This window comes from Malurus melanocephalus, unplaced genomic scaffold (genome assembly GCF_030028575.1).
Source record: "Malurus melanocephalus ecotype Western Australia unplaced genomic scaffold, MMel_1.1 scaffold_173, whole genome shotgun sequence".
In the NCBI taxonomy this organism is placed as follows: Eukaryota; Metazoa; Chordata; class Aves; order Passeriformes; family Maluridae; genus Malurus; species Malurus melanocephalus.
The window spans coordinates 136,149-207,579 of record NW_026623405.1 but is presented as its reverse complement, the minus strand read 5'-3'; the positions used below and the strand labels follow the sequence as shown (position 1 = coordinate 207,579).

Here is a 71,431-nt window from a genome sequence, read left to right as displayed (position 1 = left end):
AAGCTGGAATTTCTGTGACCTCTCTGCCATTGACCTGGCTGCTCTGCATGGGTCAAGGGTGACTTTGACAATTCCAATTCCCTGCTCACTGATCTTCCCCAGGAACAGTTTTCTACCCACTTCCAACCTCAGCCAGCTGAAGMTTCTCTTTCTCCTTGTTCTGATTTATTCAGCAGCTTCAGTGTGACTCAGGACCGGCGACAGAAGTGGAAAGAAGGTGTTGCTGGGGCCCAAATTTGGAGGAATGCTGCTCACAGGGACCTGGGGGTAGGATTTGTGGGTAAAATCCCCCTTTCCCTAAAATAGACAGCAGAATGTGCTGCTGCCTGCTCTGCTGCAACCCCTCCAAAACCTGCTCAGAGCCTGCACCTCCCTGCCAGCATATTAACAAGACAATTTATTGCAATTTGCTAAATATTTACAGCATATTCACACCTGAATTTGAGCAACAAGTCCTCTCACCCACAGAGATCTTYGGGCTGTGAGGAATGATGCAATATTTGAGAAGAAATAATCCTGAGGATCCCTAAAAGTCGTGCCAGTCTTACCCAACAAACACACCTCCTCTGAGAGCTGTGTTCCCCTTAGCTCCAAACTTGTAACTGAGGGAAGATTTAACAGGGAGGCAATAGATGATTTAGATGTTTTTCTGCGGTAGATGAAGAGGAAGATCAGGCTGGAGTGGAGTGGAGGCAACACCTGCAGAATTTGAGGAAAAGCAGGGATTTCCAGGGCTGAGGAAATGGGGTCAGTTGGAAGATGGGTCAGTTTGATGAGTGCTGCTGAGAGGGACGGGTGGAACGGCTCCCTGGATGACAGAGCTGAAAATGATCWACGAGAAGCAATGGTGTGTTGTGAGGTGCCATCAGGAGCAGGGAACGAGGCATCCCGAGGCCCTGGAGCAGCAAATGCAGCGTTGGCTGCAGGACATTCGCCATCAAACCCAACGCTGCCTTCCCACAGTGGCAGGAGGTGGCCTTGGTGTGCCCAGCACAGCCCACGGAGGCAGCAGAAGCACCAAAAGCTTCTCCTTTGCACTGTACCCAGCCCACACTGGTTTTTGCTGGTGTAGTGACCTGAGAGCTCTGCAAAACAGAGGAAGGACCCTGGATTTGGCAGCTTTGAGGTCGTGTGTTTTGTACAAAGTTTTTGTTGTTTTTATAAAAGCATGGTTGCCCTCATGCACATTTTTAGGGTGGACCTGCAGCAGGTAATCCTCACTGCTTGCAATGAACAAGTCTGGGCTACTTTTTCTTATTAAAAAAATGATGTTTGTGCACTCCASCAGCATAAGCCTGGTGATAAAAACGGTGGGAGCCAATCCGAATGTGCTGAGGAGGAGGTTTGCAAGGAGGAGCACAGAACACCCTGTCCCAGCCTAGAGCCTTAATTATTTTGAACAGCAACTAAGTGCAACTTTTCTTCCCAGGTTRAGGAAAGAGAAGTGCCAGCCATTTACACACAGTGTCCCCTTCTTTAGCTAAATACCGAAGTGAGGTATCTGATATTCTCATCCTGAGTAATGCYGGCTGCCAGGAATGTGTGCAGTGGGATTCACAGGGTGTTCTCATTAAAACCTAGATCTTTGTAAACAGCAAAAGCCGAGGGGGAAAAAAATACAGGGCTTGAATTTACAAATGAAATCATATTCCATGCATAATTAGGAAGAAATTGTGAAATCTTTGCAGGCATGGGAAGCACCACAGTTCGATGAAGATGCAGCTGGCTGTCCAGGGCCTTGCCAGGGCTCCCCACTTGTTTATCCCGAGGAAAAAGCATTTCAARGGGAGGAAGCCAAGCCCCAACACCAGCAGTCTTTTCTTGTGGCCATCTAGGTTGAACTGAAAAGCATGAATGGTTCGAGTAAAACAGGCAGGAATTAAACAAAAACAAAACAAAGCATGAAGAAATGAGAAACTGTCTCAGCTCACTGCACTAAGGTTAAAATGGAGAGAGCTCTCTCCTTTTCCCCTAATCCTTTGCTGACAGTGGGATCTATTCTTTCCCTGTGCCCATGAAGCCCCTCAGGCTGTGTCTGGTAGAGGTCCCCACCAGAATTAATTAAAGTGTGCTTCTCCCTCCAGAGCCCTGACACCCTTCTCTTGGGTCCATCCAGACAGATTCAGTTTTTCACCTTGAAACTCCTTCTTCCCAATCTATGTGACTGCCTGGCCATCCTTCTTAATTAGAGAAGTTTTATTCTTTAAAAATCTTATCCAGAAAGGCAATTTTATCAATTCTGCAGAGGTTCAGAGAAATATGAATGACAGTCTCTTAATATTCCATGATTYCCCAGCAGCTGCCACCAAGGGCTTGTGTGATGATGGAGTTTATGAAGCCAGGAGGGAAAGTTGTTCTGCAGTTAAACAGGAGATGCTGTAGTTGTGTCACAATCTGCCATCTGTCATGAAAATACAGCTGAAAAGGCAGAAAGGGAGGAATTTAAAACGTGATTTCACCCCCTGCAGCATCTGTCCTTTTTATCCTGCAGAAATACCCCTTGGCTGCAGTGAGGGGAGGCTGTGGCTGTCCAGCAGTGGTGGGTGTCCGTGCCAATGGCCATGGGGTGGTCAGTGAGGAATAAAAATTCATCTAAAGCTGWCCATCTGTGTGCCAAGGGATCCCGTGGGCTCCTCCTGGAGTTCTTGCTGTGGGCAGCTGTGCACGACCCTGCCATGGAGCAGGGGGTGAAGGGAAAGCTGAAGAGGGCACCAGGACAATCCTGTCATAGTCATTCCTGCTTAGCCATTGGTGTGAGAACTTCTTGGAATTCAAAGTCATCTTTGCTTTTTCTCATCACCCTCAGCTGGCTCAGGGGTGCAGATTTTGGGTGTCAACAGACACTCCTGAAACACCTGCTTGGAAAAACCAGACACGGGAAAGCTCCTAGAAGTGCTGCTTTGTCTCCTGTTCTGGATGTGAGATCCAGAAAAGCCAATATCAGCTCCAGTGTGTCCCTTGCAAGGTGTCTGGTGTGGGATTTGTTTCCTTTCTGGGATTTCTGGGCACTGCCACAGACACTGAGACACCGGTGAGTGCCCTGTTTGCACCCCGGGCTCTTTGCGCCTGATCTTCTGAATTGCTCCTCTTAATTAAATCTAAGATCCAATTAATTTAAAGGCCTATGCCTGCCAGAACTTTGATATATGTCCATGGTGGCTTTGGAGCCYGCAGCTCAGCACTGCAGCACAGTCAGTGCCCTCCATGAGTTCCTGCCCGTGAGTCCTGTGGGTGCTCATCTGTGTCACCAGGCAAGTGGCTCCTCTAAAAATTTTTGTGTGAGACACCTTGGTCTCACACAATACACAGAAATTGGGACTGTGATGCCCCTGCCACCAGACTCTTCTCACCTCCAGCAAAGCAGTAATCTGGGTTTTTAGCAGTCAGCATTGCCATTTTCAAGCATGAAGCCAGAAGGAAGCTGGATAATGCTGTTAATTTAAAYGGACTAGTTCACTTAGAAAATCCTCTGCTAGTTCCTGCTGTTTTCCAAGCTGCTAAAAAATTTAAGAAGAAAATAATGTGTGTCATTGCAGACAAGTAAAATAGCACAATTAATTGCATGTTAATTTCTTTAACCTCTTTTGTCTCACAAATTTGCGAGAAGGTTGAAAACCAGGATGTGAAAGAGAATAATTAAGATGTAGGATTTGCATCAGAACAGTTTTACTGTAAGATATATCAGCAGGATTTGCATCRGAACAGTTTTACTGTGAGATATATTAGGGATCAATCAAATATCTGTATGTAGGAACAGACAGATAATTTCCTTTTTGCCTGTCTAGGATCAGCCTGAGCCTGTCCTGTCTCCCTGAGCTTTCACCTGTGTTTTGTACAAGCCAGCTCCAGCTGGGATGTGCAGGGAAAAGGAAAATTTTGTTTCACCTGACTTCTCCAGTAAATCTGTCTCCTCAATGTGACTGGAAAGCTGATGATGCACTTCAATTATCCAGCTAATTGGGAGATGAGTTAATTTTCGTGTCAAGCTGTGCAAATGAGTCAATGGGTTTCGAATCCTCGCAGCCCAATACCAGTCTTTTTGACATGCCTCTGAAAGCCTGTTCCTTTTCATGCTTTCCTCTACACTAAAAGAGAGGTTAATATTATTTATTCTTTCCAGAAAGAAAATAAAAAACAATATCAAGTGTTTTGAAAGCTGTGACCTGGATGCTTCCATTGTGCTCTGCAGTCAAGGGCAAGGCTTGTATTCAGAATTGCAGAGAGACAGACAACAACGTGGATCAACATAATAAAAGTTATTCAGCTGAAAGAGAAAAAAAAAAAAACTACACCAAAACCCCTGAGAATAAATATTTACTGGTAAGTGCAGTGAAACAGGTATAAAGAGGTGGTCGTGTTCGGAGTTTTAAAGACCAAATTACCTTCCCAGCAAAAGGGCTGCTAARTGAGGCTTCCATCCCACCAGCAGCTGCTTCCTGCTGATGTCGTGGCTTTTCTGTGAAATTAGGGGGCAATTATGCCTTGTTGACCTCAGGAGAGTTTGTAGGGAGCAGAGAGTTGATCGGGGCACAGCAACAGAGCATCACCCAKCAGCAGCAGCTCCAGACAGTCTCTGGGACAGGAAAGATGAATTTTAGTTGTTTGTTTTTTGTGTCCTTGCAAATAATTGCCCAGGCTGCTTTGACTCTGGCTGTTGAAACATGTTCAGTGCCACACAAAGGCTTTGGCTTGTGCAAAATGGGTGAGTCGGTCCTGAACAGGGCCATGGAGGCAGCTGATGTCCCTGTGCTGAGGAGCTGCATCTCCCTTTTCCCAATTCTCCCTTTTCCCAAGTCTCCCTTTTCCCGAATCTCCCTTTTCCCAAGCTGCAAAAGGCAGCCTAATGTGGGAGCATTGCAGATGGGCTGAGCTGCACGAGGTAGCAGAGCACTTCCCCAAATTTTCCCTGCAGCGCCTGAGCTTCTGAGGCTAATGAACCTTTAAGGGATAATGTGAATTGCTGCATAAATTGATATCCTTTGCTAATTGCATCAGCATTTTGCTTTGATGAAATTCTAGTGTAAGGTGCCAAGAAAGTAATAACATGCAACATCAATAGCTACTTTACAAAAAACAAAAGCCCGTGATTGATTGATTGAACATCTGATGATTCATGGAGCCTTGAGTCAGGTCACCAGGAAGGGTTTTCAAAGGTTCAGTGGAAAAGGATTTCAACACGGTAAAGGATCATCCCTTTAAAAAAATCAACCCCCAGACATTGTCAAAACATGATTAAGGCTACTGGGATGAAGGTCACCTTGTTCTGCTCRCTGAGATGAGACTTATCACCACCCACAAGTTCTTCAATCCTCTTGCCTTTCCCCCTCTTTGACTGCCAGCCAGTCCTCTTGTCCCAGTTGCAGGAAATCAGGTGGCCAGAAACAYGGTTGAACATCTTCAGAGCCAAATTGCTCTCAGGCCAGGGCTGCTGTGAATACCTCACCAGCATTTTTATGGCCAAATTGACTCTTTATAGCTCAGGGTCTGACAGAAGGAAAAGCCCTGGTGCTCTCGCACAGTGCTGCCTCTGCGTCAGATGGTTTGTAGCAAACAAATTGTTATTACCTGGCAGTTGGCTGGGAAGAGAAACACATTCACTCAAGGATTTTAAGGACATGAAAAAGCTCATCCTCAGAGAGCCAGAGGCTGCATCCTGCATAACTSTGACCTCCTTTGCTGCTGGCTGCCAGCTTGTCACCCTTATTTTGGACACTTCTCCCTGGACCTTGTGTCAAGCTCCTCTTGCTGCTGTGGTGTTGACAAAGGCATTTCATATCTACAACAAAAGCAAACATCTCGGCAGATCCTGGGCACAAAAAACTCCTGGAACCACGGACAACAGCACTGCTGCCTCCTGAAAATCCATAGAATTTGAATGGGAGAGTAGAAATGATCCAAAAGGGCCATGGGATGGTGTTTTGAGGATGTGCACACATCCCCCTCCTGGTGAGAGCCAAGGGTTAAAACACATGTCAGTGCTTGAGAAAAATCAATCCAAATTGCACAAAGGCATTGCTCGTTTTCAAATGCAGCAAGAACTGCAAAATTCCATTGAGACCACCTAGGCCGAGGATTTCCTCACCCTTCAACTCCTGGCTCTTCTGCATCATGACTTTTATTCCCATGTATTCCTATTTTCATTGGCACCAAGCATGTTCCTGGGAAGCCTTATTCAATAATATATAAATGTCTACAGGAAAATACATCGCTAAGGAGATTTCTGCGAGCAAATAATCTCAAGCCAATCTAATTTATTTCTGAGATGGAGCTGCAATGTGCATTGATCTGTCTTTATCCTCACCAGGACTTCTGATGTCGTGCCTGTGACATTCCTCTAAACCAGTAGAGGAAATAAAGGCTAAAAAATTTACAGAAAAGTGTATGTATTAAAATGGGAAGGAAGGGAARKCTGTTCACAAAGAGAAGCAAGAAAGGGTCTGAGCTCTGCAGTGATTTAAAGTTTAAGGGGTAGGATCCCATCTGCTCTTGCCATCCCATATCCTGCATCCATGGAACTCCCATGATCTCAGCTCTGCATCCCCAAAAAACATCCAGGGAAAACTTGTGGGTGCTTTGTCCAGGTGCTCAGTCCGATTGCACTGGAAGAAGTCAGCTCTCAGTCACATAAAGGATAAGATGATTAAACTAAGGATAAGATGATTAARTGTATTTGAAGTTTCTGTGGTCATGGGCAGCAGTGTCTAAATCACACCAAGAATTGCTATTAAGTCCTGCCAACTTGAAGAATTTGCTCTTGTTTAATCTGATTCCACTTTTCACATTAATTTAGCTAAATGAATGCAAGTCACAGCGTATTGAGACCGTGGCTTATTTTAATTAATCTTAAACCAGTTCCAGTTCAAATGCARTAACTAGGAAGAAGTCACTAAAACTGATACCAGTGTGTCTGTATAGGGATTTCCCTGTTTGATTAGATGGGGGTTAAGTCATGCTTTTATTTAAAATGATGCAGTTTTCATGTGAAAAGGTTGGATCAGTTAAGCAACTTTAAAAATTTAAAACTCTAAAAGTTAGAAATTAATAAAATAATGAGAGAAGTCAGCAGGAAAAGCATATGAGATGCAGGTGATAATGAATAATTTCATTGWTCAGTTGGTTTAGTCACTGGATTTCCCTGTCCCTGTGGGCCCTGCAAGCTGTGGCACTGTGGAGCTGCACGAGGTGGATGTGAAAGAACTGAAATCTGCTCTTCAGCTTCTCCTTCCCTCCACATTTTGAAACACAATGAATTTCTCTTGCTTTTTACAGAGTGAAACAGATGAAAGCAGCGGCGTTACAGGCACCTGGATTTGCTGGGGGATGAGGCTGAGGTAGGTGTGGAACACTGATGGACATTTTGCTGATCCAAGGTGGGTGCTTTGTGCCACGAGGGTGCAATTCCCAAATGAATGGATCCCACACCTTGCTCCCCCACAGCCAATTACCAATTTTATGGTTTGTTGGGTTTTTTTAAACCAACCCAAAGGAAGCGTGTACGTATGGGAGATAATTGCTAAAGGCACCATTCATAACTCTTCCTCTGCCTCCAGTTTATGCCTCAACACTTGATGTTGCCCATTATGCAGAGATCAATGTGTCAAAATGAGGCAGATTTATAGTGAAGATAATTCTGCTTCTGAGTTTGAGAAAAAGAGTGTGATATTTTCACTGAGTTAATCAAAGGAATCCAAAGGGGGTTTAAATCTTTCAATTTTCCTTGGCTCATGGAGAAGATGAAAAGTGTTTGACCTCTAGTAAACCAACTGAATTCATGTGGTGGCTCTGTAGATAAATAAAATGTCCACCCAGGCAGAATATAGATTACTTAGGTACTATTTGCTGAATCACAAATAGGACCATCAAAGGCAACAGCAAGAAAGTATCATAAAATACATCAGGGCATCCAAAGTGTTGGGCTTAATGCAAATAGACAAGTTAAATAAGTGGAATTAAACTAGCAAGGCTGACAAATGGCAAGCTGCATTGCTCCAGTGAGTTATTCAGGGCAGTGGCAGGTCCTCTACATCAGCCACCTCTCACTCAGGACCTGCTTTAGGGGACAAATTGTTAAAGGGAATGAGGTTATTTTGGAAAATTTGGCCTCCAAATGCTCTCACCATGCACCTGGCACTGGGACACAAGGTTTTGGCTGGAGGATTTAGCAGGAAAGGTTTACCCATCTGTAGCTGCCATTTGTAGCTGTATTTTTTTTTAAGTGCTGGTTGTGAATCGGAGCTCTCAGATGCTGAGGTGACCAAACTTCTGGGGTCCTGGTGACCCTGGAAGTGTCATTGCTTGGGACWGAGGTCACCCCAGTGGTGGCCACTCCCCCACAATGGTGGGATCAACCTACAGGATCCATCACGTCCTGTTGGACATCAGGAATGAGATGGCAGGGTTTGTTCACCTCTGATAAAACCACAGCTCTGGATGGAGACACCTGCCTGGTTCAAACAAAAAACAAACAAACAAAGAAAAAAACAAAAAAACAAAAAAAACAAACAAACAAACAAAAAAACAACAACAACAAAAAAAAACCCAACCAAAGGAAAAAGGGCAAATCTGGGGATTTTGAGTAGAGTGTGATTTTTGAGCAGAGACCCTGTGACTGATTCTGTGAGGGATTATCAGGGGTGGGAACTGTGGGTGGGCAGGGGGTACAGGATCACCTTCCCCACTGTCAGGGGGATCTTCCCATGCTCAGCAGGGTGGTGTGGGAAGCAAGAAAAAAGAATTACAGCAAATGTGGCATGAAAGATAGAAATACACGTCCTTTTGCCTTCCTCATGGAAGTGAGCTTCGGCCAATCCCACTGGGCATTACACAGATTTTACTGTCAGAAAAAACTGAACCAGCAGCAAAATTACAGGTATTCTCACATGAAAGAAATACAGGTATTCTCACATGAAAGTAATACAGATATTCTCACATGAAAGTAATTAAATAAGTAACTTTCGCTGTTTTATATTTGTGCAAGAAGTCTCCATGGAATACATATCCTGTTTCACCTTCTTCTTTACAGAAAGTACAGAAACTGCAATTAATTCCAAGTGTAGCAGCACTGCTGGAAGAAGTGATCATAACCCAAACCTCAGACTAATAATCTGGGCAGTAATATTTCTAAGTTGAGATAACTTTGGACTTGACATCTTTGGCTGGAGTTCCAAGCCAGGCATATTTTCCTTTTTATTAAATATGTTATGTGTCATGAGGCAAAAATGAAAATAACCCCGSAGTTATTTTATAAAGCTGTCTCCAGACAGAGCTGTAAAGACTGTTTTGTTTGACTTTTCTTGGATGACAGTGGACTTCAGATTGAAAGAATATGTGTTGCAGGAGGCCCAGAATAATCCTTTMAGCAGATGTGGGGATCTCCAGTAATTCTTGCTGGATCTGAGCAGAGAAACGGGATGGATCTGGGTCTGTTGGGGTTATGAACACTTTCACCCTGCTGTGGAAATATTGAAGGGAATATATTCACAAAGAGACCCCTATTTACAGTAATTTATGCCTTTCAGGGCTCATCCAAAGCCAGGCAGTCTCCCAGGGATCTGCTGAATTGCTGCATGAACTGAGATCAGCACCTCAGCTCCTTTTAAAGGGTTTTTGTGCTGCTGGGCTTGGGTGTACGTGAGGGGGATGGACTGGCACAAATATCCATCTTCTTGGACCCAAAGGAGCAGAAAACAGGACCAGGATGAGCTGGATGGAGAATTGAACAGCCAAAACCAGGCAGGCATTAGGGCTTGTGMTGGTATTTGGCCATGGGGAGAGGATTATGAAAATATCTGTGTGAAAAAAAGCCAATAGTTAAAGATCAGGGTTTTTAAGAAAAAAAATGAGCACRTATCTGGGGAAGTTTCCTGCATTTGACGCTGGCACAGGTGTGGAAGTTGGGACACTGCAATCTGGCTCCAGTGCTCACTGAGCTGGTGGTGGGCTGCCAAAATCCACCTCTGCCTGGGCCTAACTTTATGTGATTTTGTGCCTCTGAGGTGGGAGAAAAAGCAGATCTTCCTGTGGTTATGAGCACAATATCTTATCTTTATCTCCTGGATTATGAATGGTGTGATTCAGGTTAATAATTAACAGTGAATGTTAATGGAAATGAATATATCAGCTGCACTGATCACTGGGGCCCTTTGTTTCCCTGTGGCTTCACACATTTTGGAGATGGAGGAATTCCCAGAATTTATTACAAATCRGGCTTTGCTGATTTGTTTGTATGTGGAGCCATTTGTTGCATCTCATCCCCAAATCTCCATTGTCCACGTTAGTGCCCAGGGGGTGCTGATTCTTTCAGCAGATAACAAAGTTGGATAATTAATAAATGCACCCATAAGTGCATTAAGGTTCAGCCTGAGGCCTTTCTGGAGAAACTCGATTTTTAAGATATCAAACTATCCTCCAGCCATCAAGAGATGACTGTCATATCCATGTGTACAGGTGCTCTGTCCAAATCCTCCCAGAGATGGGGCGCACAAAAGCAGGAATGTGGGTCATTTGTCCCTTCTCTGAGCTCTGTGTTCTCTGTAACAGGTGGATAGTTTTTTATTATTAATGATTATGTGTTTTATTCTGATTTTCTTATGGTCCAGGCAGGGCACAGACTACCAAGGAAATAAAATCCTGGTGACATCTAGTGGCTGCTGGGGCTTCTCTGCGGCATTGGAGGTGAGAATGTCTCTGCTSTGGGCATTTCAGCAGGCTGTGCACAGAACAGAGATGGAAAAGATGGAAATGAGCCTTTCCAGACCAACAGATTCCCACAACCTGAATTTTGAGACCTTCCCATCTTGCTCAAGGACAATATTGCTGGGATTGTTTTGATTTGTGCAGCAGTCCATGCAGTCCTGTCCCACCTTCCTGGTCATAGCCAGCACCTGCGATGCCTTAGAGACACCCAAAAATGGGTGATGTCACCAAAATGACCTTTTGTACCCCAAATTCTGCTCTCCTTTAGCACAGCCCCCGATGTCCCACTGTTCTCTGTGGGTGAAGAACTCCCCAGCACCCACAGCCTGGCTGTGTTCTCAAACACATCACAAAAAGATTCATTTGCAGATGTCTGGCGAGAGAAACTTGGGCCAATCACGGAAATATTTTGAAAAAGCCCATTTGCAAGCAACGTAACGTGGCATTATGYGTTAATTAGCAAATCCAAAAGGAATCACTGAGCGAAGCTGGAAGATTCAGGGCTGGAACATCAGCTGGTTTCATACCACACAAAACTGGTACTTAGACAAGGAACAATGATGTGATTTGAGTCTACCAGTGAGCATCAGCAGCTGCAGGTAAGCGTGGCTGAGGAGAGATGGGGAAAGCTGCAGAAAGGAAGCAAAACCAGGTCTGGTGGCAGCTGTTTCYCCCAGGGCAGCCTTGGGGGAAGGGTTCCCMTYGTTAAGGCTGAGCACAGATGCCAGYTTGGTCTTTTCCCATCGCTCTGTGCCTCCAATGGAGAAAACAGGCTTTGGTTTCGTGATGAATGAGTGAAATCATGTTTGGGTTGTGCTGGAACAAAGCAGCAGTAATTTCAGAGTGCCTGAGCCAGGGGCAAGGCTGGCATGTGTGGCTCTCTGTGAGCTGGGCACTGCCCTGCCAGGGCCCTTCAGATGGAAACACGGGGTAAGCACAACCCAGACCCATTTTCAGTGAAATACACGGACAGCAGAGGTATGGCCAAGCAGGGCATTCCTTCCCCTGCAGTCCCACGGTCCCATGGTCACCCTGCTGGCCTGGATGGAGCTGCTGGCAGCTGGGCAGCAGCTTGGACATGTCCTGCACTCAGGGGTTGCTGGAAAGTGGGGAATTACAAGGGAAACTGAGGCTTGTGATGGCACAGCTGGCAGGTTCAGCATGGCCAGTGGAGGTGTCCAGCGGCCCATCGTGTGTRATTCATCAGGAAATGAGAGCTGCAGTTATGGTGTGTTTGCACAGCAATGTGCCTGKAATCACTGGATGTATTTACACTCATTACAGCTCAGGACAGAGGGAATGACCCCCTTTCCCTTTCGTGCTGGGTGCTCCCAACCACAGCATGAACCCTCAGCATGGGCAGGGCTCAGCCACCAGCACCCTTCTAGCAGGAAAATGCAAACAGCCTTCTTTGTAACAAGAACCCGGGTTAAAGTGATGGCTGGGTGCCATCCAGGTTATGTGGTGATACAAGAACCCTACAAATAAGAGGCAGAAAGGAAATCCCTGATTGGGAGTGCAGCCCATCCAAGGAGAGATGTGGCTGGAGAAGGCTCTCGCCTGCCTTGTCCCGGCTCCACGTGGCATGAGTGGCACCAACCCATGGGAAATTGTCTCCTTCCTCTGCCTAAAACAAGAGAGAGCTGACCATGGAGGGAGCAATCAGTGTCCTGCAGCCCATGTCAGCCAGGGCTGAGCAGGATACTCTGAGAAATGAGAGCTGTTTATGGGGATTCTCATTTCCTCAAGGCCATTTACATAAAGTGCCAGTCAGAGTGAGTTAAAGAGGCAAGGTCTGACCATGAGAAAAGGTTTTAAAGCTGGGGATTCACTTTTTTTTTTTAATAAACACATAATGTTATTTTTGCATTTAAGTCCAATTTTTGAAAAGGAGTTGAGAGCAAGGCTCCCTGGGAGCCCTGACCTCGGGGCTTGTCTGCAGGAGGAACTCTGCCCACATTTCTCCTGCAGTCAAAATGTAAGTGAATTAAAATAAATCCAATTATGGCCACGTTTTCTCTGATAGAGCTCGTCCACACAGGCTCACCATCTGCTTTAACTAATCTGTGCTATGAATTCATAGCCCTGTATTGTTGAAGTTAGTCTTCTGGGGTATTTCTGGATAAACAAAGATTAAATCTGTTCAAAAATATGATTTACAGTAMTGTTTATGTAAGGGTGTTCTACATAACTTCAGTCTTGTTTTGAGCTGTTTTCCATGAAATATTAATCTGTTTTCCAACTGGTGAAATGAAATGTGTGCTAACTCTCAATATGCAATCCCTCACCTTGGGCTGACAACGGTTTGTGCTGGGTTTTGTTGAAAGGTTTCCTGACTGAGTTGAATTATGTTGAAGGAAGTCAATGACCTGGAGAGACATTCTGTGTTTAGCGAGTTGCCCGTGTTTAAACGGGGCTTAAAGTTGTCACACCTGTAATTGAACTGTTTCAATGCAATTTATGTGGGCACAATCAGGTCCCAGTGATCTACAGCTCCTCAAAACCAGTAAGAAAAYGCGTGCCTTTCCTTAAGAGGAGCATTATATGCATGAAAGCAGATCCAGGATGTTATTTTTCATTAATTAGTTGCTTTAGGCTGTTTTTTTTTCCTGTTCCTCTTCACCTTTTTTRCAAGTTATCTTGAGGAAAGGCCTGRCAGTGCTGTTCCTGGCTGTAAGGATTTCACCTGAGTGTGACAAGGGATGTGTGCCCAGCCCAGGTGCTGCACCCAACACACCCCAAACCCACTCCTGCCCCAGGAAAATCACCAMTGGCTCTATATCAGCTTTATCCCAGGGCTAATGAGTCTCCAATTAACAAGGACTTCTGTCTGCTGGGCACTGATATGACATAGATGAGGTTATAATGAGGTAAGGTGCCAAGTCATGTTGATGAGATCTGTTTATGGGGGCTATAATTTCATTCAAGGCCACTTGTATAAAGTGCCAGTCAGAGCGAAGTAAGGAGCATAATCCTAACATTTGCCTGAATTTAGTGGCAAAACTTTTAATAGTTTCTTTGCCTTCTAATTTGTCTATTGCTGGTACTCATCAGACAAAATGTGGTGGTGTGCTGTCGAGTGAGACACGGAGGAGAGTTTCTGAAGAGGGAACTGTGTCATTCACAGAATTCAAAGGAAATTTAGGACTTTTTAGGCTGTGGCTGACACAAGTTTGATGTTGTGACCAACAAATCTCCTCTGGTSGCTCCACAGGAAAATAAAATGCTTGTCCAGAAGCATTTCTGCTCATTTAATGGCTGAGCAAAACCGAGATGGTGTTGATACCAGACGTGTCAGAGCAGCCAAGGTGCTGGGATTAATAGAGGTGGACAGGCTGTGCAATTTGGGTGGAAGCAGCAAGCCAGAAAGTGTCTTTATTTGTGAAATTACCCTCTGCCCAGACAGCCCATCCCTTGCTTGTAGAAGTAGCAGCACCCAGGAGCCTTTAAAATCCTGCTGTCCCCAGTGCAGAAGGTGACAAAGTCAATGGGGATGAGCTCAAAGGGCAAGAAGTGGTTACAGAAATCTCACCTGGCTTCTACCCAGCTCTCATAGCACCCTGAATCCATGGAACTGCTTCACAGAAAATTCATTTTCCTGGCTCTGGAGCTGTCCTGGACGTGTCCAGGCTCTGCCACCATGGAGACAGCTGTGGCCCTTGGTCCTTTCTCACTGCTCACCAAAAGATGCCAGCAAAGAGCTTTGGTTCCTCRGGCTCAGCTGCCAGCACTGCACACCAGGGAAATGATTTTTCTTGAAAGACCTGATTTTGGCATATTCCCCAGTGGGAATGGAGTGCAGAGTGAAGTCTTATTCTGMTGATCTGGATAATGTCATCAGATGGAGACAAAGGATTTTTAAGCAGGCATTACCACTAATTTCAGTGGTGAATTTTTTTCAAATTAAAAAAAAGAGAGACTAAATCCCATGTGTGCCCTTGCAAGAGTGTGGTCTATAATATTTAAATTGCCATATCCCAAAGGCTAAGTACAACAGAGGAATCAGCTATTCAGGAAAATAGGGAGTGTTGATTTGCATTGGCCTTGAAGTAATGTATTCTGTAAAGTCTTTTCAGACAAGGGAAAGAGGTGAGATACTTCTACAGTTTACTAAAACCTGTGGCATTAACTGAAGTGACAGCAGGAATGAGATGACCAGATGGAAAGAAGGGAGATGGGAATGTTTAGATGATGGTGAAGGAATCTGGGCTCTGTGTTTGGGAGAGTAGTGAGGTGATTAGTAAGCAGCAAGCACAAAATTTTCAGGGCGTTTTGTCATTAAAGGTACAGAGAAATCTGCAGAGGATCCTTCTGGATGTCCCAGCCCWGGTGTCCCAGACACAGCCAGGGCTCTGCAGGGCTGCACACAGCATTTACAGCATTTACACACACCACAGGGATCCAATAACTCACAAAATTAACAGGGTTTCACGTGTTGAGCAGAAACCTGGGTGTGCAGCCACGCATGACACGTGTACACACACGTGTGTGAGAGTTTGTCTCCAAAATTGCCTGGTTTTGTGATAATTACACACCAGAGCCAAAAACTGCCCAAAAAAAATCCAGCCAAAGCTGTTTCTCCCCTCCCAGCCCAGGAAAGCCTCCACTGGGATAGCAGCTGGGGAGTTTTCTGATCACTAAACAATTCTTCAGAAGGATTTTAAAGCAAACTCTCCAGAGCCCAGGGATCACACTGGCTCAGGAGGGCTGGAGACAGAGTAAAATCACAGTGACATCTAGTGATCACTGATATTTCACAAAGGTGCTGCCAGTGGGAAAAATAAACATGTATAAATAAAATAAATCAGCATTTTAAACACACAGCAAAAAAAAATCCGAAGCCAGGGAAAGAGGTGGGCTACAAGTGAGGGTAGATTRTGTGAATTAAAATGCTGCAGAGCTGACAGAGAGCGAAGTGCTGGAGTTGTGGAAGGGCTGGGGGATGATTTCTGCAGGGAACTGTCCTAGGTCTGCATTTCTCAGCGCTTCAGCAGAGCCTGCTGATGGTACTAAATCGCAACACATTCATATAAAAGAAACCTGACGTTTTGGAGACTGGGAATAGAACTAATAAAATGATGTGCAGCTCCGAAAGTACGAGCGAGTCCCCAGGGAGGGGAGAGCAAAATGAACCCATTTCTGTGGCTGGAATGTGTGGTGTGGCAGCAGCTCTGCCTCAGTGCCAGACACACACTGAGGGGAAAATAAAGAGAGAATGAATGCCAGCTGGGCATCAGAGCTATGATTCAGGTTTGTATCTTGAACCAAAGGGGGATCTGGGTTCGTATTTGGCAGTGGTAGCAGCTAATTGGTTTTGTGATGTTGATTGTTTTCCACTCCAGGTTACTGACTGACTGATGGCAGTTTAAAAAAAAAAAAGGATTTTTCCTTTGGTTGTGAATATYAACCAGGCAGCCTGGCCACAGTCATGCCCACTTGGCCAGGCTGGGYTTCAATTCTGCTGTCCTGTTGATGGGGCTTAACTCCATTAATGAGCAAAGGATTAACAGAAACTCCTTCTCCGAGGAGGATGGGGCAAAACTTTGCCTATTTACATCTTCATCGTGATGAAAACCCAGGCAGGTGGGTTAGCTGGAGTTACAGCAGGGAGACAGGAGTGATGCAGTGGGTGAATTGATTTTGCAGATTTAACCCAGGAATCTTTGTGGCCACATAAATATGCGGGCAAATTTTCATACAATGAAACATTCTGGAGCTGCTTTGACAAAAGTTGAAGAAGGAAGCTCTCAGCCAATTTCCAAGCCCTTCCCTTGAGTCCCCAGCAGGCAGGCAGGTTTAGTCTCTCAATTGTTGGCTGAAAGGAGAATATACATTCTCACTGTCTGATTTGGGATGTCGCTGGAGAATATCCCTCAGATAGATGCATAAGGGGAGAGACAGACTCAGGCACATCAGATGCTGTGGCTGCCTCTGAATGTTGTGAGCAATAACCACAGAATGGGAGTTTATTAAAAATGGTAGCCCAAATTAACTCCTGGGTTTCTATGATTAGGTACGAGATTTTTTTTGGAAAGAAGAATTGTGTAGTGGGATTTCAGGTGCTGCATTTCAGTAAAGATTTTGATACAATGCTGTCTGGAAARTCATTAGCTATGCTGACATAGACARGAATTAGAATAATAATTGCAAATTGGGTAAGGACCTGGAAAAAGACAGATGATTTGGTGARGCTGCTGAGTGCTTTCATGGGGATGAAGGGGATGGTGTTTGCTCRCTGAAGGATTCACAGACCTGCTCACTCCATGTTCCCTGCAGAGCTGGGGAGCACCTGGTRCCACTCASRAAAGCTGGAAAGAGAGGAATRAGGGCATTGCAGCTGCTTAGCTGGYCTGGCTGGCTGCTGAGTCCTGCTGCATCTCAGAAATTTCCCCAAAGGTTTGCACAGCTCGGATGTTTTAGCAGAAAGCTAAAGGCACTTTATTCCATCAGCAGGGTAAGGGTCTCAGACTGCAGCCCCAGAGACAAGGCTGTGTTTGTCAACATCATGTTGGACTCTGCTTGTGTGGCCCAGGGGATGGYAGGGGCTGACTGGAACACGAGGTGCAGCTGCTGAGAAGGCAATTAAAAATAGCACCAGTGCCAATTGACAAATCTAGTGCTTGGTCTGGTCTCAGAGGGACGTGGCTGAACCACAGGCTTTTCTCCATGACAGCTCTATTTATTTTAAATAGAGGAGCAGAGGAGATGTGCCTCCAGATGCTTAAAAGGCAGGTGGTTACTTTTCAAGGACGATTTGACCAGAATTTCACACCRCAGCTCCTGTTAAATAAAGGTTTGGAAGGTGGATGGCAGATTCCACCATGGCAGCACYCCCAGCATCTGCCTGGGAGGAAGCACTGCCCTGGGGGTGGCATCAGTTTGGAGTGGTGTGATGAGGAAATGGAAGCAGACACTTGACTTTTACCCCAAATACTGCACCCAATGCTTTTATTTCCCCAGGCAAATATTGCAGCATCCAATACTCCATTAAATAAAGGAGGGAGGGATATTTGATGGGGCCTCTCAGGAGAGTCAGGATGAGAGAAGGATTTCAGTATAAATTTAATGCTGTCAGCAGTTTAAATTTATATAAAAGGGAGCCCAATTACATTGAGGATCTTCTGGAAAAAGCTCAGGCAGCTCCAGCTCCTGCCAAGGCTGGTAAATGGCATTTCAGTGTCCAGGGGGACAGCAGTGTCCTTCCCAAGGACATTCCCATTGGCACTTGCACTCTGTGGCCACGTTCCCCAATACAGCTGGCCCAAACTCTGCCCTTGGTGGCCCTTGGGGACAGGTGAGGTCACGTTGTGACCATTGCCCCAGCTGGGATTGCAGTTTATTGCCCCCCTGGAATTGGCCCTGATGAGCTGGCACGGCACAGAACAGACTCCAGCAAGGCTTGGGCATCAAGATCAGCCTTTCCTCACCTTCAGCACTCCTGAGTGGCCTTGGGCACTCCTGGGCAGGCTGGGAGTTTGTGCTTTCAATGGCTTGGCTGTAAAAGGAAGAAAAAAGAGAGTGATACAGGATAATGAGGTGGGATGAGAATTTGAAAGTCATGGAACAAAATGCTCAGTATCAGCTAGGTTTCAGGGAGAGGAGTTGAGAAAAGCAAGTAACAAAGTACCAGGGAAAATGGATTTTGCTCATACTGGGTTAGAAAACACTTGTGTCTCACAAAGACCCCAGAATTCTCTGGAACAGATCCTGAGCCAGTTCACACAAGGGAACATGGAAAATGTTCAGTTCTGGCACCATCTGTGGTCCCAAAAAACTCTGGACAAGTCTGGGTCTCTACATACCATACAGAGATGGGCCCATGGAAGTTCAGGATGGTTCCCACCAGGACTGGGATCTGCCTGCTCAGCTTTTGGCTTCTGCCTGTCAAAATGAGGGTCTGTGGGAAGAGAAGGAATTATTCCATGTCAGCAAGATCCAGCTAGGAGTATGAACTTGCCCTGCAAGGGCAGGTTCTCCTTTCCCTTCAGCATCTCTTGGCTTGGGCTCCAGTTCTCCCTTGTGGGGTCAAACACTGGCCACTGATGGGATGATAAAGAGCCAAATTTTGATATGGGAGTGGACTGTGTAATGGGTTATCACAGACATCTTAGTTTCATCTGATTTATTATCTCTGCTAATTATCCCAATAAATCAGTGTTTGAACAGAACTTGGCGCTGACACTAAACCTGAAGGACTGGAACTGCTGGAGGGGAATTAACAGGGAAGAATCCAACTGTASATGTCAGATAATGAATGAGACTCACAAAATGCAAGCAAAACTGGGAGATTTAACAGCAACATGAAACACACTGAGGGGATGGAGCTCCCCACATGTTGTCAGCACTTCATGGTCACCACTGTGCCAYGAGATCTTCACCATCAATGACGTCTGCAGGTGATTCCTGTGGGCAAGGACCAAAGCAGATTCACCACTGTGCCAGTGCTTTCTTACATCCTGTGACATTTTCTGTGCTAAAAACCACATGGGAATGACACAGAGCAAAGGGASCAAAGGCAGCACTGAAGTTCCTGTGCTGCAGATGGGGTTAAGCAGGTTGCAGGTGCAGGTTACTGCGCTGAAATCGTGCTGGCTTTCAGAAACAGCACAGAACCCTTCTTAGGCTGAGTGCATGCAATATTTCCTTCCYCACGTTTCCAAACAAACAGTAATCTAGTGACTGGGAGGAAAAAACTGCATCACCCAAGTGCATCCAGCAAGCCACTGAAACAAAAACACACCCTTTTGCTGACAGCCTGAGCAGGCCCCTGCAGACAGCATCAAACAAGGGAAAACGTGAAGCAGCCTCTGCTCTAACCACAGCCAGGTTTACTCTGCTGCTGGCTTTGCCGGCTCACTCCAGCTCTCATGCTCCACCCTTCTGGTTTGTTTTTTTTTTTTTCTTTTTTTTTTTCCCCAGCTTTTGCAATCTGACAGAGGCGGGTGAAAGCAAGTTGAAGGAAAAGACATTCCCCTGAAGAGCAGCTGGAGAGCAGTCCTGGAGCCCTGTCTGTGCTAAGTAGAGGACAGCCAGCCACAGCACTTGCTTTAGCCTAGAACCAGCCCYGAGCCCCGGAGGTACACTGCCACTTGAACTGATTTTCCAGGTAAGTTTTTTTCTTAACCCCCCGATCTTGGCAGCTGAGCGCTCTCTAACCAGGAAGTTAAATCTGTCTGGAGACAAAACACAGCAGAAACGGTGTAGGGGCAGAGCAGGGAGTGCTCAGCTGCTCGGTGTTGTAGCTATGYTGGTTTATTTACTCAGTTGTGAGCCTTGAGCTACTCGGACATTGGTGCCATCTGCCCTATTTCAGCAACCCCAGTAAAAACCGCCCTACAAACGCCCTCAAGAGATGGACAGACAGACAAACCCCACACCAACATTTAACCCCTGTAATTAAAATTTATGCATATGTTCTGCTTGCTGTGGCAAAGGGAAAAGAAGGGAGAAAGAAAGGGGAAAACAGCTCATTGCTGGTGGGGCTGGTTTAAAATTCACAGGGCAAGAACTAAGCTTGTGCCAAGTTTTCAGAAATGAATAGAATTGTAGTTCTGGGAAAATCCTGGGAACAGCCAAGAGCTGAACAAAGAGAGTGCCCTGACTGCTGCTCTTAACCCCACTGTGGACCACTCAGGCCTGCTTGGATGTTGAGGCATAGTGGTGGCCAGGATGCAGTTAGAGTTCTAAAAAGCTTCTCTCCTAAAGGCCACATGGGGACCCAAACCATGGCACCCTCTGCTTCTGCCAGGATGTTACACCAAATGGGAATTTTTCATTTTCATTGTTTTGTTTATGTACTCAAAGTATCTTTCCAAAATTCCCATGCAAGTTTGGATATGCTGTTYTTCATCAGATTGGGAACATAATCCTGCTGGAACAGTTGGATTTTTTCTTTTGATTTTACTTTGGGAGTTGCATGCAGGGACTTSGGGGTGTTTTTGGACCTCTTGGGTCAATAATCTGAACAACATTGCACCATAATTACAGATGTCTGAAATTTAGCAGTGCCTGGGGACCAATAACAAAAGTACTTGGCTCCATCAAAATCCCATTCCTTCCGTCAAGGGTTGGGAAGGCTTGAGCTGGTTTCCCCTCTCATGTTTGTGAAACAGCCTTGCACTGAGCCCTCTACCATCCCAGAGAAGGGCAATGCCTACTCCTTTACCAGTCTCTGGAAAGACCATGATGGAAGGAGAAACTGCACCCCAAAAAATGATCTCAGAAAATGTGAGGCCCTTGAACCTCGTAGTTTTGGCCCCAGCCCTGGTTTCCTCSTGCTGCTGGGGCAGGGCTGTGATTAGCAGGGCTGGGGAGCTAATGTGGCGAGGCAGCTCACAGCAGATACAGCAAAAAACCTCCCACGGCCTTTTCTGCCCTCAAAAAACCTCCTGCACTCCAGGTCACATCTGCCACCTCCAGCACAGAGAGCAGGAGCAGGGGAGAGCAGCTCATGCCAGGCTGCCTAAAGAATGAATGAAATACCACARCAGCACAGATTTGCTTCAGGTTTTGCTGCAGAGGAGGCTCTGGATCACTCTGGAGTGGGAGGGTTTGTTTTCTGCTTCTGCTTTGCTGAGTCAAACCATGAGTGAAGCAGTTCAGATCTGGAGAGTCTCAGTTCCTATAATTTCTAGCAGGGAAACATCGCTGCTACTGCTTTTGTTCCTTCCTACAGAGACCTGYAGCTTTGCTGGGCAGGAGCTCTGCTGAAATGTGCTTAGCACAGCTGGAGCCTCTCGTCACAGCTGTAAAAGAGGCAAATAAAAATAACATTTGTGCTCATCAGCAGCATCYCATTGTCTTCTCTCAGCATTGTTACTCAGCTGCCTTTGACACAGGTGTTAGCCAGATCCTGCTCCTGTTCCCAGTGCCCTGTTATAAGTGAAGTTGAAGAGCTTTCCACCATTTCTGACACAGCCTATTRTTTTTTCCCACCCTTCTCTCAGAGGAAGCATGGACATCAAGGAGTATTTTGCCAGARTTTCTTACCGGGGCTCCCACAATAAGGCAGACCTGGCCACCATGTCAGACATATTCCAGCACCACGTCCAAGCTGTCCCTTTTGAAAACCTCAGCATCCACTGCGGGGAAACCATTGAGCTGGACCTGGAAGCGACCTACAACAAGATAGTGAGGAAGAAACGTGGGGGCTGGTGCATGGAAAACAACTACCTGCTGTCTTGGGTCCTGAAAACTCTTGGCTACRACGTCACCCTTCTGGGAGCAAAAGTTTATGTCCCAGAGCTGGACGCCTACCCAGATGAAATCGATCATCTGCTGCTACAAGTGGAGCTCGATGGCAAATCCTACATTGTGGATGGGGGGTTTGGGATGGCCTACCAGATATGGGAGCCGATGGAACTCGTTTCAGGGAAAGATCAGCCCCAGACTCCCGGGGTCTTCCGTTTCCAGGAGGAGAGTGGGACCTGGTACCTCGAGAAGGTGAAAAGGAAGCAGCAGGTTCTCAACCAAAGCAGCTCCGTTTCCCAGAATGTGGAAGATGAAGTTTGCCGTCGGGTTTATCTCTTCACCCTTGAGCCACGAGACATTGAGGAGTTCAGGGGCTGCAATTCCCACCTGCAGACAGCGCCCGACTCGCTCTTTGTGACCAAATCCATCTGCAGCCTGCARACCGCTGACGGCATCCGGGCACTGGTGGGCTGGAAGCTCACTGAGATAAAGTACAATTACAGGGATAACACGGATTTTGTGGAAATCAGAATGCTCGCAGATGAAGAAATAGAGAAAACACTGAAGGAGAAATTCAATATAACACTAGACAAGAAATTTGTACCCGTCAACACGAGCAGGTTGTCTCTGTTCTAACTCACTGCCTGAATTACAATTCAATTCAGTGGCATTACAGGCAATTCTTCCCTCTCTTTCTGACAAGCATCTAAAGGTTAATCTTCCTCCTTCCATCTACACCAGTGTAAGGCAGAACATACTGGCACGAATCAGGARAAGAAATGGATTTTCACAACTATTCCTCCATCTCTTTTTGGTTTGGGTACAAATAATTTCTGCCTAGCTCAATCAAATCCTTGCCCTTCTCTCTGTGCTTAGTGGGAAGCAGACTCTGCCCGTTCCCTACTCCTTTCATCTCTTAAAAGCTTTTCTAAACACGCCCAGTGCAGCTGGGCACAATGATGGAGCTGTATGTCTTTGTTACCTGGTGCTGCCACCTGGGGAAAATCCTACCCACCTCTTAAATGAATACTGTAATATTCTGGGAATTTGACAGCCAAAAAAAACAAAGACATCATGCGCTGAGTTTGCTTCTCTAAAGCCATAAACCTGTTCTTTTTGCTCTCACATCCACARCTCCCTCTCACATGGCAGTCAGGCCATCCCACACCTGTGCAAATTCATGAGAGTACCTAAGGACAGGCTGTTTRTGAGCTAGAACTGATGATGAGAAACGTTGGCGACAATCCTGTGTTGTCTCAGACTCTGCACAGCTCCTGTTCTCTCGGTGACATAACCAGAGAGCAGCATTTCTTTGAACTGAAAGCATCTCCTGAGCGTTTTGTTTGCTCGCACTCAGCAGCAGCCTGCTGGGAATACATGTTCCTCTCATCAGACTCTACTCCGGGTGTTATTGCACATTAATTATTGTGGCTGAACCCAAACACAGGCACGGAATTATTTTTCTGAAACATATCTGTTCTACTGAGGATGTGTTTGCAGTGATGCTAATTATATTGATATAGGGAGAAACGATGAATCTTAATCACATACCTAACGGCTACGATTTCTAGGAGGAGAAATTACTCAAATGTGACCACTTTGCCCTTTGAGAAGATGCTTGAATGTTCCTTTATGTACAAATCTGGGAAGCATTACAACTATGCACTTATAATTAAGCAAATTATATAAGTGAACTACAATTAAATAAAAAACTCAAGCATTGTGAACTAGAATTATTCAGATGTTTTCTCCCCCCAAATTACAGCATGTATTCCCAAAGTAAAAAAAAATCATTAATCAGTGAAGTTGTCCTGATTATTTGTATGTGCTAATATTTTTCAGCAAAGGCTTTTAAAAAAAATAACTCACTGAACCTTTTTCACTTGTTAAGCAGTATGTGCAGGTTTCTCTAGCCCGCAACTCAGATTTAATAAAATTCAGATTTAATAAAAGCTGCTGCTATTCTGCATGTTCAAAATGTATTTCATGGAGACACAGCAAGCTCCTGAAACCCCTGTCTTCCCAGAGTCAGACTCATGTACATGTGCTTGATTTCAGGTGTGCAATAATGCTTTAGAGCAGACGAGGCTCTCAATCCTCTGAGAAAATTAAATGTGGCTGCAAAAGAAAGAAGRGATTCTTGTGGTGAGGACCAACAGCTTGCAACACAGATGGTCAGAAGAAATTGTCCCAGGATCTGCTTGTTTATGATCTGTGTTTTTCTGTGGTCCCCACATTAGTGGGAGAGCTAAAGGAGCTAAACTCAGTGGGACAGCTGGGACAAAGCTTTGGGATGCAGGTAAAGGTCCAGGCAGGTCTTGCAAAGTTGTGGGGCAGGGGAAGATCCATGCAGAGCCAACAATCTTCACCCTTTGTGGGGACAAGCATAGGAAACACCTAAAAAGGGCTGTGCCCACTCGTCTCCCTGTGCCAGGCTGTTCCTTGCACTTTGTGCTGCTCCACAGCCTCGGGGGAATGGGTACAGAGTTATAAAATCAGACCTTTAAAACCAGATTAGCGCGTTACGTCCATCGCCCCCRAGATGCAGCGTGTGAAGGGCAATCACTTTGCCAGGGAAAATCACTTTTCTTTCTGCTGACTCATCCCTGGAGCAGTGCCCGGTGCTGCCCCTCCTGCCCCTGCTCTGCTCCTGCCCCTTCTCTGCCTACCCACAGGAGCAGAGTGTATTTGCTGAGCAGCACAATGCACCTTGCTGTCACAAGGGGAAAAAAAAGTTCTTCGTCTCAGATTGCACTAATTTGTTTTTTTTCCCTTATCACAAACTTTGGCAGTAATTCCTTAAAGGCACAGCAGGCTCAGGGAGCTCAGAGCTCTCTGGGAGCAGCATCTTCCCTGCTGAARGACAGGGTTTCTCTTTGAAGCCAGGGGAATTCAGACAACTACGTGACTTGGCAAATCTGACCTGGTATCAGCCATGAGGAATGGGGTGGTGTGGTTAATTCAGCAGGTGCCATCCCCACCAATAAATCAGTGGCTTCCTGCCCTGGGTTACTCTCTTGTCTGTCAGGAGTCACTTCCTACAGGGATCCAGACYACATCAGTGTCAGCAATGTAAAATCTGCATCAGAATCTGCATGATTGCTTTGCTGCTTCTGCATGGAAGCCCCCACCAAGCTGCCCCAGAGACTGAAGCCCCTGGGTGATGTGCAGTGTTGAGGATGGGTTTATAGGTTATAGCCACTTACAAAAGTTGCTCATCATACCCATGCTTTGCACTCTTGGAGGGCTTCAGCTCTCATTCAGTGATGTGGAAGGTTAAATCCCCCTCAATATTGCAATCAGTTGGGGGACTGGATCATTTTCAGACTCTCCATACAGCACCTGACACAATGACAGCAATGACAGCATAACAGGGCTTTCCACACATATGCCAATAAAAATAAACCAATAAAACCATCAGAATTCGAACCACTRTAAAAGAAAAAACTCTCTCCTCTCTTTGGCTGCTCTGCTGGAAATAAGGCTGTCCCTGCCTGGCAGTAAAGGCAGCCTGGACCTTTAAGAGCAGCAGTTCCCAGTGCAGCTCTTCCTGGGAACTTTGGAACAGCCCAGGGTGGAAAGCCTGAGCTGACTGCTCTCCAGGTAAGCACTGAGTGCATGATCCCTAACTTCACCCCGCAGCTTTGGGTCAGCCCCTTTGGGAAGGGCTGCCCCTGGGAGCCTGCCAGCCAAATCCCAGCCCTGCAGGCACTTTGGCAAAGCAGAAACCATGGGAAGCCCAGGGCCCGTGGCGAGTGTGGCAATGCCAGAGCGTTTTCCAAGAGCAACACTGAGGGTTTGAGAGCTGAACTAACCCTTTGTGCTGAGCCAGGGTGTGTGAAAAACACAGGGGAACTCAGAATCAAACAAATAGGATAAGCATGTGCRAGAGGATCCAGCCTTGGAAGTCCCTCGTGATTTTTGGCACAGAACAGATYCTGATACTCAGCCTAATTACGAAAGGGCCCAGCGATCCCGAGGGACATGWGCAGACAGGCAGAACTCACATCTGAATCTCCCCACCCACCAAGCTGCAGGAACGCAGAGCAAAGCTCAGCTGCTGCAGGGGCACAAGGAAACAAGGCTGGGATCTGCACTGAGGCTTGGGTATTTGAAAATTCAGTTTTGGAAAGGAAACTCTCCCCTGGAGAGGGTTTGCTCCCTGCTGCAGCCTCGATGCTCGCACAGTGGGAATGGCTGTGCCAAGGAAAAATCGGCCTCCAGGAAGGCGAGGGAGTAAACACTGATTTATGTGGATGCTCCCTCATGTCAATGATGTTGTAGTGCAGCTTTATTATACTTAAACCTCTTTAAGTATTCATTGAGATCAGAGCCCATTTTGTCAGGCTGTTCTGACAGAGACTTTGAGTTGATGAGGCCAGAGAAGGGGYGGCTGGGGAAACTGAGGCATGGGCAGGGAATTTCCCAAAATGCTTTCCCAATGTTTTCCTGAAGCCTCATTGCCAGCACCCCAYGGGGCTCTCCATGGGGAAGGTGCTCATGGCTGGATGAGGGGAGCTGGTTTTATTTATCCTGTGCTTTCCCCTTAGGATGGGGACACCCAGACCCAGGAGTGGGGTGATGAGGAGGGCATCAAGCCTTCTGCTGCTGGCCCAGGGCAGGGACAGATCTGGTTTTGTTTGAAGGCAAATTCTGAGCGTGTCAGACCCACCAGGCTCATGGATCCTCTGGACTGCTTCTGGTCACAGAGCTTGACACTCTCACAGGGAAAAGATGTTTTTATCTTCCTATGCAAAACTGCTGGAGGTGGGAATAGAAAAAAAAACGAGGCAGGGGACCACAGGATGAGGCTGCCAGCAAACACATGTGCTGCATGTTGGGATGGAAATGGCTTTCTGCAAGTGTTTCCTAGGAGATCCTGCCAGAGATGAGTGCCCTTGTCCTAAAAAAGGGATGGAAAAAGCCCATAAAATGCAGTATCAAAGAGACATTAATGTTTTTTCATATAGCCTCTTCGGGTGCTTTTGAAGTGAAAATATTTATTTCTTATTCCCTTATTGGGAGAGACCTCTGTTCTATCCCATTTTCCTGCAGTTTTGCATTGGCCAGTCTGAGTGTTGAACCAGTGCAGATCAGGAGCGATACAACCAAGTCACGTGAGTTGTGCTGCTGGCATCAAATTGGGGTTAAAGTCTAGAGATTAGGACATTGGAAGTGCTCTCCTGCTTGGGGTGGGGGCTCTTCCATCATGGGATTTTCACAACATTCCGGCGTGGACACGAGGTCAAACTTCTGGGTGGAGCAGGTGGGCCAAAGCTGAGAATATTCAGTGGAAGGGCATTTGTCCCATCTCACCCACATCACAGGATTATTGGAAAATCCTCCCAGGGGACATTCAGCCACTTGAAGGAAGCAAGAAATCCTCAGGCTTTTTGGAAATCAACACAGCCCTTAGGCAGATTGTGAATTGTTCTGGAAAACAAATATCCTTGCATGGAAAAAAGCCAAATTAAATCTAAACTAAGGGCAAAAGAAATCCTTGCAGAGACCAGAGGAGTCAGTGGGTTCCAAGTCTTAGAGGGAACCTTTTGCATCTTGGCCACAACCAGTGCCAATGACAGCATCTTTCTGCTAATGAAAGGAAAGGGGATCACAGATGCAATGACACAAAATATTTCCAATCATTTGATCTAAGACTACAGCCTGTACTTTGTAAAAGATGGTCAAAGAAACCAAAAGAATATGAATATGCCTTATATGTAATTTTAGATCAATTCCTTTGATCCTTAGGTTAGAAATTTAAAGTTCCTTCCTTTCACAGCCAAAGCCCTGACTAAAGCCYCCAGGGAAATTTAAGAGATTAAGAAAACAACAATCTACTTCACATGGCAACCTGTCTGAAATGGTGACACACTGAGATGTTAATCCCAGTTAACTGAACCCATGAATGCAAAACCTTCCAGTTAAATTACCTGTGGGATAAAGAAAGAATTGCTTACCTGGTACRGTAAAAGAAACAGTAACAACTTGATGTGACTTTTGTGCTGGTACAGTGTGGCAGCTTTTCTGCAAACCTGTTGTTTCTTGACTTTAGAAAACTTTTGTCTTGTGGGATCCTCCTCTGTGGCCAGAGATTCTGTTATGGCATGTGTTGTGTCTTCTCATGGGAAAGAGTTTGCCTGGTTTGAAGGCAGGCCTGGAGAGGGGAAAAAAACATTATTGCCACCTGCTCCCGTCCTTTTCTCTTTTTAAACAAATATTTAAAATTCTTCGAGATCCTCAATAAAAGGGCCCAGCCCATGTTTGCAGGCTGGTTAACCTGTGCTACAGAAACAAGAGTGAACCCCTTGACAGCTGCACAGCACTAACTGGCTGCTTTTCTGCTCACACAGGMAAAATGAACATTCAGGAGTATTTTGGAAGAATATCCTACAACAAGCCCCACAAGGRTGCAGACTTGCAGACCTTGACAGCCATCTTCCAGCATCACATCCAGACCATTCCTTTTGAGAACCTCAGCATGCATTGCGGGGAGGCCATCGAGCTGGACTTGCAAGCTACTTACAACAAGATTGTGAGAAAGAAACGTGGTGGATGGTGCATGGAAATCAACCACCTCCTCTTTTGGGCCTTGCAAGAATTAGGGTTTGACGTGTGCATTCTGGGTGCACACAGCTATGATCCAGCAGAGAAGGGATACACTGCTCAGATAAACCACATCCTCCTGAAGGTGGTGATGGAGGGAGATTCCTACATCGTGGATGCTGGGTTTGGTGGTGCCTACCAGGCGTGGCAGCCACTGCTGCTGGTTTCTGGGAAGGACCAGCCCCAGGGCCCCGGCATTTTCCGCTTCACGGAAGACAGCGGCACCTGGTACTTTGAGAAAGTGAAAAGGAAGCATTACATTCCTGAGCAAAGGGATATTGATATCCCTGATACCCCAGGGAACATCAGGAAAATATACAGATTCACTCTSGAGCCGCGGCACATAGATGACTTCCAGGAGCTCAACGCGTACCTCCAAGTGTCTCCGGATAACATCCTGCGGAAGAAATCCATCTGCACTCTCCAGACCAGCAGTGGGCTCCTTGCCTTRGTTGGATGGACCTTGACTGAGATGAAGTACAGCTACAAGGAGGACACGGACCTGCTGAACATCACGACTCTGACAGATGAAGAGGTTGAGAAGACGCTGAAAGATAAATTCAGTATAGTCCTGGAGAACAAACTTGTACCAGTAAATGTTCGTGGCTTGCCACCCAACATAGTGGATCAGATCTAACTGCAACACTGTGCTAGACAGATCTTTAAAAAGGCAACAGAAAAGATCTAAAATTAACATTAATTACATTAATCTCATTTTTMACTTGAGCTAGTCACAAAGCTTGGTAAATTCCAGTACATTGCTAATTAACCACATATACGGATTGCGTATTACTAGCTCTGTTTTGATCATATGCAAATTGATTTTTGACTCCTTAACTTCTTGCTCACCTTCCCAAGAACTCATTTTATTGCAGATATGTTTTGTGGAAAATGAGACCAAAATGATACAGCAAGAGAGGTTGTGTTACCATTTTACCCAAAAGACCTCTAACCTTTTTGGCATTATTTCCAATCTTCTCAGTGGAGTTTTACAAATTAATCACTTCCCTTAACAGTCTTTAAGTTGACCTGAATTTGGCTTTAAATACTTTGTAGAAAAAAGAAAGGTTAAGACTTTTTCAAAACAAGCCACCATAAGGTGCTAATTAGCTTATGGAAAGTTGAAAGACTTAAGTTGTGTTCCCTTYCCAGAAATTGACTTAAAGTAAGATATTTATCCAAGGGCACCTTGGATCTCTAATTCTGAGTACCTGCTTTTTCTGAGTGTGATTTATCTGTGTTTCTGAATTCAAAATAAAGTCCATAGAAGATACTTCAGTAGTTTTTAAACATCAGGCTTTTAGTATCAAAACTGGAAAACAAATCAAAGTTTGATCAACCTTTGCAAATTATAATCTAAACTTTGGGACCCAGTCTTCATGTGACATCAAGAGGACATGATAGTATTATAGGTAAAACTTCATATTTACTACAAACWCCATTCTGCACAGAAGTTACCTTAAAAAGTGACACTGTGAATGCAAAAGRAAACACAGGGAAGTTGGGCCGTGCCACCAGTGTGGTTTCACAGTGTGATTTCCACAACACAGGAGCCTTTTACCTTGTGATGCCAGTGGTGCTGTACAGGATGTGCCATGAAAGAGGGGGACAGAAGAACATCAGTCTTCAGCCAAGGAAAAGACTCTGATGCTTGTTTTAGTCAAGCACACAGACCTGTGGGGCACCTGATGTGCCTAAAATGAAGGGGAGACATGTTTGACCAGGAGAGAATTAAATAAACAGTGCTGCAGTGCTTTGAGGATGCAGGAAGACAAGGTTTAGAACCGCATTACTTTATGCAAATAAATATTTGCCGTGGTGTTCATTAGGTGTGGCAGCTCCACAATAACTCCCTGCTGCAGCTTAGAAGTTGAACAGATTGAAAAAGTTCCTTTATGGGCAAAGAAGGGTGATTTGTGCATCCATGGAGCACAGGGACACACACCCTGGCTGCTCAGTGTACCCTCCAGGATGCAGATAGTCATCCTCCACCACCAAGTGCTGGTTTTCAAAATAGCAATATTTAATTTTAAAAWGTTACACCACCATTTGCAGCTGCCTACTGCAATTATTTTACATGGAAAAGAAGTTTGTTCTGATCTGAACCAGRGGAAGAGATAAACATCTACTAATAGAGAAGAAACAAAGTTTAATTTGCTCTCGGATCAGTGAAGTCCAAAAATGTGAATTCATTTTGGGTGGACTCTGCCCTTTCTTGGAATTTAAGATTCAGGAGCAAGGGCCATCAGAGCTTAGAAAGACAATCCTCAGTATCTGTATCCAGTCCTGGCTTCACTGACTGCTGTCCCTGWAATAAACCACCCAGAAACTGAATACCTCAATAAATAAAAAGGAATCTCCTAAGAGGTAAGTTTATTTTCTTAAAAAAAAAACCTCCAAAGAAAGATACAAAAATCCTGGTTTCTTTATGAAGGTAAAGGTCATGGACAATAACATAAGCAATGTTGCCTAGGAAAAATGTTCTAAAAATATGTGGATATAGAGCTAAAATATCACCTGCTAAACAGGGGCTCTTGAAGAGGGCAAAAAAGTGATATGCAATTTCAATTTTTCTACCTTTCACTCTTCAGAAGAAGCTTCACTTCACTGTGAGAGAGATTCTTTTGTTTAGATACAATAGTAGAYATAAATTTAGAACTGCAATTTCTTGTTGGAAATCATGCTTTTAGATTTTTTAATTTACTTAGAAGTATTGCAAGTGCAAAAGAAGCAAAAGTGCAGTCTAATAATCAATAGATTCTGCTTTATGGGAATAAAATTACAGCTCTTTAAAAACAACTTACAAACTGTGTATTGTACAACCCAGAAAGTCCATGTGCTGATGTATTAGGATAAAGGAAGACAAATAACATTTTTAACAGTGGAATTGCTAATACTGTGTTTAGTCCTGGTAAGGAATATTTTTGTGTTTAGCAGGTGATATTCATTTGCATCTTTAAAGTTCTTCTGCTGATGTTTTTCTCTGCATAAATCACARTCACATTTGTGGAACTACCTTTTCATCTGCTCTGCTCACGATTCAAAAGAACAGTAGCTTTCATCTCCTGCAGTCCAAATCTAATGCTGATCAAGCACATTATGGAGCTGCAGAAAGAAATTACAAATAATATAAGCTCAGGAACCAGTTTTATGCTGGTGTTGTCTATTTAACATTCAGAGAGATAGGATCGGACACACTCGGATTCTGCAAATGAGAAGTGCCATGAATTTTATATTATGCTTACCAAATATCACATTGAGAATATCATCCAACAATACACTCTAATATCACTGGAAGCTAAATTCCTCTCTCCAGCACATAATGTGTAGTTTTTGCTGGTGCTCTCTGTTCTCTTGRGGCAGCTGYCTCTATGCCCAGCATGAATCTGCCRCTGAGGATCACCTTGAGAAATTCTAGTTTGCAGTAAACATTCAACAGTTCACTGCTGAGTTTGAGGAGTGGTGAGTGTTGAGAAAGGTCAGKACTAGAGAGATGTAAAGCAGCCCCTGGCCATTTGCAGGGCACAGGAGGGAACGGAGATGTTGCTCCTTGTCTTTTAGGCCACTCACCTCCATCCAGATCCATATTCCAACACCAAAATGAGWTTCTACAACACTCAGAGCACACACAAGACTCAGTGGTCTGTGACTCTTTCAAAGGTCAGGATTTTTTCAGCTGTAATTATCTGAACACAACCTGACACTTTTACAAAACATGCAGGAGTATCCCGATAACGTTTTGTAAGCGATGGGAGAGCGATGTGTGCTGAGCGAACAATTCATTTGCTGTCACATCCATCAGTGGCAGACTCATGAAAAGAACATGTAAATCCTGGCTCAGACTATCCTCCCTCCCACTGGCAGRTGACACTGCTTCTCCCAGTGGCAATCCTGTCACTGAACAGTGGTTTTAGACCGTTTTTCATGAACCCTTGTRCACACTCCCCAGCATGATCTTATATTCCTTCTTAACCCTGCTGTTGCAATGCAAATACAGCAAATCCCCATCTCGCAGCCACCTCACATGAAACTGAAATGGCATCAGCTGTTTGCCAGAGGGATGACTCTAAGACAAAAGCAAACCCTCATGTGCACTGCTCTTTGCTCAGGGAGCCATTTGATAGGAATACCTGTTACCTTTAAAAGCTGCTCTGATGAGGTTCAGTAGATTAAAGAATCTTTGCTGGCAGAGCCAGGGCAGCTTTTCACAGCATCATAAATCACCGATGTACAGAAACCAAAACACAATTCCTTCCTTTACAGGTGAGATGAACCTTGAAGAGTATTTTGCAAGAACTGGCTATAAAGGCTCCACTGAAAAACAAGACTTGGAAACCTTAACCGATATATTCCAGCACCACATCCGTGCCGTTCCCTTCGAAAACCTCAGCATCCACTGCGGGGAGAAAATTACTCTGGAGCTGGAGCATGTTTACAACAAGATCGTGAGGAGGAAGCGGGGTGGCTGGTGCATGGAGAACAACCAGCTGCTGGGCTGGGTGCTGAAATGCCTGGGCTAYGACACCAGCTTCCTGGGAGCCTACGTGTTCAACCCCCACCAGAACGCCTATGCCACCCTYATGACCCACCTGGTGGTCAAGGTGGTCATTGATGGCCAAGCCTAYGTGGTGGATGGAGGCTTTGGGGTGTCCTACCAGATGTGGCAGCCCATGGAGCTCGTGTCAGGGAAAGASCAGCCCCAGGCTCCCGGCGTCTTCCGCTTCACGGAAAAGAACGGTGTCTGGTACCTGGAGAAAATGAGACGGAAACAGTACATCCCCAACCAGAGCTTCCTCAACTCTGACCTGCTGGAGAAAAAGGAGTGTCGGAAAGTTTATATGTTCAGCCTGGAGCCACGGACAGTGGAAGATTTCCGTTTCCAGTGCACGTACCTGCAGACCTCTCCGGATTCCCTCTTCACAAAGAAGTCCATCTGCACCCTCCAGACCACGGATGGATTCCGAGCACTGATTGGGTGGACGCTCACTGAGACCACGTACAACTACAAGGAAAACATGGATCTGGTGGAATTTGTAACTCTTGAAGATGAAGAGGTGGAAAAAACCCTCAAAGAGAAATTCAACATCACCCTAGAGAGAAAACTTGTCCCCATTAATGTTAAAGGATCTTACACAATCTAGATGAGCAATGCTACGTGTGTACAGCACTTTCCATTGTCTGTGCAATCCTCTACTGCAATGTTATGGGGTTCTTTTGCAGGTGACTGAAGGATATATACATTAATATGAGATTAAAGTGAATTTCACTTTGGGAAAAATCACGAATTTAAGACTCTTGAGTCAGTTAAGTAAAATTATTTGCTGTGAGATGACTGCCGTTCAATTTTTGGCACAAATGTAGGATTTGATTTGAATCTGGTTATAAGAAATACGTCTGGGGAATTTTGGACTGCCTGTAGCACATAAATAGGAGTATGGATTATTAATTGTGATATGCTGCCAACACATTTTCAAAGGTTATTACAGGGAGACAAGTCATCTGTGGGCATTTAGACAATGAAGTACACATTTAAAACTTCATTTTTCACAAGATCCAGCCACTCACAGCTCATCTCATTCCTCTACCCTTAAYATAAGTGAAACTATGTCATCTTGGAAAAGAGCATTAGGAGGCATAATTCTTTCACCATCATCCTTAGACAAACCATAGTACAAAATGAAAATTATCATCATGTGCATCCCTCTGGCCATTACTGCAGAAAACTGCCCCAAGTAATTTTTGGTATGTACCTATTCTTCTGGTGATGAAAATTCTATATATTGCAGTGTTATTGTGGCTGATGGGCTCTGAGGAGATAACTGCTAAGCTTTGTTTCTGAGATGCAATCATCCTCTAAACTGTGACTGGTGCTTAAATGTCACAGCTGGCTTAGATTTACTTTTGTCCCAAAAKGGATGGTAATTCTGTATTTTTAGCATTGCATTATATTCTTGTATGAAGCTAACCCTAATGTACCCTTAATTCTGTCCTCTTTGTGGACAGCAAACATGAGGGTCCACATGGCTGTCCCAAATGGGRACACTTAGCACAGAAGCTTTAATGTCATTACTGTTTGTTCATCTTTATCAAAGAAAAAACAGCCCAGGGAGCCAGCCAAATCTAAAGGAAACCTTTTCTTTTATTTCACAATCACATTTCCCCATTTTTTAAAAAACACTGTTCCTCCTACCATGCTTCTCTGCAAAAAGCTCAACCAAGGAAACCACTAAGAAAGGGGAAACATTCTTAAATGCAGCAAAAAATAGCAGGAACACTGAAAAACACTCTTTCTCCCTGGTCTGTGATCAGCCTGAGTATTGGTCAAATGGTGATTCCTCCCACTGATAGTGTATTTTTGCTCAAAGACATCATCTGTTAATTAATCTCACAAATGGTCTAACTGTATACCTGAAAATAAATAAAAGGAAAATATTATGATATTTTGAGTTGTTTTAGGTACAGCTGCCCCCAGCTGCACTGCACTCCCCATCTGCCAAATGAGGGCTGTTCCCTCGTGCTACTGATCTGCTGGCCAACCCTTCCCACCTCAGACTTCTTAGGATCATAGGATCTTCGAGGCTGGAAAAGCCCTTTAAGATCATGGAGTTCAACAATCAACCCAGCACCATGCTCACCATGACACCATGTCCCCAAGTGCCACTTCCAGGGATGGTGACTCCACCACTTCCCTTGGCAGTCTTCCAATCCTTAACAACCCTGCAGAAAAAACATTCCTAATATCTAATCTAAACCTTCTCTGGCATAATTGGGGGCCATTTCCTTTCGTCCAGTCACTTGTTAGCTATTCCTTGTTACCTGTTTACTGTCACTTCTTGAACTGAACAGGCCACTATTGAACAAATGCGAGAGTGGGGTTGGAGATGGYGAGTTCCTACAGGTACCTGGATGAAGAGCTCGTAGGCTGAGGCAGATGACCACTGAAGAGGAGGCTCAGGAGTCATCTCTGCTGGGCCTGGCAGCCACTAGCTCTGGGCTGGTCATGGTGTGTGCCAGCTCTTTGTGTGACTGGCCCTGGTGGCAGCTCRTGACCTGGGTGCACAGAGTTGCACAGGGATGTGGAACTGAGAGCCAAGCAAGAGGTGACAGGGGACACACAAAGATCCTACTGAGGTCAGAACACAGCTTTTCTATTAATAATGGAATTTGTTTGGTAATTTGTGTTCATGTTATTCATTCATATTAATGTCCCCTTAAGGGCTTTTACTCCTTTCTAAATGATTGATCATGACAAGGTGTTCCCYGAGACCTCAGGGGTCATTACAAGCTTCAAAACACTCACCACCTCCATTCTATCCGATGGGATTTCTGTGTTCATTCACCCAGCTCGCCAAACCACATTTCTCTGTGCCATCAATCACAGCTGTTTTCTTGTCTTGAGGACAGCCACTAACAGGATGGTTGTTTTGCCTTCTAACTTCCCTGGAGATATTCCTGCTGTTKATCCCAGATAATTGCTTAGGATATGGTATGCAAGGGTTTCTTGGGCAGTCCTGGGCCCCTATCAGCATTTAACTGGACCTGCAGTGATGGGGCTCACCCAGCTCCCTACTCCTTCCACTACTTGTTTTTTATCAAAGATCTACGGAGCAGCCACTGATTGAGGCTTCAGCGATCCCCCCAACTCCCATCTGTTAATAACCATTCTCTAAGGGGGATTCTTCATCTTCATATGATAATTATAAGCAGGTCCTCACTGTACAATGGGAAATCACACAAAGAAATGTCAACACATACACAGTTTCACAGTTTCAACAAAAGCTCCCCAAAAGCTGATGAAAGCACGTTATTGAGGAGTGAATGCCAGCCCAAAATGCCTCAGAGGTTTGAGGTGAAAATGGTGTAAAACCAAACAAAACCAAACAAACCCCGAGGCCTCATGCTGGGGTTCCATTTGCAAGGCTTTATTGTAGAAGCTGATGTCCTCCCAGCCTGAAAAGAAAAACAAACCATAGAGTCCTTAAAGCATCAGCTCTCACAGAAACTTGAATTCACATGCGGAAGGGAACTGTGGGATGTCTGACATCCTTCCCCACCACGATGCTTTATTAGCACTCTCTGAGAAAGGCTTAATGAGAGCCTAAGCAATTTTGCAGTTTTGGTTGTGGACTGTTGTTCAAATGAAGCAAAACAAATGCTTAGAAACCACCCCCCTCTGTCCCTAGACTCATCTAATTCCAAATACAATTTAAAAGTATGGTATTCCAATCAAGAGAAAGACAAGACAATTTCTTTTAAAGTCTGAATGCTGGATGAAGTCCCAGAATCCCAGCCCAGCTGCCCATTATACCCACAGGCAATGCACAGCCACCCGTGGCTGTGTCTGATTAGAGGGTCTGATTAGAGAAYGAGACACAGAAGCCAAGAAACACGGTTCAAACTCCACGGCACCACTGCACATCCTGCCCCTCCCCAAGAACCAAAGTTTAATCAGCTCAAGCATTACTAAAGGGAGAACACTGGATGGCTCACTTCAGCTGGACTCTGCTCCTGGACTTTTTAAGATCTAGTACTAAGCAGAATAGAAGTAAAAGAGAAACATCAGCAAGAAAGATGAAGCTGTTCAGTACTTCCATGTTTTCGACCCCAGCAGTTATTACACAATAAGCACCATCAGCCTGACAAAGGGAGGRACCAACCTTCACATGACAAAGGACATGACACAAAACACCGTGAGCTGTCAATGAGCACCAACTACAGCCACACTTCAGGCACCTCAGGGGCACGGGCACAAACACAAACACTTGTGGTGTCTGCTAGCACTTTACCTGTACATTTTGCAGCAGCCATTTTCTGAAATAAAACCACTACTTACACAACTTGCTTCTGTTTTCAAAGAAGAAACACTTTTCATTTAGAAACATGAGCACATGGGAAAGTCCTACAGCTTAGGAACTTGCAYATAAAATGCACTGGAGTCTGTGTCAGAGCCAAGAAAGCCTGAGTTCATGCACGTTTGCTTCCTGAGTATTTCACTGCTATGCTTACATCTCTGTCAAGAGTAGTTCAAGCASAGATTTTATGCAGCAGGAATGTTTCTACCTCAGGTAGGAAGCTCGAGTCAGACTTACATCCATACATATATGCATGTATTTATACCACTGGAAATGTAGACAGATATTTCAGAAGATCCCACCATAATRTGTCTGCTTGTAACTCTGTACTTAAAAGTACATTTTAAAAGTCACACAAGAGTGAGTTTTGCTTTTGTCTTGCTCACAAAAACACACTATGGATGGTGCTTTTAAAGGCACATTTTGCAAACTCYTCATGAATAAAAGATTGTGCTAAAAATGAGCAGCTGGTCTTACTGCAGCACTGAGCCGCCAGCTGAATGTGAACAGCAAAGCCCCCAGATTTAAAGACAATAAATGAAAGTCTACCTTTCCTTCACAGTTGGTGTTGGGCATGTTTAGGACACAAAACTCCCCTTCCTCTGTCCCAGTATCATGGATTTTCTAGGGAGCTCTTTAGCTTCTCATGTGCTTACCTGTGCACCATGCAACTCACACTTCCAGCTATCCCTCAGGAAACGGCATGAAATTACAGAGCAACAYATGGCAAAATGCCCTTTAACTGATCAGAATTACCCCTCACTGCACTGGACAGAACTCTGCAATGCAGGAGAGTTCTCTGCAGAACCCTGACAAAGGAAGACTCCACATGGAATTCATCTGAGCCATTGCTGATACCAAAATAACCCAAAAGCTTCTTCACAGGGCACCACTGGAAGCTTCCCCAATCCATGATCCCTCGGGACATGCACTTGCAGTGACACCTCCTGGTTGCTGGTGATTCACCATAACACACTTCAACCCTCAACTATTCAGCACAGCTGTTAAGAAATTCACTCTCCATTCAAGAAATGTGTTCAGAGGGAGAGGAATGATRTTCCTACTAATAAGCAAGAAAGAATAATGGGATATATTCCAAGTTTTTCTTGTGATGACCAACAATAAATCATTTCTTAGCTCAGGTCACATCTTCCATGGGAAGAAAAATGTCTTGCCATCATTAACTTCTTTTCAGCTAGCAGTAATATATGATCAGGTTTTAAGTAATTGAACCAGTAGCATTTAATTAGCTCTGAAAAACTATCTCAGATCATGAATCACAGCCTTTCCACCTGCACTAAGTCCCCTTACTAGGTTAAAAGTATATTTCTCTTTCCATGTGTGATCCATCTTGAATATCTAATTAGGTGCTCCTGATATGTGGATTATAGTTCATATATCACATGCAAAATACAGCAGACACAGCATGTCCTTCTTTAAATAATTGAGTTTCACGTCTTGCTTCACTGAGCTGTTAAAAAAAGCCTCGTGTCCATGGCAGAATGACCACTCCTCACTTCAAATTCTTCTTTCTCCAGAGAGCCAGCATTAAGGATGCGTAACTTGGACATCCTGAGGAAATGGAGAAATAGCAATATTTCTTGTTGAAAGGCCATACACAGAGAAATGCTATGATTCTAGACAGGACCCACTGAAATTTTTCAAGAAGCCCAGAGCACTGACTGACCAAAGAGAATGGTGTTTCCATCCTAAAACTGCTTCAGATGGCTTCATCACATGCTAAATAAACCACTGCACTCAGCATATGTTGGGGGACATCTGTGGCCAGCACAAAACAGGATCAATCCTTGTATTAGGCTGTATTTAAGCATAATTTTTTTACATTAAATAAGCTAATCCACAACCATTAACCACAAAACCCCACAGTTTTTATTCAGCTTTCAAGTGTGTTTCTGAAACTGTTATTATGCTTTTATGACAAGACTTACATAATTATAAGATTGGAWTTTTTTTTGCTGAAAAAGAGGCAAAATTAGCAAACTTCTTTTGGAACGCAGAAACTAAGACTCACAATCTGCTCAGATGTCAAACTGTAAACGTCGCCCAATATTTGGCTTGCTGTATAAAAAAAAAGTTTCACTACAAAATCCTCTATTTTTAAATAAACTTTATAAAAAATAAAATTCAATAAAGTGGATTTTATATCTCTGTTCTTCTCCCATATTATTTTTAGCACAGTAAAAAAGGCCACAAACCAAGTATGTTTCTGTTGACTTTTTTCAATTTGAAGAGAGCACAGGTTTCATTTTCATAATAAAGCAAGCAGTAAAAGCTGAACTGCCTTACTGAATTGGACACAGTTCATCTTTACTCCAAATACTTCTTTCAGATGTCATTCTAAACTGTAAATATTGTTGCTTTTGACTGCATGCAGCACTGGATTTAATTATGCACAATATTAAAAGATGATGAGTGAGATGACTGATGGGATGAGTGCTGCACTCATGAAAAGCTGCTGAGAGAGGAAAGGATGTACAACATCCATTATATACACACCCACTTTGAAAAAGGTCTSTCCTGTGGATGGTAAAAATTTCAATGAGAATAGAACAGATTTGCAAATCCACCCTTCACATTAAATAGCAAAAACTCAAACAATCTCCAGTTCATGGTACTCTGRTAGGCATTAGGTAACAAGCTCCACTTGTGCAGTTGTCATTAATCCTGAGGTTTTAAAAACATTTTCTTAGCTCTTTTACTAGGTCTTGTGTTACTATTCCCTTCTTCGATTTCATCATCTTCATCATCATCATCATCATCCTTGAGCACACATTGGTCTCTTTTTCTCAGAAATTTCTTTCCTATTGTTCCCACTAGTGTTTCGTATCTATGGAGAGAATAAAAAAATTTACACCTTTTACTAAAATCAGAGAAAAAATTGTGGAGCAAATTATAAATTTAATCAAGAATTTAAATGGTGTAAAAAACCTGGTCATTAAAAGCTTGGAGAAGCACAAGTACTACATGATTTATTACATTATTACTCATTCTGATAGTCTGAACTTGTTAGCAACTGGTAACAAGGAGGGAATTAGCATGGAATAGCAGGATATCAAAGAGCAGAAAACCCCTACAAGTTATTTTACCCCCCAAAGTGATGGAGATTTCAGTGAATATACACCAGCWCTCCAGGAAAATCAATCTGGTATAGTACCGTATCTGTTGTGGGCTTTTTTTGTTTCATTTTGTTTGTTTCCTTGCTGGGTTTTATGTCCCCACACATAATACAGTAACCTTTCATTTTCCTAGCTATATTGATCAAGTCATAACATGTAACTTACCTTCTGGCCATTTCTTCATCWGACACATCAGCCTCCATTTTATCATCCTCTTCAATTTCTTCTTCCTTGCACTTAGAATTCATTTGGATCATTAACTTCTGAAAATGAAGTAAGAAACAGCTTAAACATGYAAACATGACACAATGGCAACAATGCTGAAATTCACTGTAGAASAGCATAAAAATTAAGAATAAAATTTAATAATTATTTGTTGTTCCCACTTAGGCTAGAGCCAACATTATGAAAACTCATGAAAAAAAGGCAACATGTCTGTCTGTTGCTAAGCTGAGCTTAGAGTTTGCCTTTARGAAAAGAGGCAACACAGAGACAATGTTTTCAGTGTGTTGTGCTAATTAAACATCCTAAAGGGCACTCCAAACATCTTCAAGAGACCAGAGAGTTAGATCATAATTAATTTATCATCGTGTTGTTAGCACAGAGACCTTGAAATGGTTTTGTTAAGAAGGAAGAATATGATAAGGATTTACAGTAAAATCTTTGAAGCAATCATATGCTGAGTCACATGGAAAGCAAGTTCAAAATAACTAAAGAATCCACTAGTAAATCACCTTGCATAGCCTTCTGCAAATCTCTTAAGTATTTWCACCTTCATCCTCCTGCTTCAGGTCAGTGGTAGCCTTTTTRTTTATTATTTTATCCTGTGCCTGTGTARTAATCAGCATGAASCATGCCAGGAAGAAAYTGAAGACTCTCTTGACCAGCRTTTTTACTTGGGRACTCTAAACCCTTACTTACCCAAGWAAGTGCKGAATAAATWGGGTTGAATGTTTGTAGACTGGACTCTACATTAAATGTCAGGAGGGAAAGTGAGCTTTTGTTTTGGTGAGCAGCATGTGGGATGGTTTCCTCACTTCAGGGATTGAAAATCTGCAGGAGTCATGCAATTACTGACCATCAACTCTGGGAGGTTAAAAGCTTCTGTTCAACAGATGCTGCACTGATCAACATTTAGGGTTGGATGATGTACATAGGAGGGTTTATGGAGGGTGCTGCAAAGGTCAAATCAGGATGCAGTGTGAACACTCAAATCCCCATCCCCAAGGGCTTCAATGCTAATGTGAGGCCACCTCAAACCAGGACATTGCAATGGTACCTCAATTTCTGGATTGAATCCTTTGAAGGACATTCTGCCATAGACGAGATCCTCACATAGCAGAAAGCTTCTCTCTTCTATTATACAGCTCCTGCATGAAACCCCAAATCCAGCATTTTGTCAAACCGTGCACTTTCAAATAATCAAATTAAACAAATGCAAAAAGGATTTGCTTTCGTCCCCCTACACAAATAAATAAAGCTACAGTGTATTTTAAACCATCAACTACTTTCTGCTTAATTGCTCTGATAAATCTTTCAGTACAAGGAGCTTGGAGTACAAAGGAATACTTTTTGCCAATAAAGCTGTGCCAGTTCCAGAAGCAAAATTAACTCTCCTGACAAAAAGCACTCTTTGCTGGTATGATTCCACCTACATTAATACTTTTGCCAGAATAAAAATACCACATAAATATCACTCCCCAGGTGGCACTACTACACCAGCAAAAGCTTCTAATTAATTTTTCATTGTGCTGTTAGACCTGGCATTAGTTGAGTCTGTCAGAATATGAAACACTGTGTCATTCTCCCTTCAGCAGAGACAGATTTCCCTCTTCTCCCTCCTTTTTTTCCCCTCATTTAATGAGCATGGAGCGAGAAAAGAAACATGACCCTGAGGCATTTATAATACACGTGTCAGATGAAAGTACTTCCGTGGATTGTTCCATCCTTTTCCTCACACACATGTACCTCTTCCCTCATCCTCTTCATCTCCCATGTAAAACAAACTCTCATGATCACAGGAACTTGGGCTGAAGAGATTAAGTTCATTGTCCTGCCTCAAGGCAGTATCAGTTACACACGTGCCATGAACAGCAGAGGTCCAGCCAACCTGTCCTCAAAAGACTTCCAATGATGAAGAATCCASTGTCTCCTCAGGCAATCTACTCTAGTAGAGCTTCAATAGCCTTATTGTTACAAAAATTCTCCTAATGTCCAGCTTGAACATTCCTTGCTGCAACTGAAGCTCAAATACCTTTTTGTCATATCCACCAAYAGGAATGGAAAAGAGTTTATCAATGGCCTTATTCAACTCCAGTTAATTCCTTGGGTCCCAGCTTTATCAAAATTATGTATGTTCTCCCTCAATGGATTTTTTTTCCACTTTTGAAAGGATGAAACCCAAGCAGTTTCAAAAGTAGCTCTCCCACTATTTAAAGCACCTTTCTAAAGAGCAGGACACTTTCTTCCTTATTAGCTAAGCCTTCCTTTATTTTTGCCATTATCTCTCCTATTCCAAAACCAGGATTTGAAGTGAGCTGGACACAAGAGAACAGAACTGTCCTGAATCAACTTAACCATGTGACTGGAGCTGAAACTACTAACACAAGATTTCAAACTTCTTTTTTCAAATGAAGGGGAAAAGCAGTAATGAATGAATTGGACCCTGTCTGAAAGACACTAATTACATGCATCTAGAAGAATGTGTGAGTGAAAGAAAGCAACACACACAAGAATTGAAAGTAGGTCAAACTACACTAGGCAACCTCAAGAACAGCCCTAAAAATAAGTAATAAAAAAAAGTTGTAATGACAGTCTCTCACTATTTTTGCTTCTGTTAACTTGTTATTTATAATACTTATATGAAAAAAATATGAATATGCTATTTCCATTTCAAAACAATCCAATAATGATAAGAAGTACAAAAGATTACAAGCTTACTCTTTTTTCTTTAGATCTGGTACATCAAGATACCAGTGTTCTTCACTAATTATCTTCTTTTCTTCTTCTTCCAGTTGTTTTTTAGTTTGTGAATCCAAGCCCCTTTGCATAAACTACAAAGAAAGACAAATACACAACTTCAGTTTTTTGCATTGTGAGTACCTTCTGAACATGCAATAATTACATGATGGCAATTATCCAGTACATGATGTTTAGCAGTTGGTAAAAGGTAAATGCTTTTTGTGATTTTTTGCTCCGAGTTTGGTCAAAGTTTGGGCAAACAGACAATGGAAGATTGAAACAGCTGCTGATCACGACTGTACTTACATATAAAGAAACAGACCTCTCCTGGCTCGTTTTGATGGATTGCAGTTGTCACAATTCCCTAACTTTGCTACAGTTTTTCTAATGTTTCAATAAAGGCCAGAGAGAAGGTAATGGTGTTGAAGTTATTGCTGCACATCAGGAACCAAGTCCACACGTACAAACAGCACTGGAGCTCAGAGCTAGAGGTGGGTCACACTAGGCTGGCTATTTTTTAAACATCTATACTTTSAACCATCCTCTTCCTTTCTCAGATTTAATGAACTGGATTGTGTTGTAGCTCTGAAGGTGCAAACCTGCCTTTGGAAGTGGAAAAAGGCAAAACTTTGAAACCAGACTATGAAGAAAAGGCTTCTGTATCCAGCTGTGCTAAAGGAAGATGTTCCCAGCTCTTCAGTTCTCACTGCTGACCCACCCAAGCACCAGTCCAGCAGAGTATTTAAGCACCTGTTAACTCACTGCAAGAACTCACTGCCAAAATAGCTGAGACCAATAATTAAGTTTAGGGCAAGACTGCTATTTTTTCCTAATACAAGGACACTCCTGTCACTTGCTTCTTCGGTGATAACCTCTGTCAGAGGATGGGAACAGGCAGGTAGGAGCAGTAACCTCTCAACAGCTGGGAGGAGAAGAAGACATCTGTCAYGGCCTATAAATAATTGCTGAGAGCACAGAACTACAGACCCGAGGCCTGTGAAACAGCACTTTAATTTCCCTTTGTCTCAAGTCAGGTGTCTGAACTGAGTGACAATTAAGTCTCAACAATGTCAATGGAATATGCTGGAAAAAAACAGAATCCTTCATAATTTTATGCTAACAATCTGTACAGTCCCACCCTCCTAGAAGTTGGGATCTTCCTTAGGATTTACAGGAAGTATTTGAATAACTATCTGTCAGAGTTCTACATTYATACCAACCTAACTCCCAGACACAGCAACTTTAGCAGCACAGTCTACACACAGTCGTGTAAAAATATATAGGTAATACAGACGTGTAATGTATGTATTATAAACAACCCACACATCTTTTCAATCTTTACAAAATGTCCAACCAAACCAAACKCAGATTTACAAGCCAATAGAGCCAGTGTCTCATTTTCCATTTCCATTTCTATTTGCATCCACGGTACGAGGTCCTTAATGAAAGAAAAATTGACTTCTGTTTTCTGAGTCGATTCAAAATATGTCAAAGCTTTCCAATTAAAATTACAGTATCTTCTTGAGGAAAATAAGTGAATCTATCATGTGGAAAAACATATTGCTCAAGGAAATTGGTTAGCCAGTCAGAAATCTAAACACAAGAAATTCTGCTACAAGAACCCAATTAAATAATCATTTCACACTCCATTTTAAAGATTATGTTCCTAAAGATTACGACAGGAAAAACCTAGATAAAAATTATGTGATCAGGTTTATCTCAAATGTAAACACACACTAATGAATTAAAAATATACCCATTGTGGTAGAAGATAGAGAATATATAAGTGGGAAACTGAGGGGTTGTTTGGGTAATTTTCCCCAAGAAATGGGATCAAATGGTTCACGATCTCAAACTTTGTGTCACCCTCATGTGGTGAGTCCATGTCAGCCAGTGTTTAGTGCAAATGGTCCTTCCAACCCACCAACCTCACATCACCTCTGGGTGCCACTTCACCCACCTGCTGAATTCTGCAAATACACTGGATCACTACCTGCARAGGCAGCTGCTAAAGGCTTAATAAAAACATTCGTAAACAAGAAGATCTGCAGAAACAAAGTGCTAAATGCAAGATCTGTCTATGACCTTTTCAAAACCTACTGATCTCTTCAAAGCTGGTTATTACTGCCTGGACTGTGAACCTGCAAATGTCACAGCAGCATATTCACATGGCTGGTTCTCCATGGCCTTCTGCAGAAAAAAAAACATCTAAAAACCTGTTTTTGAAATCTCCAAGGGGTTAGTAAACTGGCAAACAATGAGAAATTTCACTTTAAAAGTGTGTTATATAAAAATAAGGAAAAATAATGATGCTGCCATCCAGGTTATGGGAGTCTGACTGTGTCACACACTGCTGGCTGACTCAGTTAAACACCTACTCCCTTTGGAGAGAAGGCAAGATGTATTTTGCTCCTTCGCTGTACAAGTTTTAGATTTAGCAGCATCTGTTAATTAGGGTAAATATTCCATCAYCCAACCGTAGCAGAATGCACTTTAAGTGAAAAATTAAACTGAAGTCAGCTAACTCTTTTCAGACAGAATGTGAAATATAGCCCCTTATAAATATGTGGTGGAAAAAAATGGCTAAATAAAACACCACAAGCAAGAAGCCACAAAGGCCTCATCATACTCAGTTAAAAAAACTGAATGGATATTAACATTAAAAAAAAAAGGGGAACTCAACTTTTCCTGGTTGTTTTCCAGCAATAAGGGATCATCAATCAGAGGAGAACTTACTCTACTGAATTAGAAGTTGTAGTACACGGTGTGAAGCAGAATCCATTAGCCAGTAAGCAGAGACTMATTTCACACTGGTGACACGAGATTCACAGTTCCAAGGATAACAGGCACATGGGGATGTTACTAAGAACCCTGGCATTTATGAGTTGGGAAAAGTGGCTAATATCGGGTATTAATTCACATTCAGGCTGGGGATTCCCTCAGCCAGCAATGTAAACAGGGGTAAAAATGGACACGCCAAAACCGAAACTTCACCCCCCAATACTAAAAGCTCAACCCCCAAGTAAAGCAAGCAGGATTGATATTTTCATTTCAGTGTGGTGGTGATGGGAAATATTTTAATTTAAATCCACAATAACCCAGCTGCAGCGGAGCGAGGTGGAACTAAAGCACAGTGCACTCCCAAAACGTGCACTGGAGCGGGCTCTTGAGGCTACACTTTTGCCGGAATCCTGAAGTTGCTCTCCTGCACGAAACTCTGCAGTTTGTAACCCCGAGCCCACTCGCAGGTTCAAGCAGTTGAAACCCTGCAGTTTGTAACCCCGAGCCCACACGCAGGTTCAACATCGGCAGCAGCGATGTTTTGCCGGGCCCGAGAGGGCCGGGGAGCCGAGCATGGCTGAACACATCAGAGCGTGGCGTGGGTGGGGAGAGCCAGGGCACACCGAGGGCCGCCCGTCAGCCGGGGCTGGCGATGAGCACGGCAATGCCGGCTCCGGCAATGCCGCGTGTGGCCGGGAACACTCCTATCCCCTCCCGTCCCGTCCCGATTTTGGCTCACAGCGCGGGGCCCGCCCGCCATCGCTGAGGCCACGGCCCGGCCCTGCCCTGCCGCCCCGGGTGCCGCCGCTTCCAGCCCCGCGCAGGCCTCAGGCGCCCACTCCCCAACTTCCCCCTCACCTTCATGCGCAGCAGGTTCTTGGACAGCTTGGATTTCACCTCCCCGGCCATGGCGGCCCGCAGGCCGCGGCGGATCCCCGCGCTCGCGTAGCGCCGAGGCCGCGCAGGCGGCGGGAGGAGCGGGAGGAGCGGGCGGAGGCGGCGGCGCGGCTCCACCCTCCGGCCGGGGGCGGCCCAGCACCCTGCCCACAGCCGCGGGAGCCGCCGGCGGTGCACCGGAGACGCAAAACCGGCGATAAATATAACAACTTTATGGCTGTGTGGGGTGAGGGAGATCGGGGGTGTGAGCAGGACATAAATCCGSCTCGGTGTGAAATGGTAAATCAGCAGGGGAACCTGAGATGCCTCCGTGATGCTTTTGCGTTGTGCAGCTGGATTACGGTTTCATCCATAATTTCTGATTTTTCAAAGGAGAAGGAAAGAAATTATAAAATATCTCTCACCCTGACATTTAGAGACCACTTGGCTTGTTTTTATTTTTTTTAACAGTCAGACTGACTTTTACTTGCAGAAAAAATGGTCAAACATAACTAAAACTGGAAAGCATGCAAATTCAAAGATATTACAAAAGGCCTCAAAGCTTTGTTAGTCCTGAATCGTGTTTTGTGAATTCAATATTGGCAGCACTGTTGTTGGACTGCCGTGCTGGGCACTGGGAACCGAGAAAGAAATCCTGATAGGAAATTGCCAGCTGACTCCCAGTCACAAGCAAGTACCACAATTTCTCTATATATCCTCATAAATCAGATTTCTGATGCCTGTTTTGACATTTGGCACATAAACTGGGTGATAAAGCAATAAGAGTGAGCGTTCAGTGTTCAAAACTTTAATGAACTGGTGTGCTCCAAAAGACAATTTAGGGAGAAAAGTTCCCGTATATGYAAGATGTAGGTCAAAGCTTGAAGAACTCTGTAAAGATTTATGCTCTAATAGACTCCACAGAAAGGTATAATGAAGGACAAAACCTGATTGCAGTGGGAAAGGAGGAAGAATTATCCACATCCAGGCATCCTTATTACACTTTTAAGCTCAGTGGACTAAAATGACCACAAATGTCAATGAAACATGGAGCCACAAATGCTTCAAGGCAAAGTCATAACACTGCATGGAAATGTTTAATTTTCATATAGGGAAGGCACCTTCATTGCCAGGCTCTGTAAATGAGTTGAAGCTGCTCTGAAGTTCAAGGCCCCAGTGAGAAAGTCACATTGTGAGTGTGGCAGTGATCCTGCTCTGTTCCCTTTCTCATTAACAGCTATCAYCCCTTCCCAACAAAAGAAGGCTGGGGAGAAATTGGCCGTTTTCTGAATACAAATGTTCATCAAAGAATGAGTATGTTTTAATCTTRGTGGACAAACCAATAGGGGAAAGCTGTTAATTAATATAATGGCGCAGTACAGTCAGAATCAGTCAATTTTTGGCGTTATGTTCTATTTGCCATGCGTTCTAACAGTGCATTTGCTTTTTGTTGATCATTGCAAATCAGAGCCCTGTGTTTAATTGCATGGYCCTCAATGTCACTCACGGCTTTTCTGAGCAGTTTCAGTTCATTTGCAGTCCACGAATGTACTTTGAATGATTTCTTCTAAATACTGTGCTCTCCTCAGCACTTCTGCAGCTACTGAGCTGTGATAGTGCCCAGATTTGCTTGGTGGCCYTTGCAAGAGCTGCTTCTGCCTCTCCATCCTGCAGAAAATCCCAGCTCAACAATTCCTCAGCAGACTCAGCTTGCAGCCTGTTTGGGTTTTGGGCACTGCCCAGATCAGCTCCCTGGTACCTTTCATGGGAAGGAGCATCCTGGCCCCAACGCTTTGGGAGCTGCATCTAATAATTTACACTACCCTGCAGTGTCTAACTGGGATGGGGAGAGTGCAAGGCGTTTTCAATTTCTCTAACCATGAAGATAATTCCCTGTGCTCCCTGGTCCCCACTGCACCCTGTGTCTTGGTGCTGCACCCCAGGCTTGCACGGAGTTGCTGCCACAGTTTGTTGAGACATCAGCTAAAACCCTGCCTGGATACGGGCAGGGAGAAGCATTTTGCAGTRAAAGCAGTATAGGTTCTGTGATGTTTATTTAGAAAAGTGGAGATTGTAAAAAGGCTGCCACAGAATGTGATCTATTTTGGCAGTAAAAAAGTCCGAAGGAAATTTTTAGGTTACATCTCCCATCACTTGAATTGGATAGGGAGGCTGTAGATAACAATCAGYTGCCTTGTGGACCAGATTATACTGTCTGGTAAATCTGAAGACACTCCATTGATTGCAGGAGAAATTTTTATGATTTACTGGTGGTGATGGAGGCAACTCAGAGAAGAATCCAGCCCTGTAAATAYGCCTGCTTGTGGAGTGGAGCGAGGGTGAGGGAAGCTAGGAGAGAAAAAGAATCTCTCCATGTTTAGAGAAGAATCAAGGGTCACTGTAAATGACAATTAGATGGCTCTTGCATGGCTCTGACTGTCCATTTTCAACCCAAAAATCCATTTCTTTTTCAAAACAAAAATACTCAGGAATAACTCAAGGAAAAGGTGCTCCATCTCATCAAAGATTGTACATTAAACAGGCAGATAAAAGATTTTTTCTTCCTTGGAAATGTGGTCCCTTCTCCCCCTAGTAATTACAGGAGTCAAATCAAAGTTGTCATTAACATTATTTAATTGCTCTTTGAGCAATACATGTGGCAGCTGTGCAGTAATTTCACACCAATGGGATCTAATTTGAGGGAACTCGTGGCTTCCCCTTCCCATAACCCTTTATTTATTCATATTCTCGTAGTAGTATGATATTAGTGCAAAATAGGTATCTCAAACCTTRCAGCAACCTATCAGTTTATTTGATTTCTTGTGAGCTGTCTTYGWATTCCAAAGCAGCTTTTTACAGCYTTCAGAATACCTGAAGCCTTTTTCYCCCCTTTGCAAATATCAAAATTCTTATAGTATGACAGGTGAGTCATTAATTTGTGTCAAACTCCTCCGCTGTGTTTTAACTAAGGATATTACGTGTTTTTCTCTATGAAAGAGGCAAAGAGAATGAGAAGTGGAGCTGCCGGAGGTCTGTTTGCAAACCTGAAAGGAAGGTGTGAAGTGCTGCGTGCGACTGGGCGGGATCAGAGGAGCAGTTTTGTACCCTGTGCTCCCTGCAGAGCGAGAATTAAACCATCGGAGTGGTGGAGGTGCCGTTTTCAAGTTGAGGACACGTTTTTTATCYCTKCTGCTCCCACCCCTCTCCGAGGCGCTAAARCATGCGGTTCGGTGACAGCTGCTGKGGTCCCGGGGGATTTKTYACAGTGTTCATCACCTTTGRWGCGCTCATGCACAAYCCGCGCTGCTCATCCCGCTTTGTGCCTCATGCACGGAGGGTACAGGGCAGCTCCAGCTCTCCKTCACACCGCACTGACTCATCCTCTTCGCTTTTGAAGTCCCTTTTTCTGGCATTGACACCGGTTTAGGGGGCAGCTGACACACACTGAGTGTTTTCAGTCCCCGCGTTCCTCTGCTGATCATAGGTTTTCCTGTGAATAGGGACGATATGGAAAGAATGCAGCGGGAGCCAGACTCCTGTAATTTGGGTAACACGGATCTGTAAGCGCAGTTCATGTTGCTTTCCTTTTAATAGCCTTAGGTAGTTCACAATTTATGCAGCATGGAAAGATTTGTTTTAAAAATGTKCTCGTAGCAAAACAGGGTTACAAAATCTCCGGAACAACCAAGACGTGTCTTTGCAGGAAATGCCTGGTGTCAGTTTGGGAGARGACAATTCATTCTGAGTGCTTTTGGCTGGTCCAGTGACAGGGTGACCTTTGTATGAATAAATACAGTAATTCCTTTTTGATTGCAGAAAGAACCAGCCTTGTAATGGTAGCTCCCTGTATTCTGCCATGAGCTGAAGTGGTGGTAGGAACACATGCTGGTCTGTCATTCTGCTAGCATGCAGAGAAGCCTAAATATTTGAAATTATTTGAWATAACCCCATGTTAGGAGTCAGAGCAAAGAGAATGACTGCAGAACGGTGTGAAGCATCCTTCTCTTTGCTTTCCTTTAAAAATCAGGAAGCTTTCAACTTTTTGGATTTGATGGAATGACAATTAAAAGAGAAAAGGAAAATATCGCCTTCCGTTTGTTAACTATAAAAATGCAATCCAGCAGTGCTGCTGGTGCTTTGCTKTTTCCCAGGTCAATAAATGGCTCCCCTGACTTTAATAAACATTGATGCTGCAGGCTTGTTCTACAGTGATTGAACATTTTTATAGTTTCAACCACTCGCATTGCATGAAAGCTTTAAGATTTCTTTTCTTCTTTTTTTTTCCCCACCCCTCTTTTTCAGGAGGGTTGGCTCTGATGGATTAAATTGTCATTTTCAGAGTTAGTTGCTGAATTATAACTTGGCATTTTTAGCCATGCGATTTGTTTAAAGAGACAGCGTTTTGATATAGCAAAGCAGCTGAGAATTTTTAARCAGTAAAAGGAAATTTTGTTCACTTTGTTCTCAGCCTTTCATCACTGCCTGACAAAAATGCTCCTGAAAACAACATGAAGGCTATGATATGAGGAGAAGGTACTTAAATCCATGCTCACTTTATTTTTCCATCATGGAGCTTGTCTGTGCAGAACTATATTGCTTTCTATTAGTACTCAGATACCTCGTTGTTGCTCACGTTTGTCTTTCTGAGGAGGAAGGAAGGGAGGGAGGGGGAATTAGAGACATGAAATGATTGCCACCCAATGTGATATTTAGAGTGGCAGCAGTGTACTTTGGACTGACTGAATTACCTCTTAGAACACATGATGGATTTCTTTGCACCAAAATGATGGGTTCTGAACATGAGTCGAGTAACTGCAGGGGTTTCACCTAAATCCAGACTGAGCCTGGTTCAAAGGKACAAACACCTTGTAATTCTTTAGAAAATGAGAAAATCACATCCATGTCATGATGCATCCATTTTTTTTGGTTTGACCAGCTGCCACATTCCTTCTCTGTGGATAACTGTTGGTTTCAAGGTCTGATTTTTTTTTACTTTTCTCTACTCCCCCCAATTTAAATCTGTATTCAAGACAGTAAAGCTGAAGTAAATGAGACTCACATAAAAAACATGTGTGTTCAGAATGTGTTTGAAAAGGAAGGCCAACAAAACTGTCTTCTAGAACATAACAGGGTGTCTTTTGCTTTTGATTTACAGTACCTGCAGGGGAAACGGGATAATCTAATGGCCTGAATATGGGAGATTTTACRCTGCAGTTTTACCCTGGTCAGACTCTGAAACAGTGCTTAGCAGTGGAAATCTCAGGGTATCAATATGAAATACTGAAGTCCAATTATACTTSTGCTTGTACACTTTCCCCTCTCTGGCCATTTCAGCTTCTGCTCTGAARTAATAACTTACGACAGCGCAAAGCTGAATTTCAGCAGTGAATTATATCCCTGGCCTCTAAATTTAATTGCATGGTACTGCAACTAACCCGCTATCCATCTTGGTCCCTGGAATTCTTTCTGCCTCTTTTCTTCTGCTTCTACACCATTCATTCGAGACCTTTAGAAAACACAAAACAGRTGCTCAGGAAGAGGGTGAATTGTGAAGAGAATGTTTTAACTTCTTACCTGCCACCAATTCTTGACAGTCTTTAACTAAAAAGGCAGGTGGTGTTCACCAGCTTTGGGGTCAGGATGAAGTGCTGCAGGCTCTGGATGTTTTCCTGCAGTGCTGCTTACCTGGGGTCAGGAGGACCATTTACAAGCTCCAGTTTGGATTCCATCCAGCCAGGCAGGTGCTCTACAGGAATGTCCATTTTCCACCGTGTAGTGCCTGGAAATGGAGCCTGGGTAAATATCAGTGCTCTGATTCAGCACAGCAAACCTGGAGTTCCTGACACCWCTGTTCTGAGCAGCTGAAGGTTGCACAGCAAGATGTTGATGCCTGAGCAAAYAATTAATAGCAAAAGCAAAAATATATTCTGTGGTTATCACAAATACAATGATTGCATTTTTAGGACAGTTACTCATGTTCATTTCAAAACCATCTTAAGGCCATTTTTTAGGTTGGGGAAATAAGCTGTAACATGAAAAAGAGTAAAATATTCATTAATGCTGTAATGATTTATATCAAAACATTATGGGGTAGCACACTTTGCCTCGGTACAGTTCCTCAATGAATGTTTTTCTAATTTCCATAAGTAATTGACCTCTCATTAGCAGCTCATTAGAAAAATTGAGGTGATGTGACAAAAGCAAACCCACTGCGACAGAAACTCTGCATGTGAATAAATCATTGAAAACTCTAATGGATTCAAGATGAAGGACCACAAGAATCTTGCTTTCTCTTACTGAAAAAGGACTTTGTTTACATCCGTGAAGTGAAACACTTTTCTCTGAATATATATCTATATATATATCTCCCTAAATCCACACTTTGGCTCATAGCTGTTTTTTAAACACAGTGAATATTCACTTCTCCTTGCATGTAATTTCATAGGAAAAAAGAATTAGCCAAATAATTCAGACACCTATGTAAGGCCCTGGTGCAACTATAGATGCTGAGGTTGGAAGAGTGGAGTACAAATTTTGTAACATGACCTAAATTCAAGACCTAATTTTGGAAGAAAATTAACATCAACTGATGCTCCTCACTCACTCCAGCCCTAGAAGTAGATATTTCCAGAAAAGACAGTGCTGAATCCTTGTCTGTGAGCAGTTGTTTCAGAGGAGAGGGGTCTGTCTGGTCCTTTTTGTACCACTGTTAACCAACACAGGAATGTTAACAAGCTCAAGTAATAGATTTTGCACATATTGACGTATTAACTTAATAACCTTATATATCTGTCTTTTTAGGGATCAATAAATCAATTTTGAGCTAGTTCTTCATCACTGCAATATTGTGAAAAGCGAAGCTGATATTTAATGTAGTTTTATGAGTCCTGGATGGTACTGGACAAACCCAGAAAAAATCCATTTCTTTTTTAATAGGTCCCTTAAAGTCCTGATGCCCATCTGAAACTTATTTGAAAGTAACTGGATTTCTGGGTTCCAAGTTACCATTTCATTGCAAAGTTACTTGAGTATGAGAATGGAAAAAAAATCACTGTCTGAAAGTTTTGTACAGCAGAGAAGAACTGAACTGATGAACTCCCCTGACCTTATGCAATACTGGCTAAGAAAGTGCAGGGTCTAAAAGGTGAAAAAAAGYAGTGGAGTAATATTGTAAAAGAATGGGAAAAACTGCTGGCTTAAATCTGCCCTGGGAAAAAGGCCAGTGAGAATCTCATTTTTCCTCATTTGGGAAGTGTATCTGGTGTCTGGCTGCACTATTTRCTGGTTGTTTTTTTATTTTTCTTCCTGAATTCTCCTGCAATGGACCATTGCATAGTGCTGCTTTAATATGGGTGAGTATCTGTTGTTTTGCCAACTAAATTGTGGAAGAAAGGAAGCACAGGAGTGATCATGAGAAATTTCCTATTAAGGAAGAAAAATGCATTTTTAAAGGCTCACTCAGAAAAATCAGACTGCTTAGCTTTCCATGACATTTGAAAAGAAAATATTGAAAAGAGATGGTAGACAAATAGTGGTTTCATGGTGTATTGATTGTTYCATGGAATAGTACTACAGCAAGTGATTAATTTTGTGATGATGGTCCTGTGTCTTTTTTCCCCTTTGTTGTTGTAGGAGCTGTGGTTGCATGGTTCAAGTCCTCATGGTTTCAGTCCAAATTTAAAGAAAAATCTGATCTCTAATTCCTTTTAGCGTCTCTTTCTAGAGCCACAGCTGAACTGATAGGACACTGATAGGAAACCAGACATGGTACAACAGCAGAAAGGAAACCAGACATGGTACAAGAGCAGAAAGCTGAGACTCAATTACCCAACAATCAACATTTGCTCTGGGATTTCCAGAGCTGCCACAGAAATGGAGCTTTTAAACTCCTGGACAACATTTCTGGTGGAATAAACCATCCTCACCAAGTTCACCACTGCATCTCTCTGCACAGCACTGCCTGATCCTCAGAGCCCACCCTTTCCCCCACAGTTACACATTCCTACACTACCAGGATGTCACACAGGAAGAATTTCTTTGGGATTTAGGAACACATTTGGATTTCAGCCAGGCGTGGAAGATATACATACTTCCTSCTATACCCACGCACGTCCTCAATATATTTCTTTACATATGGAATCTKAATCAGTAATACTAAAAGCCTGAAGTTGAAGGAAGGACAAATGCATTTATAGCCATGTCTCTTGATAAGGTTTTTTTTTTTTTGAAAAATCATTTATTCAGTCATTTTGTGGGAGTGACATACTYGATCCATTGCAAGGTGGAAATAACACACACAAAGGTAATTCTGCTTATACAGATTGACTTTAAAGAAGGCTTAAAWTTTATAATTTAACTGAACTAGTTAAAAACACTCCCTTCCCTTGAAATGTAAGGAAAAAAACTCACTTGTGGCAAATGTATCTTTTTTTTTTTGTAATATTTTGGGGGTGCCCCTGCACTGTTTGTAGGCCCTGAGGTTACCTAGGACTAGCTGCATCCTGCTGCTCTATGCTGAAAGCTGCTAATGGGAAAAAGAGAGTGTTATGATTAGGGGCCCAAACACAATTTCCAAACCTGAAATATCATATCAGTATTCCCTGGGGCTAGGAAAGCTGTAGATATTCAGGAACCCACCAGCTTAGCTAGGAAGGGCATCCTTAATGACACCAGCAGAAGAAAACAGCCAGTTTTTCTGTTGCAGCATGCTTTTGGTTGTTTTATGCAAAGTGGTTTAATATCACCTTAATCTCAGCTTGCCATGTGAAAAATGACCCTGTCAATTTGACACAGAAGTAGAATATTGAGAAGTGGAACATTTTGTCTAATAGGGAAAAGCTGACAAAGACAGACTGAATAACACTTAATTGGATAAAACTGACTTGATTGTGAATTCCAAACAAAATTAAAAATATTGCACTAAGATTTATAGGGTTTGTTTTCTGTCTTTTTTTTTCTCTGCCTGTGTTTGCTGGGCTTTGCTTGTGTTGCCAATATTTCAATCCAGCAGCACCATCCCATTCTTTATCGATAAAAGCCAAAGGCTAAATATTGCAAGACATTTGGCGATGGCAGTACAAATGGGAACTCTCAGTTGTGTGCAGCCCAGTTATTGATGTTTTTATTAGCAATCTTTATRAGGGCACATTCTGCTTTCCTTCTCAGCGCTGTAATGTGGAAATGAGGGAAATGCCTGTTGGAATTAGCAGRGCACCAGACAGCTTTGATGGAGCACATCTCTGTCCTGTGAGCAGCCACAGGGTCGGGGTGTCAGCAACGTGGCCTTTGCACCTTTGTCCATCCATGACTCTTGTGCTGTCCAGGACACAGGAACAAAGCACACTAATCTTTGTCTGATGTAGGAACCACCATCCCTTATTTCTCCAGCTGCTTAAAACAGCCCTCCACAACCCACTGAATTCCAGCATTATCATATCTATTCAGGGCAAGGCTTTGGTCTGAGGACACTACAGGGAAATTCTTTCAGCACATGAATTCCTTTGAATTTTCACTAGCCGCTATAAAAAGTTTTATCTGTGTTATTTTTTTCTCCTGCTCTGCTTTATAAACAAACATGACAGTTTGTTCTACAAAGTGTTTTCTTTCTGAATTATAGAACCACAGAAAAAGCATATAAAACCCACAAACCTTATTATTTTTGTATTCCTGAAACTCAAAATTGATTTAAACCACCTTCAGCCAGCAATATTTCCTCCCCATCTGAGAAACTATATCCTGAGCTTGAGACTAAAGTAAATTTTTATAGGCATGTTGTAATTATAAACCCTTGAGAAACGAATTTTGTAACAGGGACATGGGCACAAAGCTTCCCTGTAGTTACTCTGCTGATGCRAAGAGGCTGAAAATCCATTCTCCCAAGAAGGAGTTTATTAAAAGGCTGCATTTTAATGACATTTCTTGTGACATCAAAATTATTTCACTCAGAATCACAGAGCATCTCTGTTTTTGAAGGTCCAAGGGGAAAATGCTGCTGCAGCCTCACAGTGACTGAGGGAAGCAATCCAGAGAGATAAATCTGCTSTGGTGCTCATATCCTGTCATGATGGGAGATGTAAATTAAGCTGTTTAATTAGAACAGCGTATAATAATCATCACCAGGAAGGCAGGAGAAGTGTTTGGAAATAGCATACAGGTTTTGAAAACATTCTGGGTTCAGCTTTTCCTCTTAAACTSATGAGTAATGGCTGAAAGGTCAGCAATAACTGAACTCAAAATGAGGGGGGTTTGGCTCATTTGGTGTATTTGGTAACTTGTGTTCTCCTTTAAGTCTGTAGAGATCCTGGATTGATTTTCTTGCAATATTTCAAGYCAAATGGGTATTTTCAAGCAATATRCATTGCTGATTGGCCTGATCATTGTATTATTTATGTCATATAATTTGCGCACATGAATTCAATTTAAATTATGGCAGGGTGCTCAGCCCAGATATATCACACCATAAGRGATTAAATCCTTTTCACTTGATAAACCTTAAATTACACTTCTCAGATATACAGGTAGGCAAATACTTTGCAAATATGGATAAATAGCTTTATTGTCATTTTAGAGGTGTTTAGAGACAAGAATTGTTCCCGAAACACATACCAGCTCAGGGGCAGAGGTCTCAGCTGCATCATTCCTCATCCTACATCCACTTCAGACAACAGCAACGCTTTCACCTAGAATATCCAGCCTCTGACAGTAAATTTGCTTGGCTTTCTTCTGCTCTCCCTGGGTTTACTCACAGGAGGATGGGGCTAAAGTCTGACATGGTTTCAAAGGAGATGTGTAAAATAAATGGTGGCACCAAYGTTCAGGGAAGGAGAGTTTGGTCAAGCAGGGGGACCCTTGCAGGCTGTTGAATGAAAATGGCACAGGTTGTGTAATAGCCCTTGAATTTTAGGGATTTTTGTCATTGGCTCTTTAATCAATCAGACAGTGAAGTGGGAAATGGAAAACCACAGAGAACCCAACTTTACCCACAGTGTGTGCGAGTAGTCAAAAATAGCTGCATCAATTGAATAGCAGGGCTGGGGGAGTTTTCCAAAGTTTTTCAAGATCTCCAAGGAATTTTTGGCCCATATTCTGAGAGAAAAATCATGTTAGTCTCCCTTTCCCTGAGCCAGTTCACTCATCCATCACAGCTCACCCAGACACGTGGGACTGAACCCAGCTCCTTCTGAAGCCAATAGGAATGCTCCTCCTGGCTTTGGTGGAGGCAGAATTCATCCCTTTGTGAGGCAATCATATTTATATTCAATACCCTGCAACTTAAACTGAGGATTAGCAGAATTAAACTCTCCTAATTTGTATATCTCCGACTGCCAAGCCGCAATTAACTTTTGTGCGTTTGAATTAAAAGGGAAAATTATTAACCACCCTTTCCTCATGCAATTATCATTTTACACTTCTGGAAAAWTTTCTTCTCAATATGAAAAGTAGCCTGCACCCCTGTGACCTTTTCCTTCTTAATATCCTTTAGTTAGCAGAGTAGAAAATAATTTTTCACCCTGCTGCTTYCCCAATGCACTGCTGGGCTGTGCACTCCATGGTCCAGGGGCTTTGTGTGGGGCACTCCTCACAGGGGGACAGGACTCAGAGCTTTAAACCCACCCAAGGACAACACCTGGGTTTTTTTTTTTTTGTTTTATTTTTATTTGTGAGATGTGCAGGACATTTTTTTTCTCCTTGGGCACAGTAGGGTAAAGGCAGCCTGATGCAGACAGAATTTTCTGCTTTATTTTCTGTCCTTCTCTTGCATGTGCTGCATGGACTCTGCCCTTGCACAGCACTGTGAGGTGCCAAAAACTGTCAGAACATCTCTTTTCCTTCCACACCTCCTCCACTCTATGTAGAGATGGTCATTTCCTCCTAAAAAGTTCCTTTCMTTAGAAAAGTCCAATGTTAAGCTTTATTTTATCAAGGGTAGGGGGAGATATGCAAGGCCAGATAAACAAAATATATCCCCCTTTCATTATAAATACATTTGTAAAGACATAATGGAATTGCTGAACAAAAGTTCTTTTCCAGAAGAATAATCTTTAACTGGTGCAAAATGTCTGGCTGGGATTTTGTCAGGTTCTAATTTCAGTTTGAATAAATAGTGTGAGACACCAGGCTGGAGAAGATAAAGGTGAATTTCATCTGCTTCCAGCTTGTCATAATGGAAATAATAACTACTTTAGCTAAAAACAAGTTTCCAATTAGTTTCTCTAAAATAATATTATCCCCTTTTTTAATAGATACCGCAGCTCATTTTGGAAACTAATTTTGATAATATATAAACTGTTCTAAAATAGCTATTTCCACCAAAAAAGTGACAAGCACAGATTTTGGCAGCATGTGTTGGAAGCTTGTCTATACTGAAAAGCAGTCTTTGCTTTTCTTGAGGTGAATCTTAATGAAAAATAGAAAAATCAATTTAAAATATTCTTTAGGATGAAGACATCTTTCCTGAAAGACTTTATTTTAAATAGGTGGACTGTGGTCATTAAAGAACACATTCTGAAATGATAAAAAACCATTTGTTTGGGAAAATAGGCTATTAATTTTATTATTAAGAACAATTAATGTACTTTGTGGGGTGTTTCAAAACACAGGAAAAGCGAAATMGTTTTGGCTCTTAAATGCAGCTGATTTTGGCTGATTTATACACCACCCTAAATTCAGAAACAAACAATAACATGGCTCAGAAAAAGTAAATCTCAAGACTGGTTTAGCACTGGGATCCTTTGCAGGGATGTAACAGGGCCATCCTCTGTCCATTCCCAGCCTGGGGCCTCTGGGACAATTTCATCTCCTGTGCCAGTAAAGCCTAAATAAATGGATTTTTGCAACTTTGGAAGGCATTTTTTTTTAATACGAGAAGGAAACAAAACCCAAGCTSTGGCATCCAATGCAACAGACGGGATTTACAGAGCAAACATTCCCTCACGGGCACGGTTGGGTTGGGATCTTCCCTGGCATTCCAGACCCCTCTGGAGCCTCCAGCTGCCCTGTTGGCTGAGCAAACACCACCCAGCAAAACTCCAGGGGWTGTCCTGGATCTCCCTGGCCATAGCTTCTTTCCCCAAACATCTCTGACCTTCCCTCCTCACTGCACCTGCATCTCCCCAGAGCCAAGCTCAGCGCTGAGGTTTTAAAGACCTGGAAAAGAAGAGCAGTTTGGTCAAAACTTGGGGCTCCCCAAGGGCTTTCAGCTGCTCGATGCCATGGGGGTGAGGCACATGCCATGGCWTTAACTATTTTAAGAGCCTATCATCACAGCACAGCCTTGTTCTGGCTAATACAAAATCAGAGTGGTTGTTTTTGTCCCCAYAGCTCTGATGGTGTCACAAGCACAGCCTGAGCTCTGCCCCTCTGTCAAAGAAGCCAAGATGTGAGGCCCTGTTCATTTATCCATCCCTGCCTAAGCAAAGAAAATTAATTTCACAAAAAAAAAAAATTTCCCAGAATGATGGAGAATTTCAATCACCTTGTACGACAAGAAATAAAACAGATATGTTAAAACTCCCACATCTAATTAAAAAAACTGAATTTCACAATGCATAAACTTCTTATCATCACATGTTTGCAAAACTGTGGGGGAATAGATCCGGGAGACACTGAGAGTTCCGGGGATGTTCTTGTAAATGTTGACATTTTATGGTGAACTTTAGCTGTAGTTATGGAGCTACGTGGAGAGACCACTGGAAAATTATCTCATGATGAAAGAATGGAAGACTGGACAAATAACCAGTATCTATTTTTGACGAATGTGGCTGTCAAACTGGCCTGGATGAGGGTCCTTCTAACCCACTGCCAGCAGCTGACAGGAAATACTTTGGATGGAAGTGTAAAGATCGTGCAGGAAGCAATTGTAGAACAATTCACCCTTCACACCAACTTTCAGTCTTCCTTTTTTTCTGTAAATTCTTGCTACCCATGTTTAATATCACTAAATGATTCCAGCAAGTGAAACCTCAAGCTTCTGGTATGACATGGTGCTAACAAGAGACTCTTTCAACTTTTGWGATGATACAAGAAAAGTCTGTCACAAACTGCCATCAAAAGCTGCTTGTTAACACCCAGGCTGGTGTTTGCCCGTGAAGTCTCTCAAACAATTCTGAAATAAAACATTTGCAAACATCATGTGCAATTTGCAGATGCAGATGTCTGACAATACCTCGCTACCGCACAAATTGTAATAAATAATTAGATCAGCATAAGTAATTTTTAATGAAAACAAGTTAAGAAAACAGTAGCAAAGCAGGGCAGAAGTTAGAGGTAGTGGCTGCTTTTTACATAACATGCAAAATATACCAGCTCACCTGGAGAAAAAAATCTCATTTGCATTTCCTTCATGCTCTGTTGAAAAGGAAAAGACATTCTATCTGGGATTTACAGAAGTATGGTTTGCACAAATGAAAACATGGCACTAATTTGGCCAAACTGAACATGGTAATTTTTGCGAAGAAATGCAGAAGATTTTGTGAAACCTCCTCTGAGATGCTGAGTCACTCCTAACTCAGCCAGGCTTGACCTTTGGGAGCTGCTTTGATTTTTACTACCTGAGTCAATGGACATTAGAGGAGAATTCTACAGTGAGTTGGCAGAAACTGGTGTAAAATGGTGATGCAAGGGACATTCACGACTGTGTGGAGGCTTTTGAGACCTAATCAGCTCCTTAATCAGACCTGAGCTTCTTCCAGATAACACAATGGGACCAAACTCAGCAAGAGCATTCCCAGATGGGATTAGCTTGTAGGTGTGGTGTGCTGAACTCTCCCCTTGCCCAGCAGAGAAAAAAAGTATTGTTTCAGAGACCTGTATTAGTCAGTGCAAGGTAAAAGGAATCTGTTACTCCAGAGCTGGAATGTGAAGTTTATATTCCATGAAAACTGTCTCGTGAAACTGTGCATTAAATAGGTTCTTRGAAATGTGCAGCCCAATAAATAAACCCAGTAATTCTACCCACGCAATGAGGAAASGAGTCAGTAAAGGTGTGGGAAAATGAGGGAATGACAGGGAAGCTTCATCACGGTTTCGCTGAGGGTGTTCCCAATTTGGGCAGGGAAGGGAGCTGTCATTTTTTCAAGCTTGCAAGCAGAAATCATTGGCTGGAGAGACAGCAAAACTTATGCTTGATGAAATGGAAACTTAATACCAGCATAAACAGGGCCACTCAAAAATAATGAAATGAAGTTTTAAAAGGCTTTATCACGCTCCAGGTTCAGCCCCAGCAGCTGGATTTACATAACTGCAGAGAAGAAGCTGCAGAGGTGGAAGCTGAGCAAATGCTGCTAGAGATGGGAGTGCAGAGMCAAAAGCGTCCCAGGAGAGTGGCAACAAATTCAGARTTGCTGAATRTTTCAGGATAATCCTTGAGGATTTYGAGTTTCTCTCRGTCCCTTCCATGCAGAAAGAAAAGAGTTAATAAATATTGCCAGTGCCTGGGGACTTGTTCACAAGGGATCTTTTGGAAGAGTAATCGTCATATTTAGAAGTATTTTCTCATTATGGGTAATAGGATGATGAACTGAGAAATGATCTCAGCCACTTATGGTTCTAAAAGCCCCTAGCCTGAATAATCTGTGCTGATTTAGAGATAATAGCATCAAAGGCATAACTCATTTAGCACAATGTCCATTTACTTACTCYGAAGACTTTTACTATCCTGCACCTATTTTATAGACACTTATAAAAGTTGATAATGATATTAAAAGAAAAATGTAATCAAAACAAAGGTGTCAGCGTGCAGTGAAAATTGCTCTGTCTGAGCCTGTACTACAGACACACCAATGCACATGGCGAGAGGGGAAAAATGGAGAGCATTCCTCCTGTGGTGGATCACAGCTCCTTTGGGCATCCCCATGCTCTGCTCTGGATCCTCCGGGGTGTGCAGGTGGATTTCTGCTCCTCCAAAAACCTCCAGGGCTGCAGGGRCACAGCTGCATCAACATGGGCTGCACCCTGGGCTGCAGGGGAATCTGCTCTGCTGGCTGGAGCACCTTTTCCTCCTCCTTTTTCACTGATCTCAGTCCCTGCACAGCTCTGATAAATTCTTATTTCTTCAGGAGTGTTGTTGCTGTTGCACAACAGCTTTTCCCCTTGCTTCAATCTGTTCCGCCGGAGCTGCTCCCAACCATCCCTTGGCTTTGGCCAGCAGTGGGTCAGTCTTGGCCAGCAGTGGCTCTCTGGGTCACAACAGGGGAAGCGTCCAAACCCAGTGAGTGCTGCCCCCATTAAAGCAGAACAAACTGATGGAGAGGATGGTTTTGTGTGCTGGGCACTGCAGCAGCACTCTGAGGATCAGAGCCACACACTCACGCCAACGAGGGCATTTACTGCTTCATTCTTAATGTTCCCTTTGGTAAGGAAGCCTGCCTTGAGCTCACTGCTGTACCAGCTCTGACTTTTGGAGGCAGAAATCCTCTTTGATTCCCTCTCTGTGCAGATTCCAGAGCTGCAGGTCTGCCACAGACTCTGCATCCTCCTGCAGCACGGTTAGCCCACTAGCACAGGCAGCTGTCCCTAATTGTTCAGGATCACAGCCAACACTTTCCACATTTTGCTTCCAAGTCCTCATGACTGTAACATCTTATTTTCAGTGGGAGTGTTTTCCCACGCGTGGCACAGCAAATGTTCTGGCTGACCTGAGGAGCTCTTTTTTTTCTACATCTTTTCCCATTCTCTCCTCCTCACTCAAAAGGTGATGATGAGCTCTTTCAAATGCCGATTAGATCATCCTAATTAATATTTCGCTTTGTTTTTCTCACATCACAGAGATTTGTGCTCGCATGTGTCTGGTTTTGGGCAGGTTTTGTGCCTCCTGAGGTGATCCCTGTGGGGTTACTGAGAGTCTGCGTCATCCTGGGTGATTTGGGCTCAGGCATTTGGACAGTGGAGTCAACATTTGCAGCACTGCAGTAACAAAGGACAAGTGCTGGACAAATGTTTGGCTCAAGACAGGAGGATATTAAGAAAGGAGAMTGTAATTTATGTCTCTGCATTTTTTAGGACAGAGCTGATGGTGCAGCTGAGCCAGGACAATGCTGTTTGCCCTCTCAAATGGGGCACTCCTCATCCCTTCTCTGCTACCCTCCCAAAAGCACAATATTTCCCAGTGGAAATATTAATTTTTGACATAACATTTGAAAAAAAGCCATTTTCCCTTCTGATTCTTTCAGTGGGGATTTTTGGTGTATTTCATTCACTAACCAACTCCAACTCTTCTGCTGTGCAAACACAGCCTTACCCTGCAGATCAGGTGTGAAGCAAACTGGTGCTTCACCCCACAGCTTCTCCTCACTTCATACCCAAAAGGTTCTGCATTCTTCCATTCTGTTTTTCCCTCTGCTGTTTTCTCTTGTGCTGAGACCTTCTGCAGTTGAGTTGTTGYTTGATTGTGTAATAAACCCATGAATTATTAACAGTAAATAAAATATTGACAAACTGTTCTCTGAGATAGAACAGCTTTAAAGTATTGATTATGAATCCAGAGAATTATAATTAGTTTCTGCATAAGAGATAATTAAGTTATTATTGTTTCTCTTTTCTCTAATATAGTGATGGATAGAAGGCATTTGTACCAAACTGTATGTAATCTTATTAAAATTAAGGCAATAGGTYTATGAGCACTCAAGATAATGGGAAAATAAAGCATGATGGGGAAACATTTACAGTTCCAAAGAGCTCARCTGGCAACATCCCCTTGTTGTGGAAAGAAATAATTTCAGGTTTGCTCTGAGGAAGCTCCTGGGCACAGAAATGTCATCGACTTCAGCAGAGTCAGAATCTCATTTCCATTTGGTTTTAGCAGAAATCAAACCAACACCRCAGTGCTTTGTGTGCTTATGAGCACTTTGAACCCAGGGGCTTACTCCAGTCAAATTTGGCTGAGGGGGACACTCTTAGATATATTTAGTTTCTGCAGTTTTTACACCATCTTGCTGGCAAAGCCTTTGCAGCGTTAGTTTAGCTCTCATTAAGCATCAGCAAACTCACGCCAGAGCTCAATTTCCAGACAACATCACCCTGGTAATGAGTTTCTATGGATTCTGCTGCTCCAAAGTGATTTGTGCATCCTTTAAGTTGGATGCTTTTCATGARGCTGTGCCTGATAGAAACAAAATAGGATGGAAACATAACTTTATTCTGTGGATTGCAGTGCAGGCAGAGTGTTCCCAGGCAGAGCTGGGCAGCAGGAACCCATCCTGTGTGTCCCAGTGCTGCACAGCCTTGGCTACGCTCCCTCCACAGCAAACAGAGAGAAGGGTTCTCTTCCAAGGGGTGATTCATCTGAGCACGTTTGGGAAGARAGAAATCCTCGTAGGCATTGAGAGTCAGGCAGGGTGAATCCCGTGCTCAGCTGGGGTATAGCCAATATAAATATCAGGAATGAGAAGCTCTGGGCTCTGCCAGAGCAGYGTGGCCTTCAGTAGATCCCTGCCTGCTCCTGCTCCCTCTGCCTCTTCCTCTGCTGCTCCAAAGAAAGAACATTTTCCAGTGATGGGCAGTGTGTCAAATCCCAGAACTGGATGAGAGCAAAAACAACAGTTCCTGAGACATATTCTCTTTGAATACTGAGGATCTGCTGGTGCTCTTTAAATCATGTTACCTGTTCCTGGGAATTTACCTATTCTCAGGCTGGTACGTGGAAAGAAAATAAGGCAGGATTCAGGAAGATGATCCTCCATCCCTGTGAACCAGGGCAGGACCAGCAGAGCCAGAAACCTTCCTCATTAGACTATTTCCTCCTGACCCAGCTGAGAGGTGAAGGTTCTTCACCTCTCCTAAATCATGAATTTAATGAATTTTCCTTATTATTGCATTTCCTAACCTTTTATAGCCAGGAACCAGGAGCAAAGTGACAAGTTAAATTCGCAGAGTGAATTATTGCTGCAGTTTATCTTATGAGAAAGTACAAAACCTRAATAACTCACCAGGATACCTCTAGCATCCCTTCAGACAACACTTGCAGATCCTGGAAGTTTTGTACATTTTCAGTTCCTTTGCATCATTTGAGGTTATGAGCCTCTTGGAATTTCTGTTTTCTTGCATAGCTTTATTGGACCATTTTCACCACCAAAGAAGAGCTGAAGTAAATTCCTTCAGGACACACCTTTTTCTCCAGAAAATGAAAGACATCTCAGACAGCAGCAGGCAGACAGCACTGCCCTGACCCTGGCATGGAGCTTGGTTTTGCTGAATGGCCGCTTTCCAATGCCTCTCATCCCATCAGCTCTTCCAGCTCGGTCCAGCAGCTGCCTGACCTGCTCCCCTGTTGGGCTGGAGCCCAGAACCACRCTCAAAGAGCTGCTTTTAACAGGTCCTCATCTCCCATGGCATCTGTGGGGGCAAATTGTCTTGTTCGATTCTGTAAGGGGAGGGAGTTGCACTGCCAGAGCCATGTGGGTGACAGAGCCACGTTCAACCATGCTGTCCAAGGTGGAAATTTAATCCAAAGAGATACCACATTAAAGAAGCTCTGAATAGACTCCTGCAAGGAATTTATTTGCAGATCTCAAGAACCATCTTCAACAACTCATAAAACCCATGAAGACTACGAGGGAACGTGCTGTTAGAATCTCCACCAAGTTTGTTACAGCAAACTCTTAAATCCCACCCTCTAGGCCAAATGCACTCTGAATCTCTGTGCTAATGGCAAACAAGCCTTGGATCCGGGTGTTGCTAATGCAAGAGGAGTCTGGGGGAGAGGCTGAGCCATGAACATCTCCTGAATTGTGAAATGAAGTTGAAAGTGCAGCTGTCGGTYGGGAAAGCGGACGCGACAGCGCTCCCTTAGACTTTAATAGGCTTGCGTGGCTGCTTTCATGATTTAACATTTGTTTGATGGTGCCTCTCTGTTTCGCTTTCGCGTGGAGATGTGAGCATCCCTCGCAGAGGGCGCTGGTCCTGAGCAATCACTGTCTGCTAAAACACCTCCTGCCAATAAAATAGGGCACCTAATTGAAAGCCACGCCACGAGCGCTTCTCCCTCCCCCTCCCTCCCCAGCACTACATCTTCATCGCATCTTTTGTCTGCCCTACATCAGATGAGGCTTTCTTGCTCGCCCTGAATGAAAACAATCCCTGCCTCCCCGCGGTGAGGATGACAGCCTCTTCCCCGAGCGCCAGCGCTGAATGAGAGCCGCGCTCGCTCTGTGTGCTTTGGGAGGCAGGGATGTTTCGAGGGGCTAAATTAATCCCTCACATCTTCAAAAGTGCGTGGCACAGATTTGAACTGCAGCTCCCACAGCGGTTCAAGCAAAGCAGAGGAGATGGGGTCCCCCTGGGTTTAAATCCCACCGAGCCCCGGCGTGATGAGCGCAGTTCGGCTCTGATGTGCTCAGTGCCAAAGGCAGRGGTGGCAGATGTCCATCCCACGGGGTTTATCCTCCCACTTTCACTGTGGGGAAAGCTTTTCCCCAGTCCCCCAGCTGAAATATCCAAGCTGCTGGGAAAAGGGCTACAGGGGAAAAGGAAGAATTGTGCAGTGTGACAGTTTGGGAGCACACACCGCCTCTCGCTCCTCCAAAATGTGTCGCGTAGGCAAAGCGTGCAGCTGTGCAGGGCTGGGAATGGCCTCTCRGTGCTCCTGCCTTCCAGCCAGCAGCATTTCTGGGCTCAAAGGACAGCAGAGGCAGGGCTGCCTTGACTCTGGGGGAGCAGCAGCCGAGAGATAGAGACATGACTGCAGAAAGCAGCTGTGTCCTGGTTTTGCCAGGCAGTCGGTGCCTGTGTGGAGGCCAGGAGCGAGCTGGAGAGCCACCGGTTCAGCAGGGCTTGCCAGGATGCCTCTCATGCAGGCTCTGTGTGCACATGTGCYAGCCTGGCTCCCTCCCTCCTGGCCMTGAGCAGAGCCAGCAGCCCTCACCCACKGTTTGGTGACCCATCACGGTGCCCAGCTCAARCACCATCATCAGGGAGAACCCGGGCTCAGAGTTTCTCCATGGCTTGGCTTTCTCCTGCAGCTTTTTCTCACATGATATTCCCTGCCCCTTCTTTCACAGCAATGAAATGTCARAGTGCTGGCCATATAATGAGACCAAGAAATTCCAGCTCCCCACTCCYAAATGGGCTGAGGGTGCTGAATCTACTGAAAATCAATGTCCCTTATCAGCCACAAAATTGTTGTTGCAGGAGGAGAGTCACGCACAGCTGCTGCTTTTGATGAGTCCCTCGTACCTGGCTGTTCACCCGCTGGGCTCAGCTTCTTGCAGAGGGGGAATGGTTTTATCCAAAACAGAGGTGAGAGCGCAGAGTGCTGGCTCAGAGGAGGTTACCTTGGAAAGGAGAGGGAGAACCTTCTTCTCCAAAGACAAAGAGGGAATTTTTGATCCAGCAAAGCTTCTCCCCAGGCTGTCACAAWGAGCAGCTGCTAATGGAGGTTGCCCTGGCAGAGTGCAAAATGTCTCGACAGCAAAAAGGCAGAGATGTGCTGCCTCAGGACAGCTGCTGTTTGAAGGCAACGAGCAACCGTGTCTGGCTGTGTTTTGCCCAGTTTGGACCCAAGCAGRGTTTCTTCTGTGTCAGAGAACACCCTTGAAGAGAAGCCCTTCATCCCAGAGTGCTGCACAAAGTGTCTCAGATCACCAGGGAGCCCCCAGCCCTCACTTGGATCACAGTTGTCCCTCTGGGTGTGAGTGATGTCAATCACTGCTGTTTCCCCAAGGCTACAGCGTGCAAGGGGTACATGCCCTCACTTTGACTTCAGAATTGAAATTCCAATGTGTCACTCACCCCTTGGACCAGAAAAAAACCCTTGTCTCTGTTGTGGAAGGGGTGGACTTTGCCACATTGGTACAAACAAGGTTTTGGCCACACTTTTTTCAGACACATTATAGAAATGAATGGTTTCCTATCCTCCCTTCCTTTTTGAAGACACATGGATGCATTTGTCTTGATGCTGCAAAGCCAGAGCTCAGTTAATCACTATGCCTAACATATCATGCATTTTTTGATGGACTGATTTTTATCAAATTACTCACCTCATGGAGCTTTACCATGTCTAAATTCTTTAAAATCCCCTGCCGTCCTCTTCCTTAAAGCAGGATACAACAGCCCCAGTTACCACCTGCGTTTTGCCATGAATTGTTTTTCCTCTCTTCTTTTCAAATGCCTGACAYAACTGGGCAGAGTCAACTTCCCATTTTCTCCATGTGAGACATTGCTCAGTGGCAGCTGCTGAAAGAAAAGCCCCATCATAATCAGTGTGTTTTGCCTGTAGCACAAGGCATTTCAGCAACACTGAAAAGCTGAAAGGAAATAGGAGATAAGTTGGAAATCATGAGCTGAAATGTGCATTTCCATTTCAGAGATTAAATTAGAAAAATATATTATCGTGAATTTAAAACAGCATCATCAGCCAGCTTGACAGCTCATGCTGGGTTGTTATTGAGGGAATTCGGGCTGACATCCAGCCTTGGGATCCTGCTCTCCCTCGTGTTCACATGCTGGATGGAGCTCTGGGGTGGGGATGCTCACTGGGGAGCAGGACAGGCTCCTGCTGGAGCCARAACCTGCTGACTGAGGCAATCTGAACTCATGGTAAAGTGCTGCTGACCCATCAACAGCGAGGAGGAAAAGGGACACAACGGTGACAAATTTGCACAGCTGGAAGAACTGAGATCAAATAAAACAGTCCTGCAGAGAATGGAACAGGCAGGGGAATGAACAACCATTTCCTGGCCTGCAGGGGGATTGCAGTCCCAYTGCACAGGTGACCCTGGTGCCTTAGGATTTTTCATTTCTATATTTTCATGCATCTGTAATCTTGTACTTCTCCAGTACAGCACTAAAAACTACCGTTCTCCCATCTTTAGACAAAACAATYCCTCTCTGAGCCTGAATCCAAGRACACCTCAGAGCCYSAAAAYATGGAAACARCAGCGAGCTGGGGGGRAGCAAGTTTGGGGTGTTGACRTCATCACYTGWAAAGATCAYTGGAGAATTAAGASCCAATWTGTTAATAAGGCAGAACTTAYAAAAGGTGAAGATCTCRTGACTCTGTGTCCATTTTGGGTGTAGCCTCAGGAGAAGGCTCTGTCTGCCCTAATGTACCMRGGGGCTGTTAGGCCTGGAWTAAAGTTGTCAATTCTCATTCTCTTARGTTTGTCTGGCCTCTGTTTCAGATTAGCCTGATTGATAAGGCATCAGCCCAGCTGTGATTGTGTGGGTTTGGGTGACACTCAGGGGCAATCCCCGGGTGACAGCACRCAGGAAGAAAACTGGAGGGTATTTCCAATACCCCAGCTGATGTATCTTCAGAATTAAACCAGGGATCAGACTCAAGGCTCCCTGAGGAACACGTGTACCCCTGCAGCAGGTTGGGAACACTCTCATCTGTGGCTCCTGGCTTTGTTCTTTCAGTGGCCCCAGGGCAGGGACTCTGAAAACACAGCTCTGTAGAAAAGATTTGGGAAGCATTCTGTKCCCCATCCTGCTAGTGGCAAAGATTCAGAGTGAATCTGTTCCTTGGTGTCCTTGTAGCCTGGTTCACTGCTCATATTCCTGCCCAGCAGGAATTCCTCCATGGTTTACCTTTCCTACCTTTTACCCCTTTTGACCATTTTCTCCATGTAACCATTGGAGTAGGTGACACCAAGCTGTGTGATACCAAGCTCAACCCCTCTTTTGGGTGAAAGCAGGAGAAAACATGCAAAAAAATCTCTTTAATGAACCAGATTAAAAAGATGCATTCATTTCATTAGCTCTAAAATGTGGGAAAGGGTCTGCCCCTGACTGGCAGGGCACTTCTCTATACAATGCCATTTCACTTTTGAAATACCCAGTGTTCATGTGGAGAGCTGAAAGTCCTCAGCAAAAGTCAAATTTCCACATTAATTAAACAACCGAGCTACAAAGCTGTGTAAAGAAGAAAGATGACACCTTCAAAGGCAGTTGAAGCATCAGATTGAGAGGTTGGAAGCACAATTTATTTACCATGGCTCAACAAGTTACAGTGCRCCAGCAGGAAGAGCTGAGGCAGCCACACTCTCTGACTGCAGTGTGTGTAAGGTAAAATGTGTGAGTTTAAACCTCTCATTTCTCAGAGTCCTTTCCTCCAAGCAGAGAATTAACGCATGCAGGATATCAAAATAACTTCTAGAAGTTGAGCCAGAACAAAGAAGTGTTACCCAGGGAGGAAGCTGCTTCACAGCTTTTTTGGAATGAGATCTGCTCTTCAAGATGGTTTAATGAAGAGGGAAAGAGAGGAGATGTCAGCAGGCTGTGCATATGGAATAGGGCTAGTTGTCTTGAGAGAAATTAAAAATAGGTAGATTATTGTGCCAATTTTCCCTGTCTTCTCTCATAAATGGTCTCAATATCTCRCAGGGAAACCACTGGGAA

At 43.8% G+C, this 71,431-nt stretch overlaps 4 protein-coding genes across 6 annotated transcripts; 3 read left to right on the top strand and 1 right to left on the bottom strand.

Moving 5' to 3' along the window:
• The first annotated feature begins 19,736 nt into the window (after positions 1 to 19,736).
• LOC130577277 (arylamine N-acetyltransferase, pineal gland isozyme NAT-3-like) lies at positions 19,737 to 23,934 on the top strand. The gene is made up of 2 exons (XM_057372517.1): positions 19,737 to 19,801; positions 21,642 to 23,934. Exon 2 carries the CDS (start codon positions 21,649 to 21,651, stop codon positions 22,519 to 22,521), a length of 873 nt encoding a protein of 290 aa, XP_057228500.1. The 5' UTR covers positions 19,737 to 19,801; positions 21,642 to 21,648; the 3' UTR covers positions 22,522 to 23,934.
• Positions 19,741 to 29,128, top strand: LOC130577276 (arylamine N-acetyltransferase, liver isozyme-like). 3 transcript variants are annotated; one of them, XM_057372514.1, is made up of 2 exons: positions 19,741 to 19,801; positions 28,239 to 29,128. In XM_057372514.1, the coding sequence occupies exon 2, from the start codon at positions 28,244 to 28,246 to the stop codon at positions 29,126 to 29,128; it is 885 nt and encodes a 294-aa protein (XP_057228497.1). In that variant the 5' UTR covers positions 19,741 to 19,801; positions 28,239 to 28,243. The 3 variants fall into 3 exon arrangements, with proteins under 3 accessions (XP_057228497.1, XP_057228496.1, XP_057228498.1); XM_057372513.1 differs by lacking the exon at positions 19,741 to 19,801 and adding an exon at positions 25,409 to 25,488; XM_057372515.1 differs by lacking the exon at positions 19,741 to 19,801 and adding an exon at positions 26,941 to 27,002.
• Positions 29,129 to 30,793: 1,665 nt separating this feature from the next.
• On the top strand, positions 30,794 to 35,624 carry LOC130577278 (arylamine N-acetyltransferase, pineal gland isozyme NAT-10). The gene is made up of 2 exons (XM_057372518.1): positions 30,794 to 30,858; positions 32,755 to 35,624. Exon 2 carries the CDS (start codon positions 32,760 to 32,762, stop codon positions 33,630 to 33,632), a length of 873 nt encoding a protein of 290 aa, XP_057228501.1. The 5' UTR covers positions 30,794 to 30,858; positions 32,755 to 32,759; the 3' UTR covers positions 33,633 to 35,624.
• Positions 35,625 to 39,789: 4,165 nt separating this feature from the next.
• MPHOSPH6 (M-phase phosphoprotein 6) lies at positions 39,790 to 47,223 on the bottom strand. The gene is made up of 5 exons (XM_057372519.1): positions 47,081 to 47,223; positions 43,421 to 43,533; positions 41,760 to 41,850; positions 40,646 to 40,743; positions 39,790 to 40,191 (listed from the first exon to the last, which is right to left on the bottom strand). Exons 1-5 carry the CDS (start codon positions 47,129 to 47,131, stop codon positions 40,023 to 40,025), a joined length of 522 nt encoding a protein of 173 aa, XP_057228502.1. The 5' UTR covers positions 47,132 to 47,223; the 3' UTR covers positions 39,790 to 40,022.
• Between the last annotated feature and the right edge of the window lie 24,208 nt (positions 47,224 to 71,431).